Below are 72089 nucleotides of genomic sequence, written 5' to 3'. Positions count from 1 at the left end.
TATAAGTGAAACTTTGAAGATGGATTTTGATATTACCGGATTAGTTGTTTCATTTTCAATAAATAAATTCCTGTGGTTACTATAAAATTGTTCTAAAATTGATCCTCCATTTCCATCAACAGGCCAATATCTCAAGTATTATTAAAGTATTATTAAAACAAAACACAATATTTTATGTACATCGTATTACCTTTGAGTAGTGATGTCATGGGCATAATATAAATTAGATTAGCAAGCAAGAAGCTAACAAAATTGTCACATTAAAAAATTTAAATATATACATATGATGTTTTTTCAAAGTATATATGCATTGAATATTGAAAATAAAAATTTACAAAAGTTGCAAAAGTAGGAGAAATTCCCTGTTAATAGTTTATACACATGAATTCAATATACATGTAGTAGTTAGAAATCTTTTTCCTATTATTTTTGTTCTAGCAATATTTGTTGAAATATAATATGTCTATTGGATTTCAAAAGGCTCCCCAGTAGAGTGTGGGATAGGGAAATAGTATTCATATTAATAGATAGCTACACAACCAACAATTCTGTAGGTACTAAATCCATTTTTTTCTAGCAAGTCTCTTCTCTTTTCAATCATTCTTTTTCTGTCTCCCTGAATAGCACCCTCCATCCTATCCAGTACTCTCATTAAATAGGACATGTTTTCACTGGTACATATAGAAAGACTGTTACGGGAACAATGACAACAAAGGGCCAGGCTACAAGTTTCTGACAGTGTTCACAGACCAACAACTCTGTGCATGCATTTGGAATTTGAGAGGCAAAGACCCAGAAACATGTAGCATAATCTTTAGTAATGCGTTTTATGTGTGAGAGCTGTTCTATTGGACCTTCTGACCATCCTTTACAGAGCGCTTCTCAACTCACCTATTTTATCATTTTTTTTTCTTTAGGGTGTAGAGACATTGCTGTGATGTTAGAAGTTCATTTCCAGTAAAATCTAGAGAGAGATACAACCAAAAAAATAGATCTTCTTACATGGTTTAACTCTACTCCATATAATTGAAACCAGAAATATCTGCCATACTTGTGGTGGAAAAAAAATCACTTAGGTATAGACATTCTTCTATCCAAGCTTCTTGACTTATGATTAGGACTGTACTGTTGATTAATAAAAGGCAAGTGAAATGGGAAACTTAGACATAGGACCATAACACTCTGTGTGTAGGACCCTGAAGTAAATTCCAAAAGATCATTTCAATGCACTAGTCACTACCTGCCTCATGATCCAATCGTGCTACCAGCCCTTAAGCTCTGGGTCCAGGAGATTTTCTTTTGCTGTCCTAGATACTTCTTCACTGAATTCTAAGGGATACTCTTGTCTTTTTCTCTCTTTTTCTTTTTGCATGTTTGGCAACTATTGTATTTTCCTATAACTGGAGTCTTTTGTCTTTAATGGTTGAAAACATTCCTAAAAGTGGTTTCTTGGAAGTATCCTTCCTTCTGTTATTTTGTTCCTTTTTATTATATATTTATCTCTATGTTTTTATTGTGATCTATTATAAATGGAGAAATTTATGTATAACTGCAGATTGTCATCTTGAAACTAGATATTTCAGTGTTTCTTTTTACTTATTTGCTCTTGAGTGAGTCAAAGAGTTACATAATAATAATTACTTCTATTGTTATAATTGCTATTTGTTGGATGCTGATTAATATCAAACTTTATGGTCAAAACACTGCATGATATAGATTTTATTTCTCACAAGAGTTCCATTATTATTATTATTATTCCCATTTGGTAGATGATAAAACTAAAGCACAAAGATATGCTGCTTTCCAAGTTGCAGAGCAATAAATTGCACATCTAAATTATAACACTATACAAAATTACTTGAGAGTCCCTGATCTTAGCCATTATACTGTAATGTTTTACTATATACACTTTATATATGGCTTTTTATTAATATTATACACATATAATTGTCAACCATTAAAATTATCATGTTTGCATAAAAATCTGAATAATTTACAAAATGTATTGAAAAAGTTACAAAGGGAAACATATTCCAGCTTCATTGTGTCTATAGTGCCTATTAATTGTCCTTTCTGTTTGTTTGCCGTTGAGGTTCAGTAAATTAACACAGCAAATAATAATTGGCTCATTATGATGTAAATAACTATAATAGGGAAAGTCTTATAATTATTTATAATAAATTACTTTTCTATTGCCAGTTTTAAATTAGCAACTGTGTTTAATTACTGAATGATACCTATTCCATAATGCAAATTCATGCACACAGGACAGATTATTGTATAACCTTTATGTAATAGTTATTTTCCTTAACATTGTTAAATTTCCCATTTCTTCATCTTCTATGTAATCATTTCCCTTATCTTGGTTTCCGTTCTCTTGTTTATTTAATTTCTATCACTACTGCCAGAAATTTTAAAGGTCATACTTACAGATGATATAAGAAATTGAGCAATCGATATAGTTTGAAACATTAATAGAATCAACTATAATTCTTACTGTCAGCCTCAGTACTGATGATCCTATATTCATTGAGGCATTTAATTATTCAAAAACATTAATGGAGCACCAGCAGTATGTGTAAAAAATAGTTATAATTATTGTGCTAAATGAAAATGTGAACATGATGTGGTCTCTATGGTAACATATAATCTAAAGAAACCCTTGTGAAAAAGTAATTGCAATATCAGGTAAAATGAAATATATGTATTATTCTATTACAGTTAATGTGTAGTGGGACAGAAATGAAAAATGTATATACTCTGATTGGAGAAAATATGAAACATCAACAGAAATGTCACAATTATATAAGAAGACATCTTGTAATTGAGAAAGGGATATTTATGGCAGTAATACCAAGAACATAGCGAGCATGTGAATATGAAAGTACAGTATCTCATGTTGATTTCAGCTTGAAGAGTAGATGAGAAAAAATACACTAAAGATAAATTTGGATAATATTTTCATCCTAATTTAGATTTAAAAAGTTTAGATCCCCTTTATTACTTTGGCATTTGTTGGTAGAACATTGAGAACTAAAATAATTTTAAGGAAGAATTAAGTTATAGCCTGTCATATATATTTTAACAGAAACTTGCAGTTTGATTCACAGTGGGCAGTGGATACAAAACTTTTGAATGGAGAAATATTTAATTGGGAAGAAAAATAAGCTGAGAAAAAATAGGATTTTTGAAATTTGTGTATATTCATTGCTGTACGATGGGCTATGCTGTCAGTCTGGCTTCATTTGCTTGTCAATCACTGTGTGAAAGGTATAACTCTCAGAGGTTTACATTGACTAACCCTTGTGTACTCGAAACAACTCTGTGAGGACAAAAGAGCAAATGTAAGCATGGAAAGGTTAAACAATTACCTAGTTATATTACTAGGAAATGACATATCTTGCTTAAAATTCAAGAAATCGGGCTTTAGAATCTGTGACCTTAAACACTATAGTATGTGGCAATGTGCTATGTGCTCTGTAATTAATCATATAATAATCTCTGTTACATAAAATTGGAATACACAGGTGAGCTTTAGGTAAAACTAGCTTTATACCAACATAAGTTTGGTATGATAACTTCTAATTTTTATTTATAAAGGTGAGTCTTTATAATTATAGAATATTTAAAATATCTAGAAAAGTAAAAGGGAATATATACAAGTTAATTATTCCTGGAATATAAATGACAAAATAAATCCTGATGGTTGCTGCATTAAATTTTACATTTTCTGTACATATATACACACACACACACACACACACACACACACACACACACCTAAGCACATAAGCACATCCATGTTTTGCAAAATGGAACCAATATATGTGTCTATATGGCTTTGTGTTTTCTTTTTATATCTAACAGTATCATATTACCTTTTTCGATCCTTTTCTTTTAAAATCTCATTGTGAGGTCGGTACCATTTCTCTCCCGCCTTTTCTCTTTCCTTTCCCTTTCTCTCTCTCCCTTCCTTCCTTCTTTCCTTTCCATAAATACTTATTGAATGCCTACACTGTTTTCACACAAATTTGCGGCAGAGCTACATACGAGAACAAAAACTAAAGAAAAACAAAACTTCGTTTTCTGTCTGCCTAATATTTTCATTCCATGACAATATATAAATAAATAAAGCATGTAGATTATTATAAATTTTAATCACAATAAATAAAAAATAAACAAGGTAATAAGATAAATTAATTTCTAATCCAGCTTATAAGATAAAATAATACTCTTGCAGAATGGCTTTTGGCATTGTTAGTAAATTGATAGATGTCCCAGACATTTACTTCAGCTATCGGGACAGTTTTATTATTCTCCTCCTAATTCTTGAATGGATTCAACTGTAGATCATAATTTAGTTAATACAAAAGTAAGATCAGTTGTAGGAAAATAATATTTTATTAATATCTAAAAGAGCATTTGATTAAACCATGTCGATATTTCTCTTCCTTTTGTTAATAACTGCAGATCATGAACACGCCTCATGGCCCTTTACATTTTCAAAGAGCTAGGAAATTTATTATTTCTTTAATTTTCATATTACTAATGGGAAGTAAGTATTATTATTTTCATTACATTATAAAAATCTGAGATTTAAAGAAGTTATTGACTTATTGAACTCCTAACTAATTATGTACATTAAGTTATTTTTGTTTCTTTCTCCACTGTGTGTCTGCCTAGCTGGAGGAAAAGTTTCTATGCTAGTTCTTCCCACTCAGAGTACCAGTGTCTCACCTTTTTATTGCAAAGTAGTCTGTTTTCTTGGATACAAAAGAGTACCTGGGAAGCTTTTTTGTTAAACAGAAATACACACATATTTTTCAATGTGATTATCAATTTATCCAAATGTTTATTCTACTTCGAATGGCATTCCTAGCCAAACTCTTAACTAAATTCTACCATAATCTTATGATATTGTTATGCTCCTTCTTCAAATAAGATTTCTGGGGCTTAAATTCAGGTAACTTGCTTATTATCTTACAGTTTATTAACAGAGTCAGAACTCAAACTTTGGTTTCTCTAACCACAGGGCCTGAGTCCTTAATATCTCCTGCTGCATTAACTTTGGTTTCCATAGGGTCTAAGTCCTTAATATCTCCTGCTGTAGTTTATCTTTTTAGCCTCCTGTTTGATAAATTTGGTCAAGTAGTTTAACAATTTGTGCTCATTATCTCTTCTTGTTAAATGAGCATAATGTTTGCTGACTGGCTTATTCAAGGGAAACGTAGTTCTAATGACCATTTTTAAATGATAAAAAAAAAAACAAAAATAAACTATGAACAAAATTTATAACTTCAATCACTACGGTAGTAAAAAATGTTCTTATTAAAATGGAAATGCACTTACCAGTTCAAAATATTTTTCAGCAAAGGCCAGAATAACTCTAGTAGATGACAACTACTGCTTGCAGCATTGCCAAACATTGATAGGCAGTTGACCTTGAAATCCTTTAATGACTTGAATATTAAGTTTTTTCCTTTTCTCAATATAGCTGTCAGCAATTCAGTGTAACTTCGTTTCTGTCCTAATAATTGATTTAGCATACTTAAAAAGACGATGCATTCATACCTAAATATTGATAATGCTTCAGTGTAACTTTCAAGGAGATAAAATATATTCAACTTATCTAAAATCTAAATATATTTATCGTAGTGAAAATCTGTTCCTTCATTCTTTTACTTCTGCATGCTACTATTATATAAAATATTTTATAGGCTTTTTAAAACTTATATATAGCCAACATTAGAAATATAGGGAGAAGATGAGTTCTGAGTGTAGTTAAGCAACTAATTCAAAGTCATATATTTAAGGCAAAAGAAACACAGGTCTCATAAATTCCTATTCATCTATTCTTTCAGATTCAGCTTTCCAGGTCTTAAATATATATGTAGTCTTTTATTTTACCTTTAAGGGTCATAGCATTTTACTTTCTCAAGATCTACTAAAAATGGCTTCATTCAAAGGTGAATATAATACTATTTTTACTATTTTCATTGAGGATTTCAACAATGCAGCAGTCATAAACACAGAACATCAACATGGTGCTTTAGATGTTTTTCCCTCTCCTCTCAGGTGGTAGTGCCACGCTCCTCGTGTTTAAAGGATACAAAGGGCCAGACTTTATCCCCATGTCCACACAGCCACAGCAGCATTTGTCATAGCTCCCATCTAAATGTCCTATCAGGGAAGGCATTGGCAGGGTGTTAAAATATAGCAGCGTATGTCAAGAGTTTTATCATTTATAATGACATATGATAGATCTTTATAACATTTATAACAGTCAGGTTATTTTTGACAACATACTTGAAAAGTGAGTTTCTATCCTTAAACTCATATAAAAGGTATCAGCAAAGTCTCTGATCTCTGGCATATAGAGTATGAATTTTTAAACAGTAATTTTCCATGGAAAACAACATTCAGGCAAAGAGGGGATGCAGTTCCTGGTAGGAAAGATTCTAGCAAGATGATCACTAGTGAACTGGAATTTCATTCCTTTTATAGAGTTTGTTCCATAACGAAATTGGAAGCTGTCTCTTTAGGTTCCACTTTGCCATAAACCTCTGACAAAACAGAGACACCATGGATCCTAGGCCTCCAGTTGCAATAATCAGGCTTCTAATTCCTTAACTCACTCGGCTGACCACTTGCCAGCCTCAGCTGCTCTGCACCCTTGCCCCTTCCCATGCACATACCGTGCATCAATGCTATAAACTGTCTGGCTAGTGAATAACTCTGGCCCTAGAAACCCAGCAAATTTCACTGCCATTCCTGGAGTTTCAATTACAACCTCTCCAATGATGTCTGAATTCTATTGATAGAAAGGAAGCCTCTCAATTATATTCCTTCTTTGGAAACTCTTCCTCAGTACTAGAGCCGTCATTATTGTTCTCTTAACACAGATATGTTGTAGGTGGAGGTAAATAATTCTTGGTAGACTATCCCTATTCAGTTTGCTGCTTGGTTTCTGTCTCCTTTTTGGATCTTGATGCAATAAATAAATAATAACTGATGGAATTCATTAACTTTTTTTATATTCAAGAACTCAAATGCTTTATCCAAATTATCTCTACTACTACTATATCCATATTGATATATATAGCCAGAAAGGAAATGAGAATTTCAGCGTTTTACCAAAGTGATGGATGTGGAGTTGTAGCATGGACAACAAAGCTGAGGGACCATGCTCATAATATTATGCACACATATCAACTGCAAGAAATGATATGGAACTGACTTTTTTGAAGTCACAATATTATGTTTCTCTGTTATTTTTATACCTATAGTCATCACTTAGCATTAGTGTTCATGTTTAACATGTAAAAAGAGACCTACACCAGAAATCTTTTTTATGTATTTATTTTTTATTATACTTTAAGTGCTGGGGTACATGTGCAGAGCGTGAAGTTTTGTTACATAGGTATACACGTGGCATGGTGGTTTGCTACACCCAACAACCCGTCACCTACATTAGGTATTTCTCCTAATGCGGTCCCTCCCCTAGCCCTGCAACCCCTGACAGGCCCCCGTTGTTTCCCTCCCTATGTCCATGTGATCTTTAAAGGAATTCTACAATATGAAAAAATAAACTAGCAATATATACATTTAACTTTTTCTATTCTTGAGGCTACAAATAGTAATAATTATTATTATTTTCTTCATTAGTTGTGAATTGACTAGACTGTGAAAATATTCATGCAATAATATATATTTTCTAGAATGAACTTTGTATGAAATGTACAAATCTGTGATTCAGAAATGCCCTAATGAAAGCTTTGAAATGTCCTAATACAAACATGACAGCATATTTTTATATTTACTGTTGTCACAGTTTGATAAGAGTATTTACTTTATCAGATGAATGGCCTCTGACACTACTTTTGACTAATTTTATTAGTCATAAGATATCCACTTCTTGTTAGACATAGCACATATCCAAACCATTAAAAGAGATAAACAGAGAATAAAACAAAACAAAGCAAATAAAATCCCAAGTCTATCATTTTGGGAGAAGGTAGGAAAATAAAAATTAAACATCAAATGGAAGGATTTAGAAAGAGCATACAAATATTGCAAAGACAAATTGAAAAGATGAGTTAAAAATCATACTTACTCCATCACGTGAAGTTAATTCCTCTCCTGTGCTTATCTTTATGTGTGACTCTGTCAAACAGTATATCTCCTTTTATTTACATATTTTAATTAGCAAAATGGATCTATTTATAGTCAATTTAAAATGATTTTAACTTATCTTTTCAAGTTATCTTGGGTAACAGGAAAGAGCTGTGGTTGGGTAACAGGGGCGTGTGAGTAGGTTCCTAGAGGAAACATCCAACTGTTCTAATAAAGAGATAAAGGAATGGTACATCTGTCTACATCACAGCTCAGCAGTTAGCCCATGAGAATCTCTGCCTTTTATCTGTATTTCTTACTCAAAAGATTTCAGCTGAAATGAGTGTCACTAATGGATGGATAATTAAAGCCAGATACATTTTGAATACACCATGGGTATTTGTTTGCTATTTATCAGTGCTTTTTTTTTCTTATCTCTTTTATGTCATAAGTTCCACTTGCTTTACCTAAGTCTAGAATGTCTCATAAGATAATTTGCTTCTAACTTTCTTCTATATTTTAGGCGTAATTCAAAATCCTTGAATGCTAAAACAAATACACGTTAAATCAATATAAAAGTAATGTTTCACCAAAAAAGAGAAACAAATCATAAACTTCTATTCACTTAAAAACATAACTGTAAATATTAATATATAAAATCAAAGTTACAGAATTATAAGGAGCTGCAAACAATTTTATAATCATAGGGAAAGATTTTTTAAAACTGTGTGTGTATTTGACAAACAGAATAAATAAAATCAATGTAAGGATATAGAAAGTTAAGTAGAAAAATTTGCAACTTTTATCTAAGGAAGATATATAGAATTTTATCTTAAATTATGGAAATATTATACTTCACATATATAACATTGATAAACATAAATCATGTAAAAACTCTCAAAGCAAGTCTCAACAAAAACAACATAACTGATATCATACAGTCCAAATTCTCTCACACTGCACAGTTACATTTAAAAGAAATTCTAATAATGATTTTAGAAAGAAAACATTTGGAAATATAAAACATATGACCTTTCAAGATCTCATAATTCAAATAAAACATCAAATAGAAAAGTTTTATGAAAAATTATATGTTCTTAAGTGGATTTAAAGAAACCTAAAGGTAAAGAAATAAGATCTAGACTAAAATAAAAGAAAATATTTAAATAGTAATAGCTTATAGCTAGCCAGTCAAATAATAATCTGATCAGAATATTTCCTGCCAAACATAAACAAGTTACCAAAATATCAATACAGAAGTCATCCGTTATCGTAATGGATCAAGCCAGTCACCAAAACACTATGCAATCACAACACTGATCAAGCATGCCTCTACCCTGTCTGATGCGTTCTGTTGTTTTCCTTTACTTGTGACAACTCTATCCCTGCTACATTCCTTATGCCCCCCTGAATTAAAAAAAAGAAAAGAAAGATTAAAATGATAAATCCTTTGCCTCCTCACAGCATGCAACTGAATACATTCTCCAACTTTCTTGACCTTCCTGAAAAGCAACTAAGACACTCAAGTTTATTAAACACCAAGACAACATGGTTTCATTTAACACTTCCCTTCGCTTCAGCAAATTATAAACTTGACATTGACTACAGATGTGTTCTCAATGGTCTTTAAAGACCAAAAGCAAAAATTATGGAGTTCCAAAGACCTGGCCAAAAACTTTACTGCCACAGAGCAGCACACTAATTTTTGGAGTGGTGTGAAAATCAGGAACCCGTTGAACCTCCACCTGCTTGACACAATTCTTCCATAGCTATAAAATAGGTTTTTCCCTTTCTGCATAAAATAGGATCCTGGAAGAGAAAAATAAAAATAGAGAGAAAGTAATTTGATTACCTATAGGCAAGAAATTTTCTGTAATTTAAACAGATTTTAGACCTGAGCCCAAACAAGTTCAAAAAGGAGAAAAAGGAAAATGTAAATTACGTTAAGGAAATTTGTGGTGAATTCCAAACATCATATCTAAAATTTTCAGAGAGAAAGAACGATGACCTACAAAGACACAAACATGAGCTTGATACCACATTTTTCAAAAGCAATGTTGGATAAAAGTACAAATAGAGAAGTGTCAGGTTGTTTTTTAAAAAGTTTTAGGTTCTGGAATTGAATATTTAGCCAAACTGTCATTCAAATAGAAGGGCATGTTAAAAATATTTCCTACTATATTAAAAGTATCAAAAATACTTCCCCACAATCACATTGAAAACATGACATGTTTAAGGAAGAGGATATTTAAACTCAGAACATGCCTACAGATATTTATCAAACAAAAATTATAACTATTGGTAAGTATTTTGTCATCTTTAAAAGAATAAAGTGAAAAAAAGGGGAAATATAGCTGTAGCAATTCAGAATTAAAGGAAATTTAATATTTAGATGAAGTCTATACAACAATGGAATTGTCGTGGGAGAACAAAAGACCTGAAGATGTGCTAAAGTTATTTCCTTATTAGGGAAGGGATATAGACATCGTTTAAAATATAATAAAAAGTTAATAAGAAACATTAAAAGCAGATCAAACTGAAATGTTACATTTAGTTCTAAAAAAGAGATCCAAATTGATAATTTTGAAAAATTAAATGGTTTAAACTCACCAGTTAAAAGATACCTCTGACAGTAAGGATACTGAATACTTTCCTGCAGTAATAACTAAATCCAATGGGTAAATCATTTTGTATCTCAGAATGCAAAGACAGGTTACAGTAATAAGTTATTTAAAGACAAGAATCTCTCTTGGGGAACGAGAGACTAATATTCACCTTCCTTCCTGTAGACTGCACCAAATTGCCAAGTCTAGGTGTAGATGGACAGAGGACTAGGTCTGCCGTATACAGAAAACCTTTGATGAAGTAAGGAAAAAACAAGGAGCTTTTATTAGCTGCACTGATATTCTTCCATGTATCTCTGGAAGCCCCATCGGTAGAGACAGTCCCCCTACCTGCCAATAGTTCCCCAAAAGTCTTTGGCAAAATGCAGAGCAGCATGGAATACTTGTGGCTGGTCTGTAAAGAGAGGTATTCAGGTTTGTATTGTTTAGGAGACAAATTGTAAGAGACATTAACAGATGTAGACATTAACAGAAAAGAAATCTAAAGAATGAATTTATAATTTACTTAAAGTTATGCTATGAACATTAAGCCCAGTGTCTACAAGCAAAGCTATGATTTAGGGAATTACAGAGTTGAAGATTTCAATGGTTTTTTTGGAGAACAAAATGTTTTACAAACAGACTCTAGAAACGTCACTAGAATGTGGCAGTTGCTGAATAAAATATTTGAATTTCAGAAGCTTGGATACTGAAAGGAGGCCTTTACCAACTGATTTTTGGAAATATCAATCTTCACTGGATATTAAACTCTCATTACTGAACTCTGTACCAGTGAGAAAACTGTGCCGATGAGGTGCTGCCATTAATCACTTAAATTAATTTCAAACTGTTAGTTAATTGTTACCACGGCTATAGAAAAATCAGTCTTTTCTGCCTGTAATCCCAGCACTTTGGGAGGCCGAGACGGGTGGATCACGAGGTCAGGAGATCGAGACCATCCTGGCTAACACGGTGAAACCCCGTCTCTACTAAAAAAATACAAAAACAAACTAGCCGGGCGAGGTGGCGGGCGCCTGTGGTCCCAGCTACTCGGGAGGCTGAGGCAGGAGAATGGCGGGAACCCGGGAGGCGGAGCTTGCAGTGAGCCGAGATCCGGCCACCACACTCCAGCCTGGGCGACAGAGCGAGACTTCGTCTCAAAAAAAAAAAAAAAAAAAAAAAAAAAAATCAGTCTTTTCTTAGGAGTGTAGAAATGTTTTTCCTAAATTCCTTAATCAAAATTCTCACTGAGAGTAGGGGCAAGAAATACTCAAAAAATATCATTTGGAGGACATACAAAGCCAGAGTAGAACTAAAACTAAAGCTACAACCCAGCCTTAACTGGCACAAATCCTGATTTAGTGGAAATTGTCAAGCCCTTACTCTAGATATCTCTGAAAAAAAAAATGCCTTCATTGAAGAAAAAGTACTATTTATGTAGTGACTATATTAATATCAAATAAAATATAGACTCCAGATTATAAAATATAAAGGATATGGACTCTAACTTTAAATTGAAGCAAATTTAAATAATGTTATTAATAACCCTACATAATAAAATTTATAATTTATGTGTACTTAACATATAATCTTAATTAATAACAGTCAAGAAAAGAGAAAATCAAGGAGAATAAATGTTACATGAAAACACAGTTAAAAGTTTTAACCTGAAGAAATGATCCAGAAATCTTCATGTAAGAAATTGAGAATACATGTTTGTAGTACACAGGGGAAGTTGCAAAATAAAATATAAATTTAAGAACTGATTTATACAAAATAAAATTTAAATTGCATTATTAAAGAATTATATCTAAAACTTACGAGATGCCACAAAATCATACTTCAAGAGCAATTTCTAGCCTTAGATTATTGTATTCCAAAAACTTATGAAAATAATAATTTAAGTACTCCTTTTTAGAGATAAGAAAATGTACAACAAAGAAATTCCATATATTCTAGAATGAGAGATAATTAGTTTGACAGAAGATAATAAAATAAAAAACAAATGTCAATGGAGAATATCAGGAAAACGAAATGTCGGTTATTTGAAAATATTAACAAAATAGACAAACATTTGGAAATACTGATCAAGAGTCAAGAAAAGACAAAAGATACAAATAAACAATGTTATGAATGAAATGAGAACATAATTACATAATTACAGTTAAAGTAAAAGATACAAAGTTAAGGGACTATTATGAATAACTACATTAACAAATTGAAAACCAAAACATGAAATATTATGTTTCTGTGTAAGGTATTACATATATACACACACACACGCATATATATACACATATATGCACACATACACATATTTAACCAGAACTGACTTCAGAAAATATTTAAAAACAGTAATACAGTTACTAAAATAAAGCATTGATTAAATATCTTATCCTTCAAATTTGAAAGACTGAAATAATCTTATAATTTCCATAAAGTTAAAATTAAATCTCTATTTTCTTCATTCTTGACAAATGATAAAGAATACGTATTTCATTCCAAAAGAACAGCATAATCATGTTAGTGAATGCAGGAAAATGCATTGTTAAAACAGAAATTCTCTAGGTGGGCGATAATATTTGTAAGTGTAGATGCAAAATCCTAGACAAAATATGAGCAAATCAAATCCAATAGGCTGGCACTTCCTTGTGCCAGCCACTGTGCTGTGGTCTGCAGGTGCAGAGGTGAGCCCTACCTGCTGGCAGAGGGTGGTACCTGTATTATTAATTCATGCACATTTAACTTACTTAGGACCAAAGGGTAAGTGCCGAGATGGCAGAACTGGCAATAGCAAATCAAACCAAGTCTATTTCAAAATGAAATTTATGTTAGGGATACAAGAGTGGTTTGATATTTAAAAATTTATAAATGGAATTCATAACCTTACCAAAGAGAAAACCGATATGATATGTTAGTTTCATGTGTTTGATATGGATGCAACAGAAAACAGATGCCACATACACAATTGTATAATTTGAAGACGTGTACTTAAAAAGAAGTAAAAACAAAGATGAGTGGGCTATATGGAAATAAGAAGGGGTAGGGAAAGAACTCAGAGCTAACAGAATCAAATACATTTTACAATAGTATCAGATAACACTAATATCTGGGAATAAATGTAAATAAATAAAACTAAATGTGTGTTAATACAGCTCTTTAAAAAGAGGTAACAACCCTGAGTTTTTACTCAAATCTTGATAAGATTATTTTTCAGTTTATATGCAAAACAGCCATCAAGAACTAAAAACCTCTAATGAATAGACTATAACATATGCTAGAAGGTAGATTGGCTGGCAAGATATACAGAAATTATGAATCAAGAACAATAAAGACATGTGGTACCATCCCAAGGACAATGTGCCTAACTCGAGTTTCATGAAAATGCTCACCAAAAGACATAAACTGTATAGGAAAATTGGTCTAAATAACTAGGTCATTTTGGCTTACTATTGTCAGATTTTGCCAGCTACCCAGTAATATGTAATGGGCTAATGAAGAAGAAGGTAATGGCTGCGCGATGGAGGTTATCCAGCACGGCCACCAGAAAATAGACTTAACCTCATCAAGGCTGATCTGGCTCATAATCTGGCTCAGAACCCTGCTGAGCTCCCATCTGGAAAACAGTGGTAACAATTGTTGAGCTCTCCAAATGGCAGTATTCCTAAAGGAATAGCCAAGCACCTGGTGCCACGTGGATCATCATGGATCCTTTACAACAGGAGCAGGGATTTTCTTCTTCAATGGAATACATGCTTAGTTTTTATATTCATTGTTTTTGTTTGCGCCACCTTTGAAAATAAAAATATATTGCATGAAAAATATATTACATACCCTTATGATATTCCACACAGCACTGCTTCTAACTAGAAACTCATTTCACAGCAAAAGTGGCAAGGAATGTTCTCACACTTATGAGATGCCCTGGTCTTATTATGTATTATGTCATCCTGAAGCATCTGTTCTGACTAAAGGTGGGATGGCTTATTCCAAATTTGATTATGGTACTAGCTATGTGACAACACCTTGTGGGGCTGAGGTGCTTTCGTACACGTTGTTAGGAAAGCCCATATGTGGCTAGAATTCATGTGTCCAGAAAGCAAGAAGTGACATGAGAGTGGCTTTCTTACTATTTACCCTAATACACTTTAAAATTTTGGCTTTTAAGTGTATATCTCAGTGTTCAAAGAAATACAACAGATATAACAAATTTCCATTCTATCAGAAGCTGAGATTTTCCTCATGTTACTGTAGCTCTTTGTGTGCCAACCAACCAGAGAAATTATTGCTGGCTGGGTTGACTAATCCAATTTATCTAGGGAAAACAGAATACTACTACCCAGTGTGGGCAGGGAGGAGTTCATCTGAAAGCAGAGAATTATCTGTGAGTATTCCTACATCTAATGATGAAAGTTAATGTAAACGTATATCAACTCAATACAGGGGGGCCTACTAATTAATTGCACAGAAGATTAATTGTTTATGCACCTGGGTACAGGTTACAGTCTGTCAGGCAAATAAATAAAATGCCTTTTATTTCTTTCCATATCCTGATTACTCTGACTAGGACTTCCAGTGCTATGTTGAATAGGAGTGGTGAAAGTGGGCATCTTTGTTTTGCTCCAGTTCTCAGGGGAAATGCTTTCAGCCTTTGCCCATTCAGTATGAGGTTAGTTGTGGGTTTGTTATAGATGTCTCATTATTTTTGGATATGTTCCTCCAAGAGACTTGATAGAAGAGAAGGAATTATTATTTTCCAGAGACAACTGCAGGCAAGAACATTTGCAGACTGAAAATGTTGCTGAAGAAATGTTCTTGAGCAAGTTATAATTTTAGATGAGCTCTTGAGAACCATTCGATCTGGTGATGCATAGGGATACTTCACTAATCTTTACTCTCCAGTCATTTGAATAATCACTTAAGCTTCTAATTTCCTGTATTAAAGGAAATGTTGATATCTACATCTGGTTATTTAAATATCTGGAGTGACTTCTGTTTTTCTTATATAACACACATTAATAGAAACCCCTATTACTATATGCACAATTAAAATAGCATTAACTATGCTATTTTATGTGCAACAAATCCCACAGAAATACAAGGGTCCTCGGAGATTACTGCAGACATATCAGTGTGCACAAACTAAAAAAATTAGAGAAAATGGATAAATTCCTGGAAAAACACAACCTTCCAAGATTGAACTAGGAATAAACAAAAATTCTGAATAGACCAGTAATAAATAATAAAATTAAATCTACAATAAAAACCTTCTAACTAAAAAAGTCCTGGACCAAAGGGGTTCACAGCTGAATTCTACCAGATGTACAAAGAAGAGTTGATACCAATCCTACTTAAAATATTCCCCAAAATTAAAGAGACTTCTCTCTAAATCATTTTATGAAATCAGTTTCATAGTGATACCAAAGTTGAGCAAAGACACAACAAAAAATATGACTACAGTGCAATATCCTGAAGAACAGAGATGTAAAATCCTCTAAAAATTACTAACAAACTGACTCCACCAGCATATCAGAAAGTTATTTCACCACAGTCAAGTAGGCTTTGTTTTTGGGATGCAAGGATGGTTTAACATATGCAAGTCATAAATGTAATTCACCACATAAACAGAATTAAAAACAACCATATAATCATCTCAATAGGTGCTAAAATTATTTGATAATATTTAACATTTTTTCGTGACAAAAACCCTCAACAAACTAGACATTGAAAGAACATACCTCAAAATAATAAGAAATGTCTGTAACAGCCCTCAGCCAACATCATCCTGCATGAGCAAAAGCTGGAAGTATTCCCCCAGAGAACTGGAACAAGGCAAGGAGGCCCACTCTCACCACTCTTATTCAATATAGTACTGGAAGTCCTAGCCAGAGTAATCAGGCAAGAGAAAGAAATAAAAGGCATCCAAATAGGAAAGTAGAAGTCAAAGTATTTCTCTTCTCTAATAATATGATTTGATACTTAGAAAACCCTAAATACTCTACCAAAAGTCACCTAGACTTGATAAACAGCTTCAGAAAATGTTTAGCAGAGAAAATCAACATACAAAAATCAGCAGCATTTCTATTCATGAATAAAGTTCAAGCTGAGAACCAAATCAATAATCCAATTCCATTTAAAACAGCCACATACACAAAAAATAAAATGCCTAGGAATACATCTAACTGAGGAAGTAAAAGACTCCGAGGAAAACTACAAAACACTACTGAAATAAATCAGAGGTGACAAACAAATGGAAAAGACTTCCATGCTCATGGATTGAAATAATTAATATAATTAAAATGTCCATATCACCCAAAGCAATCTACAAATTATCTGCTATTCCTATCAGATTACTAACATCATTTCTCTCAGAATTTAAAAAAAAAAAACTATTCTAAAATTTATGTAAAACAGAGCATAACAAAACAGACAAACAAAAAACTCCAAATAGCCAAGGCAACCCTAAGCAAAAAGAATATAGCTGGAGGTATCACATTACCCAGCTTCAAACTATACTCCAAGTAAACAGTAATCAAAACAGCATGGGACTGATACAAAAAAAATACATATATATAGGCCAATGGAACAGAATAGAGAACCCTGAAGTAAAGCTGCACACTTAACAACCAACTGATCTTTGACAAAGTCAACAAAAATAAATAATGAGTAAAGAGTAACTTATTTGACAAGTGGTGCTGGGAAAACATGCTAGCCATGTGCAGAAGAAAGAATTTGGACCTCTACCACTCATCATACCAAAAGCTAATTCAAGATGGATTAAAGACTTAAATATAAGACCCCAAATTCTAAAAATCCTGGAAGCAACCCTAGAAAATAAATACCCTTCTAGACATTGGCCTAGGAAAGAATTTATGACTAAGTTCTCAAAAGCCAGTGGAACAAAAAAAATTACAAATGGGACCCAATTAAATTAAAGAATTTATCCACAGGGAAAGAAACTATCAACAGAGTGAACAGACTATACAAAATGGTGCACAATATTTGTATACTATGGATCCAACAAAGTATTAATATTCAGAATATATAAGGAACTTCTACAAATAACCCCATTAAAAGTGGGCAAAAAACATTAACAGACACATCTCAGAAGAAGATGTATAAATAGCCAAGGAATATATTTTTAAAATACTCAAGATAGCTAATCATTAGAGAAATGCAAATCAAAACCACAGTGAGAAAGCATCTCACACCAGTAAGTATGTCTGTTATTAAAAAGTCAGAAAATAACAGGTGTTGGCAACATCTCGGAGAAAAGAGAAGGCATGCACACTCTTGGTGGAATACAAATTAACTCAGGCCCTGAGGAAAGCAGTTAGCATATTTCTCAAAATAAGAAAAATAGAATTACCGTTTGATCCAGCAATCCCGTTGCTGGGCATATTCCCAAAGGAAGATAAACCAATCAAATAAAAAGACACATGCACTCATATGTTTATTGCAGTACTATTCACAATAGCAAAGACGTGGAATCAAGCCAGGTGCTTATCAATGACGAATTCTATAAAGAAAATGTAGTAAATATACACCATGGAATACTACACAGCCATAAAAGGAGCAAAATCACATCCTTTGCAGCAACATGAATGCAGCTGGAGGACATTATACTAAATGAATTAACACAGCAACAGAAAACCAAATACCACATATTCTCAGTGGTAAGTAGGAGTTAAACATTAGGTACACAAGGACTCAAAGATGGGAACAATAAACACTGAGGATTTCAAAAGCGGGGAGGAAGTCGGGTGAGGGGGGAAGTCTTGAAAAACTATCAGATACAATGTCCACTACTTGGGTGACAGGATCATTAGAAGGCCAAACCTCAACATCACATGATATATTCTTGTAACAAACCTGCAAATGTACCCCCGAGTCTAAAATTTTAAAAAAAATAAAATGACATTAAGAATTACATCAATGGGCCGGGCGCGGTGGCTCACGCCTGTAATCCCAGCACTTTGGGAGGCCGAGACGGGCGGATCACGAGGTCAGGAGATCGAGACCATCCTGGCTAACACGGTGAAACCCCGTCTCTACTTAAAAAATACAAAAAAAAAAAACTAGCCGGGCGAGGTGGCGGCGCCTATAGTCCCAACTACTCGGGAGGCTGAGGCAGGAGAATGGCGGGAAACCGGGAGGCGGAGCTTGCAGTGAGCTGAGATCCGGCCACTGCACTCCAGCCTGGGTGACAGAGCGAGACTCCGTCTCAAAAAAAAAAAAAAAAAAAAAAAAAAGAATTACATCAATGATTAGATTATACCTTTATACTACTAGACTATGTCTTGCCTTGTCTTTCTATTACTATATACATTCTTTCAAATGTATATAGTAATTTACATTTGTATAAATGTATACAGCATCTTTCAAACTAGAAATTAAAGCTAGGTTGCGTATTGCAAATATGTGAATATGTTTTTACAGAATAGAATGTACTCTAAATCATTTGATAATTCTGCTAGTAATGAAACTTGTTTAGCTATGTTTGCATTATATAGATGGATGAATAGAGAGAGAGATAGCGAGATAGATGATAGATAGATAGATATATGTGATATATTTAAACCACAAAAGGTGAGACATTCTATAAACTATGAAAAACTAAGACTAAGATTAATTAAGGAAATAATTTTACACTGTTAATAACAGGTAACCCTGCTCACTAACCAACAAATAGGTTTCTGTTACAGGGATATATCAGTGGTAGAAAAATCCATTCCCCTACCCCCTTAAAAAACGGTAAAATTCTGCGAATGAATAGAGTAGTGTCAATTTGGTAACTCTTTGAAGGCTGTTTTAGGAGAATCAGAATTATGCAGATTCTGTAATGAAAGCATACAGTCACTTTCTGGCTTCATTTAAAATTATTCCACTGAAATTATTACCTTTGCAGTTAATGTGGCTGAAAATTAAAGACTGTAACTCAGCTAATCCAAAATCCACTGTATAGAAAGCATCTTGTCAGATCAAAATTGTAAGCAGAGCTCACTTTCAAATGAGCTTTCCTCATTAATCTAAGTAAAACTGATGGGGTGGTTTAGAGCTGAAGAACTGACAGTATTTCACCTGTGTTAGAAATTCAGCGTGGTGCCATAGCCCATTCGAAAGAAGAGATACTTCAATTGACTAGCACTTAGGCTCATAGTTTAAGCCCCAATCATCTTTGTATTAGTTATTTTGCGTACCACATAAACTCTTGTGCTTACTACTAACAAAATACAATGTGTGCTGGTTTTCCTTAGAGCTCCAGGACATTTCAGATCCCTTAGCAAAAATTTGTCCAAATGAGGTATATATCATTTGAATTTCTAAGGCTGGTTTAAATTTGTTTCTTATAAGAATAAAAACTTTATCTTTAAAAGCTCAAATGGTAACAACACCTGCTAGTGTTAAATATTTACTTGTATGTGAAAATTATAATGCAAGAAGTTCTGAAAGGTTTTATTATTTCAAGTTTTACATTCATGTTAGGCTCTTCTGTTTATAAAAATAATGCAAGTTTCTCTTGATCATACAGATTTTCATATATGTGAATTGCCTAGTTTTAAGAGATTAGTTTACACAAAACAGTAGGTTAATATTTTTAATCCACAATTCTAATACATCCTTCATACTTCCTACAAAATGAAATTAATAAAGTGCAAACTATTTAAAGCATGTCAATGGCTTGCAGCGTTGACTGTAAGGTTTTTTGATTGTCAAACATAGCTCTTCAGATATACCTCAACTTCATTGTCTAGTTTGTTTTTCTACCATTTCCCATACTTGAGTGCTATTAAGCACTTGATTCCTTGTAGTTTATTCACATGTCTGCTGTTTTATTCGCAATTATGGGAAGCAGAAAATATTGAGAAGAAAGAGAAAAAGAAACTAAAGTCAAGACTGATATATGGTAATGTGTGTATACATATGTATGTGTATGTATATTTCAATATATATTAGGTAATATATCAAGTAATATAAAGTATGTTTATATTACCTGGTAAATTATATACTGATATAATTATACATTTATATACATATATAAAATTATATTTATATATCACATTACATAAAGTATGTTTGTATATTAAGACAAGCATATATACATGTATATCTACTAAATATTTGAATACTAAATATTTGAAGAATATTTCTTAAGCATTTTATTATTTATTCCTAACTCAATTCTCTTGTGATCATGTAAAATACTTTATATCATATCAGTCCTTTTAGGATTTGTTGAGATTCTCTCCTGTAAATTGTCTCATGGGTGCTTGAAAAGAATGCACTCATCTCTGGTTGGACGGAGTGTTTCATAGACATCAGTTGAAGTTGAGTGTTTTTCAAGTCTCCTATACACTTGCTAATTTTCTATCTGGTTATTCTGTAAATTATTGACATTAGCGTATTGAAATCTCTAAGTAGAATTGTGAAATTGTCTAAGTATCTTTTCAATTTTGAGTTTTAATTTCATATATTTTACAGCTCTGTTATTTGATGCTTGTGTATTTATAATTTGTTTGCCTAATATATTTATTCTTTTATCACTAGAAATGCTCTCCTGTTTCTGGTAATATTTTTGTCCTACAGTCTATTTTGCTTTATGTTATTTTAGCTCTCCAGAGCCAAGATTCTTGTTTGCATGGTGTATTTTCATCTTTTTTTCCTTTTTTTACTTTTAGCCTATTTGTAACTCTGAATTTTTGCATCAGGTACACAGTATGTAGTGTGTTGTGGTGTGTTAGGATTCTCCAGAGAAGATAATCAATTGTATAGATGACAGATACATACACAGATAAATAGATAGATAGACATTTATTTTGTGAATTGGCTTAAATAATTATGGTGGGTGAGAAATGCTACAAACTGCAGTCTGCAGGCTGGAGAACCAAGAAAGCAGGTAGTATAATGCAGCTTGAGTCCCAAAGCATGAGAACCAGGAGAATAGAGTCTAAGGGCAAGAGAAAATGGATGTCCTTGTTCGAAAAGAGAATGAACTTGCTCTTCCTTGACATTTTTGTTGCTTTCATGCCCTCAACAAAGCTGATGATGCTGCCCAGGTTGGTGAGGGCCTATCTTCTTTACTCAGGCTGCCCATTCAAATACTAATCTCTTCTGGAAATGTCCTGACAAACAAACCCAAACATGATATTTTACCAGCCATCTGGACATCCCTTAGCCCGGTCAAGTTGGCACATACAATTGACCATCACAAGTGAAAACTTAATTTTTCATCCCGTCATAGACAATACGTGAAAGGAAATGAATAGGGAGGAAACTAATGTATGGGCAATCCTTAATTCTCATGGAAGCCTAGAAAAAAAGCGGAACCTGGCAACAAAGTGAAGAAGAAAGATACAAAGCCCCAAGAAGCATGTCAAAAGTCTAGGAAATAGTGAGAAACACCAGGCTAGGGAAATACTTTGTATCAAAAATAATGGCAACTAATCCAGTCTGTCACTGATGGACATTTGGGTTGATTTAGATTGCTTGGACACAGGAAGGGGAGCCTCACACACCGGGTCCTATTGTAGGGAGGGGGTGGGGGAACGGATAGCATTAGGAGATATACTTAATGCAAATGATGAGTTAATGGGTGCAGCACACCAACATGGCACATGTATATATATGTAACAAACCTGCACGTTGTGCACATGTACCCTAGAACTTAAAGTATAATAAAAAAAAATCATAATAATAATAATGGCAACTACATTTTAGAGCTTACATTAAATGTGAAGTTGTTATTTGATAGCATAAGATTACATTCCAATTATACCCATACATTTTAATAAAGCTATTCTACACAATTATATCTTGGAGTCTTATTAAAAACAGAATCACATGAATGTGTAACAAAAGTAGCTGGTGAGAGAAAATATATGGACCAAGACCCCAGAATAACAAAATAACAGGTAAAAAAGGAGGAGTAGCCATAGCCTTGCCTGCTTTAGGAGAAAGTTTAATTTAAAACTTACTTCCCATTTATTCCCACAAAACATGTCTTTGGTTACCTAAACTCTTCATAGATTATAAAGTAGTGATTCAGGATGACTTCTTAGTATATTCTAGGAAAGGCGCTAAAAAGGCCTGATGCTTGCCTAAGATTCAGTGAGCCCTAAGGGAGACACTGTACTAAAATACTTTCCCTCCTTCTATGGAATGACTGTGTTTCTGATTAGACGTCATGTATTGATGATTCAATAGTTTGTCTTTTTTTGTTTTTGTTTTTGTTTTTTGGTGGGGGCACTATCCCAGGAAATCGAATATTTGCTTTGATATTACTCTAATTCTAGACGTTCTAAAATGCTACACATATGGTTTCAGGGGTTTAAAAATATGAATATTTTTCTTCAATGCTACATCTGGCCTTGGATCTTCAATGTTTAAGTAAAATTTGTTTGATTTAGCACATTTTCTATTGTTAAAATGACTATGTTTTCAATGCAAATAATTTGATGGTATGACCAGGGAATTCTAAATTCTAGTATGGCAAAATTTAAACCTCCTGTTTTTACATACTTTCATTATAAAGACATACTCATGTTAAAGAATAATCTTTTTCTTCAGCTGTGGAAATGTTACATTGGAAATAATAAGGTTTAATTGGGCATAACATTATTTATTTTGACATGAAAACAAAGTTAAGGACAGAAAATAGAATAGTCAACAAAAACATTAAGTCAAATATCTAGTGCCAGAAGCTCTCTTGGTCCTTCAGAACATTGGCCTACAACAGACTGGGTAATTACACATAGCTGATAAAAAGCCCTTCTGTTATGAAATCATGAACTCAGTAATTTTTGCTTGTGTTTGTTTTTCTATTTGAAACGTGGAGCTTTGTTATAAAAACTGACACAATTTCCTTCAGCAACTGATTCATTCTCTGAGAGTCTGATAGGTGACATTTAGACCTTGAGAATAATTTCAGATTTATATATATATATGTGCTTGTATATTAGTTCATTAGTTTAATAGTTCAAAAGCTTAAACATGTTTCACAGATTCTTCACATATTTTTATCTGTTATCCTCTCAGGAACTAAATTCCTTCACTGAGCAAAAGAAATTTTTTTTTTAATTATGGTGATAATAATATCAGCCTTTAAATATTTTCATGAATTCTTTATTTTACTTTCCAGAAAACTCTCCATGAAATGTGTATTTCTAAATTGCCAGCATTTCTTTATCATAAACTGAATTCAGAATTTAAAAATCGGCTATTGCTATGAAATACTATATTCTCATTTTTTTAGGGTTTGTGTTTCTAAGTGAGGAGGGCCATTGAAGGAGTTCAGTTAATTAGCCCCTCTCAGAGGTCAACAGAAATAAAAGTAGAATAATTTGGTTAAATTAAATGTATTTTAATATTTGCAAGGCTCCTTTAGCACATTTTACTTGAGTTATTTCATAGTGCTTAGTGAGCATTTTCCCCATAGTGTTCCATTTAATTTTTACCATAATCCTGCAAGATATTTCCTAACGTTGCATTTTAGAGATGTGAAAAAATGAGAAATATTATGTAGCTTGCTTCAGGACTACAGGTCAGTATTCAATTTAGGTCTATATGGCTCTATATCATAAATGTGTGTATGTGTATATATGTTTATGCACATATTTGTGTGTGTGTTTGTGTGTTTGTGTGTGTGTGTGTGTGTGTGTGTGTGTACTTGATGAATTTGCTATATGATCAAGGAGGATTTATGTCTATCTCCTATCTGCTGTTATGGACAATTTTCCACATATGCAATTTTTTTAAATAAGTATACTTTTTATATTGAAAACATTTTATTGACAAGTAAATATTGTATATATTCAAGGTATACAACATGACATATGTATACACTATGTAATTATTACCACAATCAGATTAACAAGAACACCCACCACCACCCATGCTTGTGCTAGCTTTGACAGTCCATGTACACTGCCACCCATGCTATACATTAGAGCTCTTGAATCTGTTCATATTATACCTTTGACCTTTGACCAACATATTCTATTTCCACCACATTGTATTATTAGTTATTTTTTAAGAACTGCCTTTGGGCAGTTCTTTGCCCAGAGCAATTTATTCAGCTTGATGTAGTATAAGTATCTCTTGGAGAACATCTCTAAGAGGATGGAGATGATTTATTGTCTAGGTCAACATCACAGTTTCCTCCATAAGCTAGTGCAGCAACACAGTAATCCTTTACTATTTGCATAGCCTGTAAAACTCACCTGTTAACATAAAGTTTATCTCAAACTACCCTTGAGTTTTAATTAGCAGTTAAGAAACAGTTTTGTTCTTCTTACAAAACTTCCTCATCAAAATTAGAGTAACATGTCTTTGGTTTATTTTAAGTGTTCACTTACAACCTTGGTTATCAACAAATGTTGATATATTCTCACAATCTTGTTCTGCTTTTCTTTATAAATATTCTGTATTTACTGTATCTGGTACTTTTTTTTGACGTCTTCACCAATGCTTCTTTATTTTATTTATTTATTTATTTACTTTTTTTTTTTTTTTCAAATCTGGATTACCAAGTATTTCCTCTTGGTAAAGCCATTCCTGTTTCTCCTGGTTCATGCTTATTTTAGTGCATTGTTTGATTGATTTTGTTTTGCCTTTTTTTTATTTGTGTCAACTTAGTGATTGATTTCCCTTCTTCATTAATTTATTCATGCAGCCACTAAACATTAATTTTACGTTAGGTGCAAAATATCCAAAACTGAAAAAAAAAAAATCAACCCTTGACAGATTCATAGGAGAGGAGGAAGATATAGAAATGAAATAAAAAGCTTTAATACAATGTAATTGTGTTCTATTTGAGGTACTTATACATATGTTAAAAGAAAAAAATAAGACAAATTTAACAGAGTTTCAGCAAAGAATGATTCATGAATCAGGCAGCCTCCTGAAGCAAAATAGCTTCAGAACAACTCCATGTTTGCCACGTGGTATAGTATTTACGTACAGAAAACTAAAAGCGAGGTACAGAAACCAATGTATTGGTTACAGCTGGTTGTTTGCCTTGTTAGAACATGGTTTGAACAGTTGGTGACCTGTGATTGGCTAAAACTCTGTGTTTGATACAAGAGTAGGTTGCAGTCTGTGTACACCTGCAGTTAGGTTACAGTTCACTGTGTACTACAAAGAAACCTGAAGACCAGACTTAATATACGTAAGGAGGTAACTTTAGGCTAAACTTAACAGGTGGTAGAGAACCATAAACCGTAGAACATCTAATCCTACCTTGAGGATTCAGGAAGAACCTCATCAAGGAGAGGACACTTGCTGAGTTGTGAAATGTCTAGTTTTTTTTTTTGTTATTGTTTGTTTGTTTGTTTGTTTGAGACAGATTCTCGCTTTGTCACCCAGGCTGGAGTGCAGTGGCACGATCTCAGCTCACTGCAATCTCTGCCTCCCGGATTCTCACCATTCTCCCTCCTCAGCCTCCCAAGTAACTAGGACTACAGGGGCCCACCACCACGCTTGGCTAATTTTTTTGAATTTTTAGTAGAGACGGGATTTCAACATGTTAGCCAGGATGGTCTCGATCTCCTGACCTTGTGATCCACCCACCTCAGCCTCCCAAAGTGCTGGGATTATAGGCATGAACCACCACACTTGGCCAAAATGTCTAGTTTTTAAGCCAGGATATGGTAATACAGTGTATTTTAGGAAGAATAAAAATTTCCTCCAAATCTTGACTACAGTGAACAAGAGCATGGTGACCTCTGGAAAGTATTTGGTGAACAGAGAAGTTCATGTGCAAACGTGGCCACTGAGTAGTCTGGATGGGTGGATAGGGTCTGATGAGAATTCTACCCAGAGCTGCCCTCTGTTGTGTGCCCCCCAATTCCTCCTGAGGATAAAAGGTAAACCTTGTCCAATTTAAATTTGCATTGTTTCAAAGTCCGGCCAATTGATTCATTAAAATTCTATTAGTTTTCTCAACTGCTCCCACATTGTTAGGTGAAGAAAACAGTCCAGAGATTACCATACATTTTACAAATTTGTTTCACTACCTAAATAGTGAAATGTTATCTTTAGACACTGATGATAATGTCACAGAGAATCAAAAGTATCTCATTAATTTCAATTTAATTATCTTGAATGAAGAGACAGGCTTCTATATAATTTGAAATTAACTATCCTACAATATTCATACACATTTACATTGAAAGTTGACACAGATCTATTACTGAGCAAGGAAAATTGCTAAAAGTTTAGGAGGGAGAATATTCAAGGTCAATACTTTTAGATCATCTTCTAGTTTCCAAAAGGATCAACTCTTAAAAGACATTTTAATATATTTTGCAGCATTTCCTATATATATATACACACACACATATATATACATATATATAGTGTTTAGATGTCTCTTAATGTATTTATAACTAGTTTTCAGATATTTTAGCCACTACACAGACATTTCAATTTTTACAAAAATAAATGCAAATCTAGCAACTATTGATATAGAAAATTTATGGATATAGTCACTTTTACATCAATAAAACTCATCATACTCCTCTAATTCATCTTCTTCTAACTCATCTCCATCACTGTTGATCAATTCCAGGAGAGGAACATAGGGTTATTTATGTGAATGAATGGTTCATAGATACAATAAAGGAAAGTAGGTAGTTTTGTAAATTCTTTTTTTTTTTTAAAGAACCGGACAAAGGTCCATTAATTTATTTGTAACTGTGTGATATTTCATCTAAGCAATTTTTGGACCTTTTAGGTTAACAATTTTTTTTTTTCATTTTGGACATGACAACATCAAGAGTTTTCACATTTCTTAAAGAATTAGTAACTGTTTTCAGGTATGAAAACAGCATCTGACTATTCCATGTGATCTGATGGAAGGTGACATGATCTCTAGGGAGTTGCTGTCATTTTCAATTCCAGGAAAGGCTGGCATGCTGCCCAAGATAAAAGGCAAAATACTGTAGTCTTATCCTTAAAGCTATGGGACAGAGCTTGACTGTTCCAATGTGGACTTTTCCTTTTAAGCAAACTCTCACCTGAGCTTGGTAGTACTTCTCCCTTTCAAGGGCACAACTTTTACATTCTAGATTCTCTATAATTCTCTATTTTTCTAATTGCCTCTTTCACTTGTGTTTTCTCCAGTTTCTGATTCCCTTTGCAGCTTGTCTGGATTTAGACTACGCATGAGCAGGAACAGCAGACTCACCCCATCTGGAGGGATTCAGGCACTTCACTTTTATTGTTGTACCTTCTGGAAACCTCACTATCTTTTGCATCTCATCCAGATTCCTGAAATCTTGTTGAATGCATTTATAAATATTATTTTTCTGCTATTCATGACTATGACAAGCCTCCTTTATCGGGACAGCAAGAGTAGTATGCTACCCTTGACACCTGCTCCTATCTCAGCTCAGAAACCACAGAAGACATGGCCACAAGCAAAATATCAAACTGACTGAAACTATTCATGTTTTTCCTATAAGTCTTAACCTTTTAATTAAATTACCACAAGCATTTTTAATTTTTTATATTAAAGATCAAAGATCAATCTGAAAATAACATTTTACTTTTAATTTCTCATGTATGTTTAATTCAGAGTTACCTGCTTTACATAGTCCAAGTATGACAGAAATTTGTGGATTTTTTTTCTGTTTTATTTACCTTCTAAGAAATTACTTTGTTTACCTCTAACCAAAGGAAGTATTAGATCTCAACTTAATACACTTCATTTCCAGGCAGAGAGCTATTATTTTAAGCAGAGAAACATTCTGGGTCCCTATTTTTTTTAATTATTTGAACTATATTCATTAGACATGATTTAAATAAATTATATTCAGATAGAAGAGGATAGTGTAGGAGCCAGCATAAGTATTATATTTTAATATAGTTTAAAATATGGTGTCAGTTAATGTTACATACGTATAAACTAGTGATAATATTATGATAACTTGTTTTTTTTTTTAAATAAGCAGCCAGCCCTGGAATCAGGATTCATCATCTTGTTTTGATATAATTAGATTTAATGAATAGTCTGTGCCATTCACCAGCTGCACACACCTAGGGGAGTCACTCAGCATTGTTGTGGTTTGTTTAATGATCCACAAAATGGATAAAATAGCAGTACTCAATTGACAAGGTTGCTCCAAGAACAAAATATTAGTAAACATATGCAAAGATCTCAGAAGAGTTCTTACCACTCAGCATGTGCCAAAGAAACCATCGTCACCATCATCAACATCATCATCATCATTAGTGCCTACATGATTCCAATCAGTTAAGTTTTTTTCATTGTAAGAAGATAGCATCTTTCTGAGTCTAGATTACTGCTCAGTTATTTGCTTTCTGAGTTTAATTAATATGTAAAAGACCTAAGTAACTTAAGAGTCACAGCTTTATTTTTCTTTTACTGCTTTTCAAACAATGAGGATCATAAAGTAAATATTTCCAATTACAGCAGCTCTTGCCCAGAAGATATCAAAACTGACATCATGTTTCTTCACAACAGGTCTAATAAACTGAAGCTGATAAGGACCACAGACTTTCAGTGACCTCGGGATGTCAGACTCTTGCTGTGCTTAATGAAGGCACTTTCCTATCCAGTGAGCAACAGGACTTGTTTAAACCAACTGTGTACACACTGGACTCATTCTGTCTTATCCCAAGTGCTATTATTCAATGCTTAATTAGCCTAGCCATCATGAATTTCTCCTTTTTAGCACTTAAAAACTCCTAAATTTCCCCTGTAGTAATTACTCAATTAATTCATTATCTTTCTTGTTTTCTTAAAGCTTTCATTTTAAAAAAGTTTTACTCTTTGAAGACAAATTTTAAAAGTTATCTATAGACCATTACTTTTTTTTTCTTTTTGATGGAGTGTTAAGCATGGTAAAGAAATTGCCTACCTTAGGGAATGGAATTTATAAGCAGTAAAGTATCAGGAATGATACGGACAACAACAAGGGGAAGTTTTAAATGGACTGAAATTTAGCAACCTGTGCCTCAGAGTATATTCTTAGTGGCTGGCTTTCTTTCTTTCTTTCTTTCTTTCTTTCTTTCTTTCTTTCTTTCTTTCTTTCTTTCTTTCTTTCTTTCTTACTTTCTTTCTTTCTTAATAGCAACATAAAGTAAAAAGTGTGCTATAATCAGTGGAATCTAAATCAGGGACAGGAACGAGGATTGCTATAATGTAAAAATACATTTTGTGAAAATACTTCATAGGTAGAATATTCGCTGTTTTTAATAATTTGCCTAGTGTTAAAATTATTACCAATTAAATATTCAAATAATATTTACACAAACGAATAAACAAAAAATATGCCAATATGACAAATAAGATATTTCCAATTGTTTAAACCTAATGGCAGTGAAGCTCTTCCTAAGTCCTGGTCTTCAGTTGTCATAAATATTAGATTATCTTAAATGTTTTAAATCTTTTAAATTTAGACACAAACACAATGATCATAACTAGCCTCCTGCCAAACCTACCATTAATAACAAGGTCTATTAAACACACTCATTCTGAATGTCACCAATATGTTATTACCATGCTTTTCCCTTTTACTTTAATTGTTTAGCTTTGTTTATGTTCAGTTTCAATTTCAATCTCTACAATTTTGTAAATATCAGCATCCATTCAATTTATTTTGGTTGATCAGAAGTCTTATGGATTCTTTATATCCTGAATTGAAATGACTCTGGTCTTTTAGATAATTTATAATCTGTCTAGATTTAGGGAAAATCACAACCCTATGCTTTTAGGACAACTCAGTAATAAGCTATTTTTCTAAATCTCAATATCTAGTTAAAAGAATTATCCTTTTTAAACAGGTGTGAATTATCTAACTGCCTAAATATATAATTGCACTGGTTAATCTTATTTTCTTTCTTTATATTGAATGTTATATGTCTTTATTTTTAGTCTATTTAACGTGTATTAGCAGAATTATTACCCTGTATGAGGCAGATGGATAATGTGTCTTTAAAAACTTTTCTTATCCCACTGAAAGGATAACACTGACATGCTGATTACCGCTTCCTCTGCAAGCTGTCCCTTGAATGAGGAAATACTTTTCTCTAGTAGGGGACAGAAGTGTAAAGGAAAAATGAGGTGACGTTAATCTCTCCCGGAGTCACTGTGAGGGCTAAATAGGAACAGCACAGTCTTCTGTCACTGAAATTTTCCTTATGTTATCAGGGTATCCTAATTGAAGTGAAGATCTCATATCCATGGGTACCATGACTTGGATGACCTAACAAAAACTCTTGTTTCCTAAGCATTCAATCCAGAGCAAATCTCTGCTTCCTTGACCCCTCCCCACAAATTACCTAACATAGGCCCAAGTAAGCTTCTCTAGTACCATCTCAGGCAATCTCTTTTGCTGCAGCAAGAAATAAACTCAATTTCATTCAGTTTTTTTGTTCAGACATTTTTATCTATGATGGTCTTTGATGGCCATTGACAGAATTCAATAGCTACTTCCAAATGTTAGCTTAGCTGAGTTGATCTCAGTCCTGTAAATCGCTTAAGTGTCAGAGAATCACCTGTATGTGAAGTATTTAACAAGATCAGTCCCGGATTACAATCAGTATTTCAATTTTCAGAGTTCTTTTGGATTCCTTCAGACTACTCTAGTCTCACTTCAAGCAACTGTATCTCAAAGAAGGAACTGTTTTATGTATTTTATTACTAAAACATACTATTTAACCCTCAAAACATTCTATCTAAATGTCTTTAGTAACTTATCCAATTAGCCTGAAGTCAATTTTTTTTTTTCAGGGAAAAAAAACGTGCAGTAAGGTTTTGAAGACATGTTTATAGTTATAAATTGTAACAGCGTTTACTTTAGACCATCCCCAAGGTTAGAGAAATGTGAACAGAACTGTCAGAAGAGTCCTACATGTGTATTTATTTGAAAGTCAGTCCTATGCATTGGAATGTTCTTGTTCAGTCAATTGCTACCTTACTCTTTTTTTTTTTAATTTAAGATACACATAAATTCTACAAGATGAGCCTTTTCACTCTTGTAAGGTAAAATAACTGAGGTAGAGACATTAAGATACCAGCCAACACCCAACATCTTGCGACTAGGGGAACTGGGTTGCAAAATAAGATAACTATTTCCAAACATTGTACTTCATTTTCTAACCATTTCTAAGTAAAGGATTCATAAGGACATTGCTAAGAAAAATAACCCTGACTTTTCAAAAAAGTTTATGTGCAATAATATGAGGACAAGTTATTACCATGAAATGAAGAACCTACTTTGAAAATGGTGTAATGTTGGGTAATTTTTAGCTATTTTTTTCTATCTTGTTATGGATTATGCACAAATAATAATTAAAATAATGAGAATATATTAATACTTTAAATATCATAATTCATTAAAATACTAAAAGATATTCACTGTATATTCTTCAGTTATCAAATATTAAATTTAATATACCCCATCATTTCTGATCAATGATGATGACAAATCATTGCATAGTTGAACATAGATGCAGATGATTGTGGAACAATAGAGAATATAAGCCAGGTATCATGCAAGAAACGTAAAGAGTAGAAGGAAATCCTAGACCTAGTTCGTTAATTTGGAAAATTAAAAAGGCATATGATAAAAAGAAATATATTAAATCATCTGTATATTACCAGAGCTATGATTATACAAACAGAAAAGGGAAAAAAATCTGTTTATAAAAGCAGAAGCAGTACAGATAAATAAAAATATATTTGTGTATTTATTTCTATTCTATAAACTGGATAATGTACATAACTCTATCATGTATATCAGGGTAATTAAGCTCATGAAATCATTTAAATGAAAGTGGATTTTCAAATATTAGACTAGAAAATAATTAAAAATGTGTACTTAGCCCTATAAGTTTTGAGTTCTAGTTGATGAGACAGAAATACTTTTAAAATTTATGAAGTATCCACATTAATATGAAATAACATTTATTTTATCTTACTGGAATTCTAAACTTCTAAGAGTCTTAAGCATGATTTTTCTTTCTAATGCAATGAGCTCTTTTAATTACAATCATTGTTAAATAAGAATACTAACATATATGGCATTTCCCCAGTTTACTCTGCTTGTAACTTTAAAATTTAGCTGCTGCCAAAAAAAAAACACCTTCAGTTCAATTTAAATTTATTTTGTGACAGCTTTTATGTGCTCACCACTGCTTTCTTATGGCAATCATAATTCTCAATGTGAAGCAATGCATTGTTCTGCTTTCCTCAAACAAAAGGGAAACTCATCTTGTGTTTTATTTTAAGAAGGGCATCATACTTCTCAGGCATTTATTGTCTGTATGTCCTCAAGTTTTGTGACACAAAAAGCTATACGCACAAACACATCCATATATGTATAGAAATACAATTAGAAACATATCAATTCTTTTCTAGCCAGTAGAAATACCTTCGGACATCTTGAACTTAAAAAAAAAAAAAAAAACTACGTTGCAAACTCCCCATTTCCTCTGGGGTTCTTAGCTCATTTTCTCTGATAAAACCATGGGCATGGACAATTAAGAAATTAAGATGTGACCAATTGTACAATAACATCCTGAAAATTGTACAGTAATCCATCTGACCCTTAGAAACTTGTGTGCAAGTGTGTTTATCTTTGTAGATAGATCTTGATTAAATTACCTGGATCAAAGCTTAACATATACTAAATTGCCACTTATGCAATATTGTCACACGTTCTTGAGAAATGGCTTTACAAATTTATATCAGTAAAAACCTAGATTTACAGTGCCTTCTTCACACATCCTTGTCTAATATGGATTATGTTGAATATCTTTGGATATATTAATTTTGCAATTTACTCTCAGAAAAAAGTAGTAAAACAATATTGTTAGGATTTCTATTTTTCTAATTGCAAAATGTTTTCTAATTTTCATGAATGTGTTGGTAATTTGCATTCTATTCCTATAGAATTGTATATAGTTTATTTTGTAATTTAGTATTGTTTTGTAAAAATAGTTACATTATGTATAATTTTGTTACATATATTGTGAATATGTTTTCCTAATCCATCATGCATCACATACTTTGTTTTCCATATAAATTGTCATATATGTTTACTAACTAACTCATAACTAATCATACCTGTCAACATTTTTTAATGCTTTCTTGTGTTTTGTCATGTTTAGGAACATTCTCCGCACAAATCACAATACTGTCTGACAGATGTTAGTATACCTGTCAGTGTTCTTGGCTGTAGATGGCTGAAATCCATTCTAATTGATCTAAACCAGGTAATGGATTATATTGTATAAATCATATAACTAATGGAAGGTTGAAGAAACAGGCTCAGAACAGGGCAGCCCCATGGAAACCACGTTCCAGAATGGCAGTAAAATCCCCCCACAGGAACAGTCAGCTGAGATAGCGCTGCTGCCACAGCGGCACTTCTTCCACTAGGGCCTGGGATATTTGATGGTTAATTTCTGTACCTCTGTGATGAATACATACTTGTTTGCTTCTGACTGTTTTTACTTCTTGCTTCTATTTCAAATTTCTCCCTGAAGCCATCTGTTTTAGTTTCCTTGGGCTACCATAACAAATTAACATAAAACAAATGTCTAAAAGAACAGAAATTTATTCTCCCACAGTTGTAGAAGCCAGAAGCTCAAACTCGGGTGTCGGCAGGATTGTCCTCCAGGATTCTAGAGGACAATTCTTTCTTATCTCTTCCAGTTCCTGGTAACTCCAGATGTTTCTTGGAGATACAGCTGGCTATTTTAAGTTAATTTTAATGTTTAATTAAACCTTAAAATAATTCAAAAGTCAGTCCCTCCATTGCGTTAGCCATATTTGAAATACTCAAAGGCACATGTGGCTACAGGTTACTATATTGGACTGTGCAAGAGTAGAACACATGTTACCACACAATGGTCTCTTGCACAGTATTGTTCTAGAATATTCGCTGGACAGAAAAGGTTTTATCTGATGAGCATTAAACAACAAAGAGCCTTACAATCGCCTATGACTTGTATAGTAAAGCCAACGCTTATTTGTTGTCATCATCAGAAAAGTTGATTCCATATTTGAATATGGTTTCACTGCTTGTCATGCCTTGGCCAATACCACAAATCATGAATGAACTGATGGCCTCCTCCATTCTCATGGCTATTCACCCCAAACAAAAGAACTTATTTCATTCATGTTGCCTCATATAGCAGAATCCCCTTCTATTTTAAGACTGAATAATATTTCATGATCATGTACATATATGCACACACAGAGTCATGCATTGCTTAACAGGGAAATGTACCTTAAAGCAATTTTATCATTGTTTGAACATCATGGAGTGTCCTTATCCAAACCTAGATGGTACTGAATGGATAGTGTTATATATACAGCCATGCACTGGGTAGTTGGGTACATAGTGCATGGCTGTATATATAACACTATCCATTCATCTTTCAGCAGGACTTTTTTTCTGGTCACAACCCTGCTGACCAAAACAGGATCTGGTCCAGAGAGCATGAAGTGAAAAAACTGACAGGAACTGGCAGATGTCAACAAAAGAAGTCTCTAACTACTCATTGCAATTTCATTGTCATGGTACTGGTGGGAGTGTCTTATGCTAATGAGCAATGTGAGCAGCCTGGCAACACAACCCAGAAGTTACCACCTCTTTCCATGGCAGCGACCTAAAAGTTACTGCCCCTTCCTTAGAAAGTTCTAAACAACCTGCCCCTCAATTTGCATTGGCTCACCCTTCAATTGAATGTGGGTCTACCTGAGTATAAACACAGTTGCCAAGAGACCAAATATTGCTGACTCTGATTGTACTGCCTATGATTTAGCCCTGCTCTGCAAGGAGCAGTGCCATTCAATAAATGATTGCTAACACTGGTAGCTCATCCTTGAATTCTTTCCTGAGTTAAGCAAAAAATCCTCCTTGGCTAAGCCCCAATTTGGGGCCTTGCCTTTCCTACAACAGTATAACGTACTACACACTTAGACAATATGACATAGACTGTGTCTCCTAGGCTACAAATCTGTATGGCTTATTATTATACTGAATACTGTAGGTAGTTTTAACACAATGGCATCCGTGCATCTAAACATACCAAAACAAAGAAAAATTACACTAAAAACACAGTATTGTAATCTTATTGGACCACATTTATATATGTGGTGTTTTGTTGACTGATGCAATACACAGTGAATGACTATGTATATAACACTATCCATTCACCATTCAATGAACAATTAGGTTGTTTCTATACTTTATTGCAATTAACACTACAAGGAAATACATATGGTTAAACCTAGAGGGCATTATGCTAAGTAAGAGAAGCCATACACAAAAGGACGAATACTGCATAACCCCATCTATGTGGAACTTATGGAAACAGAGAGTAGAAAGGTGATTACCAGAGGTCAGGGAACATGGGGAATGGGGAGGTCCTGGTGAAAAAGAATAAATTTGCAATTATAAGATGAATACTTTATAGAGATTTAATATACAGCACAGTGACTATAGTTAGTGTATTCTTGAAATTTGTTAAGAGAGTAGATCTTAAGTGTTTTCACAACACACACACTCACAAAGGTAATATGTGAGATGATGGTTATGTTAATTAACTTGATTGCCGGAAACATTTCACACCATATAGACATCAAAACATTACACTGTATAACTTGAATATATTCAATTATTATTTGTCAATTATACTTTAACAAAGCAAAAAACAAATTCATTCAGAACGAAATTATAAGGCAATAGTCTCACATAGAAGTCTCTCTTGTTAATATGCCTACAACAACATAGAATCACTTGGTCTTTTAGAAGGAGAAACAGACTATTAAAATCCCAATTATACTTCTAAGTGTTTGCTACTTACAGGCTGGTGTGCATGTTCTGATTCACAGCTAATCTATTTGTTATTTTTCCCAGAGTCAATGAACATGGTTTCTGCAGCCAAGGAGAGGAGCTGCATTTCAGATAAATACAGCCAAATACTTTTTTACAAAGATATGTTTCCCAAGCCTATAGTTCTACACTACTAACCTAGTGATTGCAGTAAGTAAAAAAATTATCTGAAAAAAAATGTAGTTAAGTCTAAATTGAAGCTGGAACACTCCCCAGACAAATAAGTTTCCTCTGGACATCATACAAATGATTGCTTTTTTTTCCATTTTATTAATTAGTTTCATTTTCCATTTCCAAGGATGTAAGTATTATTTTGTATTTCATAGTAGTTTCCTCTTTACCACTTAAACATATTCAAGGATGTCTCAGATGTGACTCAATTACACTTAACATATTCCTGTTGTTTTCTGTGTCAATTTTCCTTTCAGGTGAGGGTTTAGATATAGTAGATAATTTTCCTAAATTTATTCTTTATTATTCTCTAATCATATTTTTAAATTTACTAATTGAATTTAAGCATAAATGACTAGATTAACAACATTTGCTAATTTAAATGTATGTCTCACCCCATGCAAGAATTTTATTTCTACCCATGATGCTTTATTAAATGCAAGATTCTGATGATTAAGCCTGTATTCTAGTAATGTAGGGAAGAGACCGGATTTGTTGACGGATGGTTTCCCTTCAACATATTTCAGTGACTTTTCTTTCCTATAGTAATTCTTCAATTTCCTAAGGAAACTGTATTACCTGTGGAAAAACTCTTGTTTCTCCAAATCTACTGTTTATACGGAAGTCTTACTTCTAAGATTTCTACCTTATAGAGCTATATTTATGGCCTTAACTTGAGACAAACTGCAGAAACCATTTTCTGTGGGTTAGGTAACATGTGGAGAAATTATTTTGTTGGGTTTTTCATCCTTTGCATTTTAGTTTACACATATTAGTTGTATGTATTTATAGTGTGCAGAGTGATATTTTGATAAATGTATATGAAGTGTAATGATCAAATCAGAGTAATTAGGATAAACATCACCTCAAACATGTATCATTTCCTCATGTTTGGAATATTCCAAATCTTCTCTTCTAGTTTTTTTAATATACACTATAAATTATTATTAACTATACTCACCCTATAGAACACTAGAACTTATTCCTCCTGTCTAACTGTGACTCCGTATCCATTAATCAGCCTTTCTCTATCTTTAATAACCTTATCAAACTATGATTACCATAATTCTACTCTATAATTCTATGAGCTCATTTTTAACTCCCACATATGAGAGAACATGCAGTATTTATCTTTCTGTGCCTCACTTATCTCACGTAACATAATACCTTCCAGGTTTATCTGTGAATGGTAGAATGACAGAATTTTATTTGTTATGACTGAATATTATTGTATTGTGTACATATGCCACAATTTCCTCATCTGTTCTTCTTTTAAATGATTTAGCTTGATTCCATATCTTGGCTATCATGAATAGTGCTGCAATAAACATGGAGATACAGATATGTCTTCAATAATTGATTTATTTTCTTTGGGTAAATACCTGGTAATGGGATTGCTATATCATATGGTGGTTCTATTTTTAGTTTTTTGAGAAACTTCCATACTATTTTCCATAATTATTGAACTAATTTGCATTTCCACTAACAGTGTAGAAAACACAAGAGTTCCTTTTTCTCCACATCCTTGCCAGCATGTTACTTTTTTTTTCTTTTCTTTTTTTTTTTTTGAGGCGGAGTATCAGGTCTTGCTCTGTTGCCCAGGCTGGAGTACAGTGGCGCAATCTCAGCTCACTGCACTGCAACCTCTGCCTCTCAGGTTCAGGCAATTCTCCTGCCTCAGCCTCCCAAGTAGCTGGGACTACAGGCGTGTGCAACCATGCCCGGCTACTTTTTTGTATTTTTAGTAGAGACGGGGTTTCACCGTGTTAGGCAAAGTGCTGGGATTACAATCATGAGGCACTGCACCCGGCTGCATTTTTTCTTTTTATAATAGCCATTCTATTATATGCATTTCCCTGATCATTAGTGATGTTGAGCAGTTTTATGTATATCTGTTGGCCATTTTTATATCTTATTTAAGAAACGTCTGTTCAGATATTTTTGCCCAATTTATAAATTATATATATAGAGAGAGAGATATGTTTATATCTAGAGGTACCTATAGATATAGATTTGTAATTAAGTATCTTGTATATTTTGGATATGCAAATTCCTTGCAAAATAAATAGTTTGCAAATATTTTTTTCTTTCTATAGGTTGTCTCTTCACTTTGTTGATTGTTTCTTTTTCTATGCAGAAACTTTGTCTTTTTCTAAGTATGGTAACAAGCTAGATAGCTCTAAGTGTTCTCCTTTAAGGCTCTGGCCCTCATTTTGTGGATTCTTTCACATTATTTCTTTTTGGAATATTAAATTTACTATTTTTCTGCAATGGAATGTTCCTTAGCTCAGTTTAATTATGCTGTGAATCTGACCTCCTTTGCTTTATATATTCCACAGATTCCTCAGAGTCTGGGCCTGTCAATGACTCTGTTGAGTGTTTCAATATCTACATGCATTCTTTTGTTGTTGCTTTACAATTCTTCTGTTAATTAAGATATTTCATTTTTTTCCTTCAAAGAATAGAGAAAATGTGTCCTTTGGCTCCTGCCATTAAAGTAGAATTCCAAAAACAAAATAAAACAAAAAAGGTAGTTCTATTGGATATTTTTCTCTAATGAATTCCATAAATTAATACTAGAATAAAAACTATATATTTTTTGTTTCAGTAACAGTCTCTTTCTATTTAACATCAACAAATCTACTTTAGGAAATAAATATGATGTGATTTTTTTTTAATTTTCTGGAACCTCAGCACATTGTGAAAATTTAAAAGCTAATCTATGCTACTGAAGAAAAAAGCAATTCAAGTCTCAAATACCATCAAATCCGTAATATGCATCAGCATAAAAGTAAATTTGGATGGGTTTTTAATCTTTTATTATTCTATCATGAAAGGAAATGCCTCTGAAAATAATTTCAAACAAAAATAATTTAAATGTAACCTATTAAATGTATTAATAATCCCAGAGGTGGAAAATAGTTGCCATCTTCTATAGTAAGAGCTGTGTTTCACGTTGCAAATATTTCACCTCAATTCACTCAAATTGTGTCTGCTTGAAAGTACCAACATTTTAGAGTGGAGAAGGAGAAATACTGGACAAACTGTAATGAGTTTGTTCTAAAGATACTTAATTTATCTAATAAAAGAAGAGGCTGTAATGCTAATATACCCTCAATAGATCCTCACTGGTTAATAGATGCATATAATTTACATAAAGGCAAAACAATGAAAATGAAATTCCTTTGAAATATACACTAAATACATTTTAGTGAGGTAAATTTGTAAGAAAACACGCAAACCAACTATAATACATACATAATGAAAATATGTAATATGTAGTTTGTTTTCTTACAAGCTATTCTGTCATCTGTATCTATCTGTATCTATCTATATCTATCTATCTATCTCTGTGTGTATATGTGTGTGTGCATTTTTGCAAACTAGAGTGGGTACATCACCAGAAGAGAAAAAAATAAAATATATGATTTAAAAGACTTAATATGCCTTAATTATTAATTGTAAATGTGATGGGCATTTTAATATTAAATCAAATGATGAATATCTCTTTCTTAAATATATCACAATAGAACAAGAAGATAGTATGTGCTTTCAGCATAAATTTGTAACAATATTTTCCTTGATAGTACTTTGTAATGTCCTGATTTTTATGTCCATTAAATACTTAAAGATGAAAAGGAATTTATATACTATGACCAAAATCACTTACGGACACAATATGCCCATTCACTACTTAATTTGCCTATGAACAAATCAAAAATGTGAGGCAAATATTTTGTTAGAACATTTGTTAGATGATATTTAGTGTAGTGCCATATAAAATAATAAATTTGACTTAACTTGAAGTGTTGCTTGAAGGATACCTTAAAAAAATTGAAAAACTACTTGCTTCAAGTGATGGAATATTAAATAAGTACTGATCTGTTTCCAAAGTGCAGATTTAATTGATATATGTGGTGGGCCTTAGACTACATACTTTTAGTATCTGATTCATAACCAAGCAGGCTTCACTTATAAGCATCATTGGAAAAGTACATAAAGATATCTGTCTGAAGAAAAATTTGTGAACTACATTATACTGATATGTTTATTTATTTTTCTATTGAAAGAAACAAGAAAGCAGGTGGAAATAAACTCAATTTACAATTAAGGTTGAGTATAGTGAAATGCATTTTGCAAAGAAAGATGCACATTAAATTTAATTTTTTGAAAAGGGGTATAGAAGAAACATTTTGGTTTTCTCAGTAGAAACAGTTTCTCTCCACTTTGAGTTAAATAAAAGTAGCTACCGTTTCCCACCAGGTGCCCGTCTATGTTCAGATATCCTAACAGGGACTAATGAAGTAATATCACTTAAAACAGAAGCTTTGTATGAAATGCATGGAGACACACTGATAGTAATTTGGATATCCTCCAGTAAAAGATAAAAGCGAGATTTCATTCTAATAAAAAATGATTAGAAAATATAGGACTACATAAGTTGCAAACAAATGGAAAGTTAAACAATGCCCCAAAAACCTAAACTATTACAAAATTATTTACTGTGCCATGCACACCTAAAGGAAAAGTCCCAGATATTTACCACAATATATAGACTTAAGGCTATTTATGATAGCAGTTAACAGATACTATGAAAACAAGTTGTATAAATTATGAAATATTAACGTAGTATTACCTTTATCATCATTTGGTTATGCTTATTTGAACTACACATAAAGTCATAAGATAATTGGAAGTTTTCCATAAATACTATTTATATTATGCATTTAGATTCCAGTAATTGAATGTTTTCAATGGGATGTATAATTGGCATATTAAGGAAAATAAATATCACCTGTAAACAAATTAAACTACCAGATGTTGCTTCTTATGTGTTTTATGGAAAGTTAATGAATTATTTTTCTTCCTTACATAAGCAACAGTCTCTTTAAAATACATAGTACTACTGTGTTACCAGAAAAGGATGTGTTACTTTGCTCCTTCATTCTTTGCTCATTCATCGTAAACAATATTGATTATCCACCATGAATCAGTTCCTGTGTCTATTACTGGAGTGAAAAGAGTTGAAATAGCACAACCACAACCATCAAAACAAAGGCACAATTTTATGCTAAATGTAGCTTCTGATAGACATATAATATTAAAATCTTGAAATTATCTTCTGCCTCAAAAAATCATACACACACACACACAAACACACACACATTTGCTTGTGAATGAATTACATGGAGTATTAATTTGTATAAGTTTGAAATTCAAAGTAAAGTAAGGGAAATCTGAAAAAGGAACTGCTCTCTACACACACATAAACACACATGAGAATTCTAACTAAATAAAGAATAAAATAAAACCATGCCTATTGCCAAAGGGATGCAATTAGTTTGGGGAAATATGGTGAAGCAATGAACTGAAGGCCTCCTATTGAGTTGCAGAATGGCAAGCTGATTCTGGGACACTTTCTTACAGATATAACCAGAGTACAGGAAACCCTCACAATCAAGAGGTAGGTTAAAGAATGAAAAACTAACATAAAAAGAAAATTAAAGAGGGAAAGAACAAAGAGAATTGAAACAGACAAATGATCATGCCACCGCACTCCTGCCTGGGCTACAGTGAGACCCTGTCTCAAACAACAACCACAAAAACAAAAGGGAGGAAGAAATGGATGAGAATTTTTAGAACTGAAGACAGGCACAATTCCAAAGATCCAAATGGCACAAGTTGTTCAAATTAAGACAGATAAGATGTACAACTAGACACGTTTTATTTATATGGCAAACACTGAAGGCAAAGTCTTCAAAGCCTGAAAGCCACCAGAGGGAAAATATAGAACAATTACAAAGCCAAGGCAATCAGAAAAATAGATTTCTCAACAGGAAACATTAAAAGTAATGTTTTCAAAGTGCTGAGATAAATTAAATGTCTTCTCTGAATTTGGTGCACTGAAAAACTCTTGTCCAGGTTAAAGGACAAATATGCGTAGAAACAGAGAGTGAGTTTAATCCTAGTAGATTCATGCTAAAATAATAAGGGATATCATGCAGAACATTTGAGAAAAATTGAGAAGAATATTATGAACACCAAGAAGGAAAACAATTCCAAAGTAATTAAAATTGTGAATTTAAAGATACCCATGGTATGATTTGTTTAAAATTAAATAAAAAGGACTGGGCACAGTGGCTCATGCTTGTAATCCCAGGACTTTGGAAGACTGAGACAGGGGAATCTCTTGAAGCTAGAGATTCAAGATCAGCCTGGACAAGATAGCAAGACCTCATTTAAAAAAAAAAAAGAAGAAGAAGGAAGGAAGGAAGGAAAAAAGAAAGAAAAGAAAGAAAAAGAAAGAAAGAAGGAAAGAAAGGAAAAAAGAAAAGAAAGAAAGAAAAAAGGAAGGAAGAAAGGAAGGAAGAAAGAAGGGAACGGGAGAAGAAAGGAAAGAGAGAGAGAGAGAAAGAAAATGAAGGAAGGAAGGAAGAAAGAAAGAAAGGAAGGAAGGAAGGAAGGAAGGAAGGAAGGAAGGACGGAAGGAAGGAAGAGAGAGAGAGAGAAAGAAAGGCAATCATGGTTGTGCTTGCCTATAGCCCCTGCTTCTCTGGAGGATGAGGCAGGAGGATACTTGAACCCAGGAGTTTGAGGCTGCAATAAGGTATATCACACCACTGCACTCAGCGTGGGAAAGAGAAAAAGACCGTGTCTCAAGATAAAAATATGACTAGCAAATGACTAGCAGTTTACATTGGAAACTGAGTTGCATTAGAATCACCTTACAGTTTATAAAAAGATCTTGTGAACAAGAATTGGTTTTAACCTCTGGATTGAGCTTATTTCAAGTGATATTATTTTCTTTTTAGTCTGTCCAGAAAGATTATCAAAGAGTGGGCAAGTTTAAATATTTTATCTAGTAGAATTAGCATACCTTAACATTATGTAAAAATTTGGAATGCCTTGAAGATGTAAGAAGAAATGCAAGATCCAAATAGAAATTAAAGTTATTATCCTTTCTTAATGTGTTTTGATGTAAGATTATTCAGTGAATCTGTGCACAGAGTAACCTTTCAGTAAATCTTAGCTATTACTATGGTTAGGCTTTGTGTCCCCACCCAAATCTCATCTTGAATTGTAATCCCCATAATCCCCACATGACAAGAGAGAGACCAGATGGAGGTAATTGAATCATGGGGGCAGTTTACTCCAGGTTGTTCTCGTGATAGTGAGTGAGTTCTCATGAGATCTGATTGTTTTATAAGGGGCTCTTCCTCTTTCTCTCAGCACTTCTCCTTCCTGCTGCCTTGTGAAGAAGGATGTGTTTGCTTCCCCCTTCACCATCTGCCATGATTGTAAGTTTCCTGAGGCCTTCCCAGCCATACAGAACTGTGAGTCTATTAAACCTCTTTCCTTTATAAATTATGCAGCCTTGGGTGGTTCTTTATAGCAGTATGAAAACAGACTAATACAGCTATCATGGTCATCATCCTCATCTTATTCATCAATAAGCTTGTTTTCTCTTCGGTAACACGGATAGGCAGGGAATCAAGAGTAAAACCAATGCTAACATGGATCAAAGGCTATCGGATTATATAGAACAGATGGATAAGTAATTAAACCTCAAGGTCACAGGAAAACCTTTAAGGAGAAAGTCAGTATGACAAGACATGAAGTGAAGGAGTGGGATACATTTCTAATTGTTAGTACAACTGCATCATGGTTTCTTAATGTAGTTCTGGAGTTTCTGATATAATATTTTTAGTTGAGGGCAAACTATTGCACGAGTGTTTGGCCGTATGTACTAATATGTATCTGTTTATTGTACACACATGGAAACACACATATTTTGTTTTGTTTTACATCTTAATCACAAAAATGAATAAAGCTGTATCATGTTGAGCAGAACAGAAATAACTCAGTTGCCTTTTGAGATAATTAATTTCAGTTTATTTAATGAAACATAAACCCTTATAGGTGTAAAATATTTTTGAAATTTCTGTGTGATAAACATTTTTTAAAAGCAGAGAAAGTGTTTATAGGCATCATAGCACTATTTTCTGGTAGTAATGAATCCTATTACATTTAGGACTATGTTATCATGTCAGTTAATGCATTTTCTGTGCAATGATGCAGTTCCACCCACTACATCTATCAGCAAAATGAATCATCTTTCAAGGACTCTGCATGAATATTAAATAAATCCGTAGAAAATATTAAGAATCAAAATGTGTGAAATAAATTTGTATTAACTGTAGTTTGATTAATACTGCTGTTCACCATTTTTATTTTGACAGCTACATTTTTTACACTGTAATATGAAAACGCACATCTTTTCTAAATATGCTTATTTCTGTTCCAATCAGGCCTAATTTATCAAATGAAATCACCAAGTAGGCTATTTGGACACTTACAGAGGAAAACAGGAAATATGATAGGACTTATATAATCCTTCCCCATTTGTTAGACATCATTATTTGAATTCCTTATAAGTTTAAACAGAGTTTGCTTGTATGTTGTTGGCACTCATTCCAATTAAGATTTATTTTCTGCATAGAAATTTCTTTCTACTATTACTATTACATTAACTGCTGATGTCAAAATGCCATTTTCATTTATCTCATAAATATAGAGACAATAAAGAAGTGTGGGAAAAGTGTCATATTCAATACAAGAATCTCTAGGTGAAATTGTCCCACAGATATGTTCCCCAAGTCGTTTTTTTAATCCTATTGTTTTCTCCAAACTTCTTTTGATGAACAATTGACCTCACAATCCCAAACACCCAAAACGCAGTCTGGAGCATATCTTCCTCTGAATCGTTTTGTCTCATGTGCCAATTACAAGTTTCCTGTAATGATTGTAAGCATTTTGTAAAGTATTTCTCGTAATAACTAACACTGAAGTAGCCTAGTCATAGTGAAAACATTAGCTTTTATGGCTACAAAATTTGTCAGCAAAGTTTACTGAAATAATTTTTAAAATGTATTACACGATATTTCATCTATATCTCAGGACTTGGTTTATATTCGGATTTATTTCAAAAGGAAAAATTGTACTAACAAAACAAAGCAGTATTTGTTATGATGATATATAACTGAATCAAGATTAAAAAAAAAAAAACATTTACTCAATGATAACTCCCCTGAAAGAATTTTCATGCACCTACACTCTCTGTTCTCACACAAACCTATCAAGTGGATGCAATTATCATTCTGATATTACAGATGAGAAAATGCACAGAGAAAGCCAAGTTACACAAGTTTACATACATAATAAGCATACCGGGGTGGGGAGTGGGAAGAGGGTTAGGTTCATTTCTACACAGCTGGGCAGTATTGTTTTTCTAACCATCAATGTCTCTTGAGTTCTATCAAGCAACTGTAAGAAATCACAAGAGATTTTCTTACTATGATTCAGTGGCATTTTTCTTTTATCAAAATGTTTGCATTACAGATAAAGAAAATAAACTAGCCATCTATAATTGTAACAATACTTAATTTTTCTAAAGAGTGTAAAACAGAAGGTCATTTAAACAAAAAGCAGTTGGAAAGATTAGTACATATAAGTAACCACATAAACATATGTATTTTTTGGTACTTAACATAACTTTTCTGCCTTGGAAATATGTATTGGTTGCTTGGAGTCAACAATAGTTATCAGATATTGTTTGTGCCTAGTGATCCCTGATCTCCTTTGCAGCTGCCTAAATAAAAGTTAGCTCATTATCACCTCCATGCTGGAACTCAGTATCAAATTCTCTCAAAAATCATTAGAGACTAGGTTTGAGAAAACAGAGGACTCCTTCTGATTAATTACATTTCAGTTGTTTCCATTTTCTATATTTTCAGCAAGGTCTAGGCAATGATACTATTTTTTTATATACATTTAAACTTTATTTTCTATTAATGAAAATTGTCATATGTGTTTAAATATGGTTGTCTTAGAAATGTCAGTACTGGAAAATATTTTTTTTCAGATAGTAATATCAGTAAAACATGATATTTGGCATCTAATAAAATACTCAGGGTAATGTTTCTCTTACAAGCTTTCATAGGCATATATATGGTTGATGTAAACTTGTAATAATTATGAGATAGCATATTAAAATCATTATATACAGAAAATGAAACATAAAGTTGCAAAAGTTAGTAAACTTGCACATTCCAAATGGTTCTCTTATACAAATTTTGTCATAATTCTATATAAAGTTTTTAAAACCTTTATATAAAACTTTCTGAGCATATATCTATAAACTGTCTGAGCCTATACCTGGACTCTTTTCATTAGGAATGGGAAATACATGGTCAATCTGGTCCACAACCTGGTTTTGTGAAACTTACAAAGTAAAAACATTTTTTACAGTTTTAAAGGTTGTATAAAACAAAACAAACAAATTACAATGATAAAAAAAATAAGAGTAGAATGTTCCACAAAAATTCTGTGTTGTCACAAAACCAAAAGTGCTTACTCATTTTGTATCATACAGAAACTGTTGCCCATGTTGTGCTATATTTTTTTGACAAGATCTACGTGTATATTTTCTTCATGACTACTGTAGCATTATAGTACATCTTGAAGTCTGATAGTGGAAGTTCTCAGACTTCGTTTCCCTTCAAAATTATTCGGCTAGTCTAGGTTATTTTCTATACCATGTATATTTTATTGTCTGCTTGTGCACTAATATTTTTTAAGTCAGCTATAACTTTGAATACCCTTGAGCTTAATCTATTGCTTAATTTGCAGAAAATGTTTATCTTAACAGTATTGAGTCACCTGTACCAATAACATTTTATAACTCTTCCTTAATTTACATCATATTTAATTTATCTCAGCAGCATTTTATAATTGTTCTGGATAGAAGTCTTGCACAGGTTTTGTTAAATGCATGTCTAGAGTTTAAGATAATGTATTTTAATAGATTTTTTTTTTAGAGCAATTACTCTGGGCTCACAGCAAAATTGAGGTGGAAAGTAGAGAGTTTCTATATACCCCTTGTGCCCATACATGCATAGCCACCCTCATTACAAGCATTCCCATTGAAGCAGTATTTTTGTTCCAATCAATAAACCTTCAATTATACATTATTATCACCTAGAGTCTGTCATTTATATTAAGGTTTACCCTAGGTGTCATACATTCCATAGGTGTTCAGTATTTACACATTATACAACTGTCTTCAAGATTAATATTTTATTAAAATCAATAATATGAAGCTGATCAAGCAACAAATTACATTTTTCAACAATTTTAGCTATTGCATAAAGTTTTATAGAAAATGCATTGTTTAATGAGTTAATAGAGTTTGTGTTTTAACTAAATTACTTTCCAGATACAAATGTTGTTTTTTGATAGGGCTAATTAAGATTTTATGGAATTTAAAAGCAAAAGAAGCTGAAGGTGTTAGATGAATAGTGTTTAGAAGGTTGAAAAAATGTATTAATGATTGCTGCAAATTGTGTTATCGTTCATAAGTTTACATAGAGTACAAATGCATGTACATACATATACTCCTATTACATTAATCTAAATACAAGGTAGAAATAAATGGACTAAACTGAAGAGTTTGATACATTTCAGAAAAGATGTAGTTAAGTGGAAAGCATATGAATGTGCAGCTTCCATTAAAATTTGGCAAATTAATGATTAACTGTTTTTCTATGAATCTGAAAAGATGTTCAGGAAATTATAAAGCATCAAATTAATTGTTATTTTTTACTTGAGATTTAATGTTTATCTTTTGAAATTAAAAGTCAAGAATTATCCATGTCTTCTTGAAATCATGCAAAATAAGCATCTAAAACTCAAAGAGAAATGGATGATTGAGAATGTTACCCAAGTAATCTCTCAATAGTGTAATCTCTTAATAATGAGAGATTACTTGAGTAACATTCTCAATCATCCATGATTGAGAAACGCTGAAAACACAGAAATGGTATTGTCTAACATGTTTTCCACAAATCTGAACTATTTTACTTTTGAGAAGAATGTGGCAAAAAACATCATCTTAATTTTCCCGATTCTGCAATATATATAAATTCCAACATCCCAGTCCAGGCCAAGATATTGTCTCTGGTGTCATTTTTTGTTTTTAAACAGGAAATAAGAGAGTATGACAAGAGTTGCAGAAGTCTTATGAGATCTTTTCTAAAGAAGATTTCTCTGCAGCAGTATTTTGAGTTGCCTCATTTCCTGGTGCCCAGAATTGTTACAACTAACTTTGTGGCTGCAGGTGATGTCTAAGAAAAATGAATTTTAGAAAACAAGAATATAGTAGATAGTAATCTGGAAATCGATTTACTTAAATTATCCAACTATGCAGAACCCTTGGGAAGTGCTTTTGAATGCCCAAGGTTAACACTTCAGTTTGAAAGACCCTCCTCCATTATATGCAAGCAGATAAACTTGACACCAGATGCATTCCATTCATGCTGCACTTAATGATAAGATCCTAAAAAGACCTTTCAGGGTTGCATATTCATTAAGGAGGCTTTAAACCCAATAATGCTATAGAGTATGTGAAGGAGTGTTGTTTAACAAAAAAAAGAAAAAAAAGAAAGAAAGGCAAAGCATCTGGATGATTTAGCAAATGGGTGTAACTCTGAAAATCATCTACTACTGTATTTGGAAGTAGAAACAGTGATATGGTTCAGCTATATCCCCACCCAAATCTCATCTTGAATTGTAGTTCCCGTAATCCCCACATGCGGTGGGAGGGACCTGGTGGGAGGTAATTGAATCATGCGGGCATTACCCCCATGCTGCTGTTCTCATGATAGTGAGTGTGTTCTCACAAGACCTGATTGTTTTATGAAAGCTTCTCCCCATTTTGCTCAGCACTTCTCCTTCCTGACATCATGTAAAGAAGGAAGAACATGTTTGCTTCCCCTTCTGCCATGATTGTGAGTTTCCTGAGGTCTCCCCAGCCATGCTGAACTGTGAGTCAATAAAACCTCTTTCCTTTATAAATTACTGAGTCTCAGGTATGTCTTTATTAGCAGAGTGAGAAAAAACAAACAGGAAATCATGCAATACTCTCTCAGAAACAAAAAAGAAATGTGGTCTCTTTAAAAACAAAACAAAACAAACATGCTAAAACTTTGGTACTTTATATTCCTGAAAATAGTCACAGAATGAATTATAAATAATGAAATAAAATTAATGGAAAGACTAACGTTTGACTTAAAGTACAATTGAACATTCAGATTCAAAGAATTGGCTACTTTCTGGGAAAATCACTAAAAATAATAGAAACATTTCTTAAAAGAAAGGGAAGAAATGGAAATACACTACCTATGCTTCCTAAGAGTAAAACACAATGATTTTCCGAAATGAGCAGAGCAAAGGTATAACTCAGACTCCTCTGTCAATGGGAAGATATTCATGAAGTTTCCGTTCATAAAATAAAAGCAAACAAAACTTAGGAAACAGTGTCAAAGAGTCAAGGATGCAAGACTTTTTTTTATGGAAAACAAAAGTAATTGTTCAGTAGCTTAGGTGATTAAGGATTGAGAGTTAACTTCTGAATTGAACATTCACGAGATCTTTAGTGATTTATACCATTAGTGAAATTAATGATAAGAGACTACTAAGGACAAAGGTGTCAGTGATTTTTAAAAAATACTCAGGGAGGGCCGGGTACAGTGGCTCACACCTGTAACCCCAACACGTTGGGAGGCTGAGGCGGGTGGATCACGAGGTCAAGAGGTTGAGAACATCCTGGGCAACATGGTGAAACCCCATCTTTACTAAAAATACAAAAATTAGTTGGGTGTGGTGCTACGCATCTATAGTCCCAGCTGCTCAGGAGGCTGAGGCAGGAGAATCGCTCGAACCCGGGAGGCAGAGGTTGCAGTGAGCCGAGATCGCGCCACTGCACTCCAGCCTGGTGACAGAGTGAGACTCCATCAAAAAACAAACAAACAAACAAACAAAAACAAAACAAAACAAAACACTCATGGAGGGAGTGATGGAAGCAGCCAGTGTAGTCGCCTCTTCGTGAAGGCTTAATTTACAGAGGCGAGACATATAGGGCATAGCAGAGAGAGTAATGAGGTCCACATAAGCAGGCTGTTTGAATTTTGTGTGTATGTTTATTAAATGTGATTTATGTGTGCGTACCATTCGTAGGAAGGATATACTTTTCTCAAACGGTAATTTTAAAAACACATAGCTCTTCTATTTCCATTAAACAAAGGTTGTGTTGGGGAAGGGAGGTTGACTGTTGAACACTGGACAGTAGTGGAAGGATTGCCCTTATTCTAGAGGAGATTCTACTTGTCCATTAGAGCCTGACACAAACAGGACAGCAAAGATCTAGGTTAAGATAATCTTTAAAGGATTTTAATGTAAAACTGAGAGAAATTATTTCTGATTGTTTAAATTGTTGTTGGTGGAAGTAGAAATTGAGTTCATCTGCTTAACGTGATGGCTACATAGCAGTGTCATCGGTTTAAGAGAGAGAGAGAGAGAGAGACAGAATATCACTCGAAATATCCACTATGGAAAGTATAAGAAAAACAAACAAACAACAACAAAAAAAGGAAAGGATTTCTAGGCTAGCGAGGGGTCAGAGGAATTAGAATGAAGGTACTTATAAGGGGACCAAATCTGCCGTAATGTATTATCCACTAGCCTTGGTTGGTCCTGGAATTATTATGGAAAAGTTGGCAGCATGGATTGGTCAGGTTAAGCAGTTTCTAGTCTGAGAGATTAGAAGGTGACCACAGTGTTAAATAGAAACGGAAGTTTACGCAGCCTGTATGATATGTGGTAAAGAGAAAGTCAGAACCTGGGAGTCTGGCTGAGGCCAGAAACATGCATAGGAGTAACTCACTGAGTAAAACGGAACTGTGAGCAGAATTCAGATTAATTACACAAAGAGGAACAGTTCAAGCGCTTAGGATTTGGCGAAGTATCATGGAAGAATTTGGGTAATATGGATAAGAGTTGAAAGTCACTGAGGAAATATTATCAATAAACTCAGAACAAGGGTATTGAATAGACTATCAACATGCATACAGAGTTTACCTAGAGTGATGGACCCTGATTTTCAGGGGTAAATTCCTATCATCCATGTTCAATTGAAGTGCATTTTAATGCCATATTTTGATGTAAAAAACACTGTTGAAATTAAAATTCTGGAGAAAGTACTTTACACCTCTCCCAGTTCTGATCTGGTAAATGCATAAAAAATTGGGGGCGGGGAAGGGAGTTACTTCTATTTGTTTATTTGTTTGTTTTCCCTCTTCCTAAATTTGAGGTAGCTTCTCAGAAGAAATAAAATTAGATTTATACAATCAGTCTAGAAATCACGTTCTGAGAGGGAAAATGTTAGCGGAGCAAAGAAGGGTACATATGCAGCCCCAAAACAGGAGCCATCCTAGTAACCAAAGCCAGCATGAAATCCAGCCCTGTGATCACTGGTAATTACTAGCTGTTTACAAAAATAGATATCAAGATCCTTTCATGCATTAAGTACTTTGCTAGATGCTAAGAATGTGATATAAAAAGGACCAAAAAAATAAAAATGAAGAATGTTATTTTCCTAACAGAGCATAGGATCTAGTAGAGAAAGTAGCTAATTAAATAGGCAATAACCTGGGCCAGGCGTGGTGGCTCACGCCTGTAATCCCACCACTTTGGGAGACTTAGGTGGGTGGATCACCTGAGGTCAGGAGTTCGAGACCAGCCTGGCCAACATCATGAAACCCCATCTCTACTAAAAATACAAAAATTGACCAAGTGTGATGCTGTGCGCCTGTAATCCCAGCTACTAGGGAGGCTGAGGCAGGAAAATCGTTTGAACCTGGGAGGCGGAGATTGCATTGAGCCGGGATTGCACCACCGCACTCCAACCTGGGTGACAGAGTGAGTCTTTCTCTCAAAAATAAATAAATAAATGAAATATAAATATATACATGCATAAATAAATAGGCAATAATCTGGAATGAGAATGGGAGGAATTCACCTAATGTACAGTTCAGGAAAGACCTCTTTGTGAAATGACATGTAAGGATGTATGTAAAGGGTGAGATAATTAAGGGTCATAATGGTCTGCATGAGTGTGATAAAAATCAGATTGTCTAGAAAGAGAATTACACTTGGATCAAGTGTGGTTTAAAAGGGAGTGTGGTCTGTTGCTTCACACAAGGTACTGGAAAGGTATTAGTACTTGGGCGTCATGTGCCAAAGCAAACTGCAAGACATGCAGACAGGTAGATGGCTCAAAATATGTAGGGATTTGTTGATCATATTAGGGAGTTTCGCTTTAGTGAGAAACCATTGAAAGACTTAATACCTGAAATATAAGAAGCATATCATATGTAAAGTGATGCCATAGTTAGGTTTCTATATTTTCAAAGATAACACTAGAAACATTGATTGATTAAAATAATAATTAACAGTCTTTGAGAAACTTATATAAAATATGTGCCATAAATAATCAGATGACAACATAGCAATTGTTATACATGTAAGTCTGTTAGTTGTCTTCTTTCAACTTAGTGAGATGGGTTGATCTGTTAGGAGCCTGAAGAATCTGTCCACAGCAGAAGTAATTTTGATCCATGTGAGTGTAGTAGCAACAGGGAAGAAGAAAAGTGGACAGTTAGAGATATTGGGAAATAAAATGGGACAGGACTTACATTTAATTCAGTTTTGGATTGGGGTAAAGGGAGCAGTCAAGAACAGTTTCTGAATTTACTTTGTGCAAATGAGTGTACATAGACTGTCACACACTGAGACAGGGCAAACTTAGAGATACGAGGTTTGAAGAGCAATGCAGAGAGTTTTGTTTTACGCATTAAGCTTGACGATCCTGGAAGATATTCAGATAAGAAGTACAAGGATGTTTAAGGATGTAATAGGCTAAATGTATTGGAAGAAAAGTTGATTATAGAACCTGGGGAAATATGTAGTGATAGCACCCCTGAATGCCAGCGCAGGACTGGGACGCAATTTATCATCAGGTAAATGGGTTGGCACTGCACTCAAAAACCAGAAATAAATGCTCATATATATATTTGAATCAAGAAATGAAATAAAGAGCAGTAAATGACAACAGCACTAAGAATATGTTATTGTAGATAGGAATAAGGTCAGAAGCTAAGGGAAATAGTAACACCTGTAGAAATCAAATATAAAACAGAATGAGGAAACTATTTTAAGATTTACCTATAAACAGACACAAGAGGGGCATGCTTTTGTTCTTACTAGCTGTTGACAGGTGGGTCACATGCTAAACAGCTGATTTTATCATACTGGGCTGGGTGTTAAATGGACTAAAAGATCATCTAGGGAGTTGAAGAAGGAAGCTGTTGTATTATTTCAACCATGCAACCATAAAAATATGGAACATGATGATCACAATGGGAATAACAATGAATCAATTTTTAAAAACTTATATATAAGAATTAACAGATATATTAACCACCAAACTAATATGAACAATAAAGATGAAAGATAATTCAGAAAATACATTAAAATTTTGAAATGGGTGCCTTTAGAAAAGCTTGGTATTGATGAGATAGAAAAGGAATTTAGGAGAGAAATATTGTCAGCTTTTTGAACTTGGGCTGGTGTACACCTTTGTAATTAGAGGCACAGTTCCTTCATCGAGAAAAATGAGAGTGTAAGTCATTCTTTTCAATGAGTCTTGTGAAGCGAAGGTGTGATATAAATAAGGTAAAGTGTATCAGGGCAGAACCATATAGACTTGATTCACCTTAACAACCTACATCCCAGAACACTTTTAGCACATTCTAAGTATTTGATAAGTAAGTATTAAGTGAGCGAATAAGTAAATATAGAGACATGAATGTTCAATGTTACAGAAAAACCTTGAGTACAAACAGGAGAAAGCCCATTATACTGTACACCAATAGACATCACATTTGCTTCTTATAAAACACCTTCTTGCATGTTTCAGTGTGTTTCCACATTGTTGCTTTAAAAGGATATTAAACCAGAAGAAAAAAAAAAAGATAACTGAGGCAGGATAAAATTATTATTAGTTGAAAATATTTTCTCAAAACATGGACGCTCTTGTTACTTTATAGCATAGTTTTCTATACAACATTAACATTGATGTATTTCTGAAATGAAGCACTTCAATTTGTTATTTTTTATTCATCAACACTCCTAGTCAGAAATTCAGAAAAAAATGCTGACATAAAAATGATAATAAACTTCATTTGCAGTTATACACTTCTTTTGGCAAAGTAAAAAACAAATCCTCTAGCAAATTGTATTTTATCTGGATATTTTGCATAAGTTTAAAAACTCATTTTGGTTTCTCACTATGATACAATTTGTCCATTTCATTTTGCTCTAATTAATATGTATCATAGTTAATTAAAAAGTTATTCAAGAATAGGTGGACTTCCTTTCTGACATGAGTTCATGTGTCCATCCTGATACTTCCAAAAATGATTTTTCAGTAGCTTTATTCCTACACCATATTTTCATTCCTAAAATCTCCCAAGTATCCTGTAGTATTTATTTTTCTAGTGCAATGATTTAACTCAAACTTAGATGCAATTAAAACTTTTACTCTCATGATTTAGACTTAAGTTGACAATGTCAGCACCATAAAACCCTTGTCTTCTAGCCACTATCATGCATCAGTGAAGGCCGCTTCTAAAGGCAGTGGCATGTTTTATATAGATTTGTAGTATAATTAATGTATTTCTCCTATATAGAGATAATGGAATATTTAGCGTGGATTTTTAATCTATTTATCACTTAGAAAAAAATAAATCTATGCCACAGGTTTGAGGCAAATTCTCCCCTACTCACCCTTCCTTTCACATCCATTGAACTCTAGCTATGTTAAAATGCCGTGGCACCCAAAACATTCTAACTTGCTTCCTTGCCTTTGTTCACGCTACCACTTTTTCCTTTTTTATTTAAAGCTTTTCTGTTATTTTATTTTTATTCCAACAAGCTTTTGCTATTTTGCACAGGCTGGTTTCAAACTCTTGGGATCAAGTGATCCTTCCACCTCAACCTTACCAGTAGCCTGGGATTACAGTTGCGTACCACTATGCCCTGCCTACCACTCTTTCTTGACCCTTAGACCACTCTTCACCTTAGTAATCAGTCAGCTCTAAAAGCACGACTCCACTAACATTGCTTGATTTCCTTTAGTAGAATTGACTGTACACTCTTTGATATCCTATCCTGTATATGAGTCTATAATGATACGTGTAACACTTTATTGGTTTCAGTTCTGTTTAGCTCTATTTACCTAAAAGTCACACGATGGAAGGAACTGTGTCTTTTCTATCTTTCTATGGTAGTATATGTCTCAGGGCAGATTACTTGGTAGACAGTACGTGTTAAATTAAGGAAGGAAGCAAAGAAGAAAATAAGGAAGAGAGGGAGGAAAGGGGAGAGGAAGAAAGGAAGGCATCATATTTTTATTCACCGATCTCTGGAAAGTATCAGATTGAAAACATTATATTATTACATGCATGTTTACAATACATTTTCAAGCAATAGTCTAGGATTTTCATCTCTCAGTATTGTGATCTTAAGCTATTATGAACAGTGCCAGAATAGGGGGTATTTTCATAAGGTGATTTCAATGGCAGAAGATGAAGAAGCCGTCTGTCTGGTTAGTATCACAAAAGAACTAGTAGAAGAGAGATTATCAGTAAGAAAATAGAGATCGGAATATAGAGATCAGAAAGAAAATAGAGATTATCAGTAAGAAAAACAGTTTTTGAAGTGATCTCAACATGTCATTTCTGAATGTGTTAGGCTAATGACTTTTGAGTCTCTTTCATTTAGGAAAGTAGTGAATATATTTCAGAACAAAAGTTAAGAACACGGGCTCCAGATTTAACACTGTCCACGGTTGATTAATCTCATTAGCTTATTTGTTTGTTAGTGTGAATGTAGCTAATTTAGTTCTGGTTGTCTGTTCCTAGTCGTGTTTATCCCTGGTTGAAATTGCATCCCTTCTTTGGGTCATCGCACTTCTCAAGTTAGAGAAATGCAGCGCTGGGGGAATCATGCAATGTCTCTTAAAGCTCTTGCCAGGAGGTGGCTCAGGGATTCTCCCTGTCATACCATTCAGTGAAGGTAATCATATGGCAGATACTGACATGTGATTGTATGTGGCAATGGAACACAACCCTCCTGTCAAAAATTTTAAGAGGGTTTATAAAAGAATGCAAATATATTTCGAGCAGCATTTCCAAAGAATTACCTGGGAATGTGAAATCAATAATGTGGAAAGACAGATAATAATTTCTGAAATTATATTCCAACTGACAAGCTGAAAGATTATGGGATCCATAATCAGAGGAAGGAATAAACATAAAAGCAGAAGTCCTTTAATTGTAACAGAAGATAAGGCAGAATGTCTGGGCTTAAATGTACGTAGATGGATAGATTTGTCGGTTGAAAGTTGAATTAGGTCTCACCCACTGACTTTATTTTCTTAGTGAAGAATAAGGCATGGTTATCAACTGCAAATTGGTAGTCAGCAAGAGAAGTTAGGGAGAAAGATTATAAGAGAGTCATCTCTGTGATAAGAAAGCAAAATTTCCAGAAAAAGAAGGATGAACAGATAATTCAGTTTTTCTAAAGTTTTAGCCATAAACATAAATATATACACACACATACATGTATGCATACACACAGAAATATATAATAAATATTCTAATAAATATATTTGATATATGTGTATATATTTATATATACACACGTATATATGTATATGTGTATACGTATATACATACATAATATGTATGTATATATGTATGTATTATGTTTGTATATATGTATGTTATTGTATGTGTGTGTGTATATATGTATGTTGGTGGAGAGATGAATTAGGTGCTGCTTATTGACTCTATTTTCATATATATGAGACTCTATTTTCATATATATATATATATATATATATAAAATATATATATATATATATATATAAAATATATATATATAAGAAAATTTCCTTTTTTTTTTCCTGAGGCAGAGTCTCGCTCTGTTGCCCAGACTGAAGTTTAGTGACACAATCTCGGCTCACTGCCACCTCTGCCTCCCAGGTTCAAGTGGTTCTCCTGCCTCAGCCTCCCGAGTAGCTGAGATTATAGGTGCTGGCCACACCTGGCTAATTTTTGTATTTTTAGTAGAGATGAGTTTTCATTATATTTGCCAGAATAGTCTTGAATTCCTGACCTCAGGTGATCCACCCATCCCAGCCTCCCAATGTGCTAGCATTACAGACTTGAGCCACCATGCCCAGACAGAAATTTATATTTTTTATATATATATAAAATTTTTATAGGAAAATTTATACATGGAAAATTTATTATATATAAGAAAATATAAGAAGAATAGAGTCATATTGTATATATCTGCATATATAAAATATATCAAATATATTTTTGATATATATAGAAATATACATATATACAGAGAAATATATCAAATATATCACAATTCCATATGTGATAAGAAACCAAGTTAGGTTTGAGCCTTTATTGGAGTTATATGAGTAGAAATAAGGATGTTATGAATACAGAAGACAATTGTTGCTTTCACAAAAATTTTCTGAGATTTCTATAGCATTTTCTACAAAATACTTTCTAAAAGACCTTAAAAATAATATGGCCTAAAAAGCTCTTTTGATGTATGTGTTTCGATAGATCATCTAGTGGGTGAATTGTATATAAAATCTATAAGTGATTGGTCCATTAATTCCATATTAACTTCACACAAGAGGAATGAAAACTGCCTCTGGAATAGCTTAAATTGAAATCCTATCTAAATATATTACTGAATCTATATAATATTAATGAGAGATATGAGTATGAAATAGAAGTCAAAGAGCTTTATCCACCATATCTCATTTAGAGCTCACACCAATACTACAAAACAGGTTTGAGCATTATTTCATTTGTAACGTGAAGAAGCTGAGACCAGGGAAGTTAAATGTCCAAAGTCAAAATTTTTGCAGTTTGGTTCCAGAGGCCATTTTTTAATATTCCTTTTTATATATAGTACATCAAAAGACCCCATAGTTATAGCTTTATATTCAAGATGAATAAACCATAGGAGAATAAAACCATCAGGCTACTCCAACTGGAAGTATAGCTGTACATATGCTAAGAAAGCAGTTTTACCCTTGATAAGATACTGTGTTCAATCCAAACTTTGATATGTTGGGTCTGAAATAGGTTTATGGGTGAACCTTTGCAAAACTGAGTATCTGTTCATCCTCATAAAAACTCCACTGTTGATTATAATAGATTTTAAATTCTTGAAACATTGAAATAAATTAAACACAAATTCCTACTTGGAAAGACTTGAGAATTAAAACTATGTTCAGTAGTATTCTCTCTTTTAATTATGTATAAGGTTAAAATTATGTGTATGCACAATTCACTGTGTATAGTATCCTTTCACCCTTGCCTGTGTTTCAAGAGTGACTATCAATGATTAAGAGAACTTGATATTCTTTATATAAAATATATGTTATCCATAATAATAACTTAATATGTACTTGCTATTAAATATACAGAAGACCGCTGTGAATCTTCAAAGTACTGGCAAAACCAATTAAGACTTCAAAAAATATAAAATAAATTATGCTTACATTTGAAATACTATCTTACCAGTATATTTTCCTCAAACTGCTATAATACACATAAAACTTCTAGGAAAGAAACCTTTTCAAACCGAATGTTATGGGCTGGTGTCTTTGTTTATTAAATTAGTGAATTAAATTTTGATGATTTTAAGTATTATAAGACAGACTTACAGTTACTAATTAAACTCACTGAACTTTCTGTGTTGTAACTTGACATACCCAACCTTCTAACATGAAAAGGGTAGAAATAAGAATAGCATTAATTTCATAAAAGGTGTATAGGCATATCTTAGCCAAATTATAGATGCACTAATTCTAACAGGATTTTTGTCTTTTCATTCTAATTGCCTGGCAAGGTCTATAGAACTGGAGTAGGAATCTATTTCTGGGTGCCCATTATAAGTAAATGCAGTCAAGCATCATCGTATCCTATGAATCTGGACTTAAAATGACACCTCTGGAAGCACCGTAGACATGATATGTTAAAGTATCTAAAGGTAATCATTAAAACAGAAGATGAAAAACCCTGAGAAGAGTAAGAGAAATATCTACATCAAATTAATTATATTTTACTGAAGAATATAATTGACCAGTATTTAAAATGGATTTTATTTCCTACTTGGCATGCAAACTTGCAGTTATAAAACCAGGCAGAAATATATAGTTGACAGAGATAGATGTGCATAAATAATTGCCTAAAGTGAATAAGGTGGAATAATAATGGAGAAGTCTGAATTGTTGTAGAGTACAAAGTTTAGGCCTTCCTAATATTTCAGGTATTCATACAATTATATCTACTGACACCCAAAAACATCCTTGTTTAGTGAACAACAAATGGGAGTTTCTTGAACTATTTATAAAACACAAGCTTTATCTGTTTAAAGCTTCTAAAGGTCAAACAGCAGTATCAGCTAATTTTCATTACATACAACAAAAAGTATTACATGTAGGCATTAATGTTGTAGGATTTAGCTAGCTGCTTCTCGGAATATGAGCTTTTAATTTTAATGCAGCATTCCACTGCCTTTTCAAAGTCTTATTGGACCCGATTCGAGATTTAAGAAAGATGGATCAAATTATTTCATTATAGCTCCAGGAAAAGAAAATCAAAGTCATTGGTTTTAATTTTTCTCTATGCATTAGTATTTAAGATTAAATGAAGGCATTGATTATCAGTCAGTTAATATCGATTGAGTCATATTCCAGAGTTATCTGTTTAAAGCTAAAATTAAAATGTAAATGAACTTTCCCCCCTTAACTTCATGGCTATATAGCAGGCCTTTTAGCTAATGTTATATTAATGTTACATATTGTAATGTATAGCAATATGCTATTAAGTCTTTACATTATAGTCTCAGAATTATAAGAATTGTCTATAAATCCATGTATGTAGTTTATTCTGCATCATGTGTTCATGTGTCATGAACACACAGAAGACTAGCCTAGAATTTGCACTGTCTGGATTAGAATAATAATAAATTATCTCAGTGAACAAGGTTCTATGGAATGCTTAATTTATACAAAATGTGCCCCTGTGTTAAACTTGTTAGACTTGTGATCATGTCCTCTGGCTTATGATTAATAACTTGCTGACTGTAGTTCAGCAGTAAATTTTGGTCCTTAGATCTGAACGTTGACAGTGAAACAAATAGAGGTAAACTGGAGCGTGTGAGAACTCTGCGTAGCTAAAAAGAGATCTAAAGAGCTAAACATGTCAAGTGTGCTTTATACATCTGTGGCTTTTGTTGTTGGGCAGGAGGTTAAGAGGATTCTTTTTGATGGAACATTACATTTGTTCATACAAGATTGCTACTACTACAAGTGTGCTTCAGAGGGTTGGAGAACTTTGTAAATTAGAGTCTGATGCCTTCTCACTACTTGTGAGGAAGGGGCACGAGACCCGTGTGGACTTTGAAGCCCCCATTTCTACTTCAACGAGAGAAGCACATGTATTTATCTATTTCCTGCAGATTTATTTCAAAGAAAATGTTCCAAGCTTTTGTTTAACCTCTGACTTAATAGATTTGCTACCAACTCTTTTATTTAAAAAATCACACCATATAAAGACAACATTTAATTAATTTTCTCTGCCATAGTATAATCTCTGAAACCATAGCTAACTAGCATGTCATAACCCTACAATTATGCTCAGCTTTCCCTGCTTCTATTTGTTTTTCAGTGATAAACTGTTGTAGCACAGCAGCCAGCTCAAGCTGCCTAACTCCCCTGTAACCCTAGCTCTGTACCTATATGGCGCTGTCCTGACAGGCACTTTCCCCACCTGTCAGTCACTGGATATTTACTCATTCAGCCATTCACAGTTACTGTGGTGTAAGGACTAAGGAGACTTCAGGGATACAGCTGTTCAAAAGTACACTCAGTTTCTGGGAACATTTCATTAATTCATTCACACTATGCTATTTCATGATGTAGCCACTGTGCCCTGCCCACTGTTACCTCTATATGGAATCTGTCCTTTCCAATGTACAATTTTATTGTGTCAAAATGTTTTCACCTTATCTGGCCATGTAGTGAACATTTTCCCCAAATCAATACTGGCTGTATCTAGTATTGATTACCTATATTATATCAAGTGTTAATTTAAATTGTGCCCTGATTTTTCTGTCTGCCTTTTAGGAAAATGTCAACTCGAAGTTTGTAATTTCATTGGCTGTTTTCTTCTGCATATCCAGGGATACAGATAAATTTAAAATTAACCAACCAAACAAACAAAATCGACCTGTGGAGAACAGATCATTTCTCCACATTTAACTTTCTAGGAACAACAAGGAATCTTTATTCCTTTAGTTTTCCTTCTTCATCAGGGTTTCTACATTCTTTCTCTGTATTGTGGCCATTGGGATCAGTGATTAATTAAAAGGTTTACCTAATATTTTGATTGATTTTTCTCCAAAATGCACTGTATTTTATCTTGTTTTTCAAGATCCAATATTGCAGTGCAAGATCAAAAGTTACAGAGTTATAAGACACAACTAAGTATTTCACAGCACAACATAGACTTGGATACATATGTTGCACAGTTATGACTAGTACCTTCTGAATTTGTGCAGGGAATAACTTTTTTTTTTTTTTGAGACAGAATTTCCGTCTTGTTGCCCAGGCTGGAGTGCAATGGCGGATTTTGGCTCACTGCAACCTCCGCCTCCCAGGTTCAAGCAATTCTCCTGCCTCAGCCTCCCGAGTAGCTGGGATTACAGGCATGTGACTCCACGCCCAGCTAGTTTTGTATTTTTAGTAGAGACGGATTTTCTTCATGTTGGTCAGGCTGGTCTTGAACTCCTGACCTCAGGTGATCCACCCGCTTCGGCCTCCGAAAGTGCTGGGATTACAGAAGTGAGCCACCATGCCCGGCAGGAATAACTTTTGTTACCATTAGTGTCACCTCTACCTCACACCAGAGTCCACAAATTTAAAATATTGGTTGAAGAAATAAAAAGACTTTTTCCCTTATAATTTTAATTTCTAATTGTTTCTTTCTGATATGTAACAAAACAAGAATATTCAATATATTAAGGAAATGAATATTTCGTAGGAAATAATGTCTGACTCTTACAAGCATACCACACACTTACAAGTATACTACAGTCTCAGTTCCTGGAGAGATTATTCTAACATTTTAACAACAGTTTACTGGATTCTTAATGAACTTGCATGATATATCCTATGATAAAAGTTTTTTATATAGTTAAAAATTATTGAAAAAACATAATGAATTTATCATGCATATGTAAGTGGCATGCCAATATAATGTTTGAAAATAAAATACTTCTAGCTTTGGTTATAATCTAGATATTCATTATTTACATAATTCATACAAGTAATTTATACTCTCTAAAATATTTGTTAAAAGATTTTAAGATCAGTTTATAGCAAAAACAATTATCATTTTATTGCCTAATTTCATTTGGCACAATTCAGTAAGGTAAAAAATAATGGAAGGCTTGAATTGACAACTTCATTTGGTACCTTTTAAAGAAGTTTTTTATTAAATAAGATAACATGCTGTATTTGTGTGATTTTTCTCACGGATTTTTGTGTCTTATTTCAGAATAACAATTATGCACTCAATGATGCCTATCTTAGAATGGACACATTTTCCCCTGTAGTTTTCCTTCATGTAAAGATCATAGAGTTAAAAGCAAATACATTTCTGTTCTTGTGATAGTTTGCTAAGAATGATGGATTCCAGCTGCATCCAAGTCCCTACAAAGGACTCAAACTCATCCTTTTTTATGGCTGCATAGTATTCCATGGTGTATATGTGCCACATTTTCTTAATCCAATCTGTCACTGATGGACATTTGGGTTGATTCCATGTCTTTGCTATTGTGAATAGTGCTGCAATAAACATACGTGTGCATGTGTCTTTATAGCAGCATAATTTATAATCCTTTGGGTATATACCCAGTAATGGGATGGCTGGGTCATATGGTACATCTAGTTCTAGATCCTTGAGGAATCGCCATACTGTTTTCCATAATGGTTGAACTAGTTTACAATCCCACCAACAGTGTAAAAGTGTTCCTATTTCTCCACATCCTCTCCAGCACCTGTTGTTTCCTGACTTTTTAATGATCGCCATTCTAACTGGTGTGAGATGGTATCTCATTGTGGTTTTGATTTGCATTTCTCTGATGGCCAGTAGAAAACCAAACACCGCATGTTCTCACTCATAGGTCGGAACTGAACAATGAGATCACTCGGACTCAGGAAGGGGAACATCACACACCGGGGCCTATCATGGGGAGGGGGGAGGGGGGAGGGGGGAGGGATTGCATTGGGAGTTATACATGATGTAAATGACGAGTTGATGGGTGCAGCAAAGCAACATGGCACAAGTATACATATGTAACAAACCTGCACGTTATGCACATGTACCCTACAACTTAAAGTATAATAATAATAAATAAATTAAAAAATAATAATAAAATAAAAAAATAAAAAATGCAGCTGTCAGTATCAGAGAACGGGATGCAAAATTTTGATACTTTAAAAAGTTTTTAATAGCTTTATTGATGTATAATTGACATGCAATAAACAACATATTTAAAGCAAAACCAAAACAAAACAAAACAAATACATATAATAAAGCTAAGTCTCAATGACTATTTTAGGAATAGTTATAGGCCAAAAAAATAAAACAGAGACAAAAACATAGTTTGTTTTGTCTGAGATGAAAATGTGTAATTTTGAACATGATGATACTTTGCTTCCCTTGGGAAGTACATCTATCTTCACAGTAGTCAAAATAAAGACCTCAGTCATTGTAAAAGGAACAGTACTAAGTGAATACACTATCTCCATATTTCACTTTAAAAAATAAAATAAGGATGACAATTAGCCAGTAAAGTTTATGTCCTTCTTTACTCAAAGTCTTTTTGAGATCTATACTAATTTTCTGTATTCTATTATGTTCTCTGTAATAAAGTACAAGCCCATACCTTCAGAAGACTTTTAATAGATTCAGAGATAGTATCAAGAAGTAACTAAAATGCATGCACAAGGGAAGTTTTCTGAATCAATAAAGAAGTATCGCTTTTTTAAACTTTCTTAAAATAAAAAATAATATGTTGTCCTTAATTGAAAGCTAAGAATCAGTTTTTGGTTTTTGTACTTTTTTAAAATAACATTGTTATTTTTTAATTTTTGTGGGTACATAATAGGTGTATGTATTTATAGGGTACCTGAGATATTTTGTCACAGGGACACAATGCATAATAATCACATCAAAGTATATGGGAAACCCCTTACCTCGAGCATTTATCCTTTGTGTTAGAAATAATCCCATTATACTCTTTTGGTTATTTTAAAATGTACAATACATTATTGTACACTGTAGTCACCCTGCTGCATTATCATATACTAGATCTTATTAGTCTATCTAACTATATTTTAGGCCCATTAAACATCTCCACTTCCCCATCCACTGCCCCTTTCCCCTTCCCACCCTGCCCTCCCCCTCTGCAGCACTACCCATTCCAGCCTTAGGTAGCCATCATTCTACTCTCTATCTACACAAGCTCAATTGTATTTATTTGTTAGATCCCACAAATAAGTGAGAACGTGCAAAGTTTGTTTTCCTGTGCCCAGTTTATTTCACTTAACATAATAACGTCGAGTTCCATTCATGTTCTTGCAGATGAGAGGATCTCATTCTTTATTATGGTTGAATAGTACTCTGCTGTGTAAATGTACCACATTTTCTTTATTCATTCATCTGGTGATGAACATTTAGGTTGCTTCCAGTCTTGGACATTGTGAATAGAGCTGCAATAAACTTGGGAGTGCAGATATTTCTTCCACATACTAGTTCCCCTTCTTTGGAGTATATACCTACCATTGGGATTGCTGAATCACATGGTAATTCTATTTATAGATTTTTAAGGAACCTGCAAACTGTTCTCCATAGTGATTGTACTAATTTACATTCCCACCAATAGTGTACGAGAGTTCCCTTCTCTCCACATCCTTGCCAGCATTTGATATTGTCTGTTTTTGGACAAAAGCCATTTAAGTGGGATAAGATGACATCTTATCATTCTTTTGATTTTTATTTATCTGATGATCAGTAGTGTTGAGCATCTTTTCATATACCTGTTTGCCATTTGTATATCTTCTTTTGAGGAATGTCTATTCAGATCACTAGACAATATTTAATCAGATTATTAGATTTTCTCCTACTTATATGTTCTGGTTATTAATCCCTTGTCAGATGGATAGTTTGCAGATAATTTCACCCATTCTGTGAATTGTGTCTTCACTTTGTCAATTGTTTCCTGTGCTGTGCAGAAGCCTTCTGACTGGATGTGATCACATTTGTCCATTATTGCTTTGGTTGTCTGTGCTTGTAGGGTATTGCTCAATAAATTTTTGCCCAGACAAATATTTTGGAGATTTTCCCCAATGTTTTCTTGCAGTAGTTTTGTGGTTTTAGTTTTAAGTCTTTTAAGTAGTTTTTAAGTCTTTTAAGTAGTTGTGAGGTCTTAGATTTAAGTATTGAATCCATTTTGATTGTTGTATATGGCAAGAAATACGAGACTAGTTTCATTCTTCTGCATATAGATACTCAGTTTTCCCAGCAATATTTATTGAAGAGACTGTCTTTTCCCCAATGTATGCTCTTGAAACCTTTGTCAAAAATGAGTTAACTGTAGATGTATGCATTTGTTTTGGGGTTTTCTTCTTTTATTTTTTATTTTTCCATTGGTAAATGGGTTTTTTTTTATGCCACTATCATGCTGTCTTGATCACTGTAGCTCTGTAGTATAATTAAAAGTGAAGTAAATTGATTCCTCCAGTTTCGTTCCTTTGGCTCTGGACAGCTGTGGGTTTTCTGGGCCTCTTGTGGTTTTATATACATTTTAGGATTTTTTTTTTCTATTTCTGTGGAGAATATTATTGGTACTTTGATATGGATTGCATTGATTCTGTAGTTTTCATTACGGGGTAAAATGGACATTGAAATAATATTGATTATTCCAGTCTATTAATATAGAATATATTTCCATCCTTTGAGTCCTCTTCAATTTCATGCATCAGTACTTTATGCTTTTCATTGTAGATATCATTCACTTCCGTGGTTAAGTTTATTCCTAGGCTTTTATTTTATTTGTAGCTATTGTAAATGGGGCTACTTTCTTGATTACTTTTTCAAATTTTGCACTGTTGGTAAATAGAAATGCTGTTGATTTTTGAACATTGATTTTGTATTCTGCAAATTTACTGAATTTTCTTATCAATTCTAATAATTTTTGATAGAGTCTTTAGGTTTTCCAAATATAAGATTACATCATCTGCAAATAAGGGTAACTTGACTTCTTTTCCAATCTGGATGTCTTTTATTTCTTTACTTTTTCTGATTGCTTGTGCTAGGATTTCCAGTGTTATGTTGAATAACAATGGTGAAAGTGGACAGCTTTATCTTATTCCAGATCTTAGAGGAAAGGCTTTCAGTTTTTACCCTTTCAGTATGATACTAATTGTAGGTCTGTTGTATATGGCTTTTAGTGTGTTGATACATACTCTTTCTATATTCAGTTTTGTGAGAGTTCTTAATCAAAAAGGGATGTTGGAATTTATCAGATGTGTGTTCCACATCAGTTGAAATGATCATATGGATTTTGTCCTTCATTATGCTGATGTGATGTATCACTGATTTGCATGTGTTAAGCAATCCTTAACACCTAGGATAAATCCCATTTGATCATAATCATAATAGATGATCTTTTTAGTGTGTTGTTGAATTATCTTTGATAGTATTTTGTTGAGGAATTTGCATTGATGTAGTTTTCTCCTTTGGTTGTTTCTTTGTCCAGTTTTTGTATTAGGGTAATGTTGACATTGTAGAATGAGATTTGAAGTATTATCTTCTCTATTTTTCAGAATACTTAGAGTAGAATTGGTATTAATGCTTCTTTAAATGTTTTATATATTTCAGCAGCGAAGCCATCGGGTCCCAGGCTTTTTTGAGTTTGTTTTTTGTTTAGTTTTTGTTTTTGTTTTGTTTGTTTGTTTTTTGGGTTTTTGTTGTTGTTGTTTTCTTTTTTCTTTTTTAATGGGAAACTATTTATTACAGCTTTGATCTCGATATTGTTTTGTTCAGGTGTTTTATTTCTTCCTAGTTCAATCTTCATATATTGTATGGACCAGAAATGTATTCATTTCTTTTAGGATTTTGAATTTTTTGGCATGTAATTGCTAATTGTAGCCACTAATGATCTTTTGAATTTCCACTGTGTCAATTGTAATGTCTCCTTTTTCATCTCTGATTTTATTTATTTAGGTCTTATCTCTTTTTTTCCTCAGTTAATCTGTCTAAAGGTTGGTCAATTTTGTTTACCTTTTCAAAAAACTAACTCTTCATATTATTGATCTTTTGTATTATTTTCTTTGTTTGAATTTCACTTGCTTCTGCCCTAATCTTTATTTATTTTTCTACTAATTTTGGATTTCATTTGCTCTTGCTCTTACAGTTCATTAAGTTCATCATTAGTATATTATTTGTTGGAAGTTTCTCCTCTTTTTGAATGTGGCACATATAGCCATAAACTTCCCTCCTAGTACTGCTTTCACTGTATCCCATATGTTTTGGTATGTTGGTTTTTCATTCTCACTTGTTTCAAGACATTTTTCAATTTTGTTCTTAATTTCATTATTTACCCACTTGTCATTCAGGAACATACTGTTAAATTTCCATCTGTTAGTATAGTTTCCAAATTTTCTCTTGTTATTAATTTCTAGTTTCACTCCATTGTGGTCAGAGAATATACTTGATATTATTTCACTTTTTTGAATGTTTTAAGGCTTGTTTTGTGACCTAACATGTTGTTTATCTTTGAAAATTATTCAGGTGCTGAGGAAAAGAATGTGTATTTTACAGCCTTTGTACAAAATGGTCTGGAAATACCTATTAGATCTCTTTGTTTTATATTGGATATTGAGTCCAATGTTTATTGTTGATTTTCTATCTGGATGATCTCTTCATTGCCGAAAGTGAGGGTGTGAAGTCTCCCATTATTATTGTATTGGGGTCCATCTCTCTTTTTGGCTCTGATAATATTTGCTTTATATTAATATATCCAGGTGCTCTAGTGTTGGGTGTATATATATTTAAAATTGTTATATCCTCTTGCTGAATTGACCTCTTTAACATTATATAGTGACTTGATTTGTCTCTTTTTATAGTTTTTGTCTTGAAATCTATTTTGTCTGTTGTAACTGTAGGTACTCCTGTCCCTTTTTGCTTTCCATTGACATGGAATATATTTTTCCATCCCTTTATTTTTAGTCTGTGTGTGTCTTTATAGGTAAAGTGTGTTTCTTGTAGGCAAAAGATCATTTGGTCTTTTTTGTTTGTTTGTTTTGTTTTATTTTATTTTAATCCATTCAGCCACTCTATGTCTTTTGATTGGACAGTTTAGTTCATTTATATTCAGTGTTATTCTTGATAAATATTAACTTATTCCGGCCATTTTGTTGTTTTCTGGTCTTCTCTTCCTTCTTTGCTTTTTTCCTGCCTTCCTTTTAGTGAAGATGATTTTCTTAGGTGCATATTTTAATTAATTAATTTATTTATTTTTGTTTATCTGTTGCATGTATTTTGACTTTAGGTTACTATGAGGCTTGCAAATATCTTATAACTCATTATTTTAAACAAATTATAACAACGCTTATGGCACAAAGAAACAAGCAAACTAACAAAGAGAAAACTAATAAAAACTCTGCACTTTACTTCATCCCCGTACTTTTCAACATTTTGTTTCCATTTTTATTTTATTATACTATGTCTTTAAAAGTTGTTACAGGTATCATTTTGATAGGTTCATCTTTTAGACTTTCTACTCAAGACAGGCGTAGTTTACATACCATAATATTCTTGTAATATTCTGTGTTTTTCTGTGTATTTACTGTTAACAATGAGTTTTGTACCTGCGGATGATTTCTTTTTTTTTTCTTTTTTTAATTTTTATTTTTTGAGACAGAGTTTCACTCTTGTTTCCCAGGCTGGAGTGCAATGGGGTGGTCTTGGCTCACTGCAACCTCCACCTCCTGGGTTCAAGCGATTCTCCTGCCTCAGCATCCCAAGTAGCCGGGATTTCAGGTGCCCACCATCATGCCTAGCTAATTTTTGTACTTTTAGTAGAGACGGATTTCACCATGTTGGCCAGGCTGGTTGCGAACTCCTCACCTCAGGTGATCCACCCACCTCGGCCTCCCAAATTGCTGGGATTACAGGCATGAGGCACTGCACCTGGCCAGATGATTTCTTGTTGCTCACCAAAGTCATTTTCTTTCAGCTTGAAGAACTTCATTTAGCACTTCTTGTATGACAGGTCTAATGGTGATGAAATCTTTCAGCTTTTGTTTGTCTGGGAAAGTTTTTATTTCTCTTTAATGTTTGAAGGATATTTTCATTGGATATACTATTTTAGGGTAAATTGTTTTCTCATTCAGTCCTTTAAATATTTCATGCCATTCATTGCTAGTCTGTAAGGTTACCACTGGGAAATGTGCTTCCAGATGTGTTGAAGCTCCTTGATACATTATTTCTTTATTTTCTTTTACTGCTTCTAGGATCCTTTATTTATTCTTGACCTTTGGGAGTTTGATAGTTAAATATCTTGAGATTGTCTTTGGGTTATATCTGCTTGGTTTTTTGTACGCTTCTTGTATTAGTATATGAACACCTTTTTCTAGTTTGGAGAAATTATTTGTTAATATTCCTCTGAAAAAACTGTCTACCTCAAACTTTCCCTCTACCTTCTCTTTAAGACCAATAACTCTTAGATTTGTTATTTTGAGGCTATATTCTAGGTCTTGTAGGTGTGCATTATTCTTTTTTATTCTTTTTCGTTTTCTCTCTGATCACTGTGATTTCAACCATCCTGTCTTCAAGTTCACTAGTTCTCTCTCCTGCTTGATCAAATATGCTGCTTATAGACTATGACACATTCTTCAGTATGTCCATTGCTTTTGTTGGCTCCAGAATTTATGCTTGATTCTTTTTAATTATTTCAATCTCTTGGTTAAGCTTATCTGATAAGATTCAGAACTCCTTCTCTGTGTTATCTTGGATTTTGTTGAGCTTCTTCAAAATAGCTATTCTGAATTCTTTGAGAGGTCACATATTTCTCCTGGTTGGTCACTGGTGCCTTATTAGGTTTGTTTGCTGAGGTCATATTTTCCTGTATGGTCTTCGTGCTTGATTTGTTGGAGTCTAGGCATGCAAAAGTCTGTTGGAGTCTAGGCATTTAAAAATTAGGTATTTATTGTAATCTTTGCCATTTGGGCTTGCTTGTATCCATCCTTCTTGGGAAGGTTTCACAGACATTCAAAAGGACTTGGGTGTTTCACTCTAGGTATTTAGCCACTGCAGCCATATGTGCTTTAGATAGCACCCCAAGCCCAGTAATTCTGTGACTCTTGCAGACTCATAGAGGTACTGCCGTGGTGGTCTTGGGTAAGATCTGGAAGAATACCCTAGATTACCAGGCAGAGACTCTTGTTCTCTTCTCTTACTTTCCCCCAAACAAATGAAGTCCTTCTGTGTGTCCTGAGCTACCTGGAGCTGAAAGATGGGTGACACAGGCACCCCGTGGCCACCACCACTGAAATTGCACTGAGTCAGACCAGAAGAGCAGGGAGTCTCACCGAAGGTCATAGTGACCACTGACTGGATACTGCTTGTATCCACCCACAAATTTATTCTAGAAAATGCAGTTAAACATGCAACTCTTGAACATTATAGCCATATGATATATCATTTACTCTGTCCATCCTTCTATATATCTAGTTGTATATTTACCTCTCTAGCTCTATATCTAATTGTTTCTTTCTGTGCCTTCTCCTTAAAAAATGAGCATGAATTATATGTTGATTTATATTTACACATTATTTGCATATCTATGCACATGTGCATGTATATATAATCTCCATTTTCTGAGACATGCATAAGCTATATTGTATACCCTTTTTTTGTAGAAATCCAGGCAAAGAATACATCATATTTTAGAGTTAAAGTTAATAGCATAAAGAGAAGGAACTTATATACAATTCAAATTTCTGTATCCTGTACAACTAGTGGATCAGCAACTTGGGATGAGATTAAACATGTGTTAATAAGCTGCTTAAGAAATTCCAATGTACACTGAAGTTTAATAATAACTAATACTGAGAAGGCATGCACTGCTAATCCTTCAGGTAATTGAATATGTGTGTGCGCACACACAAATAAAATGTAGATACAACTCTGAGATCCGCTTC

The sequence above is a fragment of the Macaca mulatta genome, chromosome 18 (genome assembly GCF_049350105.2).
Source record: "Macaca mulatta isolate MMU2019108-1 chromosome 18, T2T-MMU8v2.0, whole genome shotgun sequence".
Classification (NCBI taxonomy): domain Eukaryota; kingdom Metazoa; phylum Chordata; class Mammalia; order Primates; family Cercopithecidae; genus Macaca; species Macaca mulatta.
Note: the sequence above shows the minus strand (reverse complement) of the source record.